Source organism: Cibotium barometz, chromosome 7 (genome assembly GCF_041138505.1).
Source record: "Cibotium barometz isolate CiBa-2024 chromosome 7, ASM4113850v1, whole genome shotgun sequence".
In the NCBI taxonomy this organism is placed as follows: domain Eukaryota; kingdom Viridiplantae; phylum Streptophyta; class Polypodiopsida; order Cyatheales; family Cibotiaceae; genus Cibotium; species Cibotium barometz.
The window spans coordinates 61,244,683-61,316,771 of NC_141052.1; the positions used below are offsets into that span (position 1 = coordinate 61,244,683).

Sequence of the window (72,089 nt, forward strand, 5' to 3'; positions counted from 1 at the left end):
ATGTGATGTGGATGTGAATCAGAATAGATGTGTTGTGGATGTGATGTGATGTAATGTGAATCGGGATAGATGTGAATGGATGAGATGTGATGTGGATGTGATGTGAATCAAGATAGATGTGAATAGATGAGACCTGATGTGAATGGATGTAATGTGATGTGATGTGAATCTGGATAGATGTGAATGGATGAGATGTGACGTGAATGGATGTGATATGATGTGATGTGATGTGGATTGGGGTAGATATGAATGGATGAAATGTGATGTGATGAGATGTGGATATGGGTAGATGCGAATGGATGAGATGTGATGAGGATAAATGTGGATAGATGTGATGAGATGAAATATGATGTGATTGGATGAGAAAATGAATGAAGGATGATGGAAATACATATGATTAGACGTGGATTAAGTAATGTGGATTGATGTGGAACGATGTGAAAAGATGAGAGTTCGTTAGAAACTGTATTTATGACTTGTTTTTAAATGATTGTTTTATGTCAAGAATGCTGGGGACGCATTTTGACCATCTTGAATGAGGTCGTGGAGACCTAAGTAATAAAGTTGCAACAGCTAACGGAGAGTCAATGGAGGACGTCTCGCGTAGCAAGGTTGTCGGCCGAGGTCCGACCTTAGTTCAATTTAAATGGTGAGCTTCCGATACAGTGGATGAGGGACCAAGGAAGTGGCCTATGAGTGAAGCGCTAGGTGACTTGCGAAGGATCCTAGAGGGTGCTGACCATACGGTGACCAGCCTTAGTTCAATTTAAATGGTAAGCTTCCGATACAGTGGATGAGGGACCAAGGAAGTGGCCTATGAGTGAAGCGCTAGGTGACTTGCAAAGGATCCTAGAGGGTGCTGACCATACGGTGCTCGGGCTCTGGGTCGCTGAAGATACCCACACGTGCATCAAGGAAGAAAATGGAATAAGGAGTTAGAGTTGTTTTCTGAATCTAGGCATGGATCTGGTTGATTGACCTTGGTGGTCCTCAACGGATGAGTCCATGGCTCTTTTATATGGATCTGTTGGTTGATCTTGCTGATCTTCAACGGAGAGTCCATCTGGATTTTTATAAGTGAATATATTTTCGGGTACTATGAGCTAGGAACTATTGAAAAGGCCCCTGAGTGGACAGGTGGTGAGCAATCTAGTTGCCAATAATGCCATAGGTACACCAATGAAGGAATGATTGGAAATTAGAATTCAACTGGATATTTTGGAGGATTATGATCAATGATACTATGGTTTCATTAAAAGATTATTTTGAAGACAACTGAAGCTGTGAAAAAGGCAATTTCATATTGGGTGTGTAAGTGGTGTGACTATCTTGAAGTTTGCATGAAGCGCCGGCTAGGGGGCCTGGTATCCAGGACAAAACATAACCAAATTCCTGAATGGATCCTATCACTAGAGTGCTTGGGTGGTTGGCTAACCCATGGGACTGGATGGGGTTAGGTTGGACTGATGGATCCCTAAACTGAGACTCAATTCTGTTATGGTACGATAGATGAAGTAACCAGGACAAAACATAACCAAATTCCTGAATGGATCCCTAAACTGAGACTCAATTCTGTTATGGTATCCAGGACAAAACATAACCAAATTCCTGAATGGATCCTATCACTAGAGTGCTTGGGTGGTTGGCTAACCCATGGGACTGGATGGGGTTAGGTTGGACTGATGGATCCCTAAACTGAGACTCAATTCTATTATGGTACGATAGATGAAGTAAATCTCGGATAGTCTTGTTCTATGGAAAAGAATCAACGGCTGTGCCTCTCGATGATGAAAAAAGCATTGGTCTCTATAATCCAAGTGCAAGTCTTTTTCTTGATCTGACCATGTGACTTACGGGTTCGGTCGGATCAGTTTGGTTAGTTAAGGCTCTTGACTATGTTAGAATAAAAATATCCTGGAGGAATCGCCCGTGCTTTCTGGGTGAGGGAAGTTTTTTCGGGTTCGGTTTTTGGAAGAACCGAGGGATTACTCTCTTGTTTGGACATTTGTGGGTGAGGCCTCGAGTGAAAGGCTCTGCCCTCTGCACAAGAAGTGCTACTTTCGCTGATAGCACCCCCGAATTCGTTACGCGGAGGGGGCAGGGATCTTTCAGCTCATATGAGAGCAAATTGGTTGAAGTGGATCAACTGAGAAGCAAGAAATATTAATAATTTATGAAGTACCAGTAAAAGATTGTCATTGTGTGATAAAATTCATATAAATTGATATTCAAAATAAAGATACATAAATTGGTAATTGGGTCTTCTGATGGAAGTACCATAATTGTATGGAATCCCTAACTTGCTTGAGGCCTAGATATGACGGTATTTACCTTCTAACTCCAAGGACCATGACTACCCGTATATACCATGGGTATAACTGCAGCTCTTTACTGACAATATATACGAGTAAATCTAAAACCTTGAAATTATAAGAAAATATGCTATTCAGATGATGAATTCAAATGCTAGTTGATATGATTTTAGAATTCTAGTTGAGAATTGATGAGTTGATTTGGATTCTGATTGAAAGATAATGATTCCTGAATTCTAGTTGAAAGAAGATAAGTTTAACAAAGCCACAATGAGGATGAATGGGACGAATCCCAGTGATGACGATAGTAACTAGAATGATGATTGTGACTTCAGCAAATCAGTATGAGATTAGTGGATTGTGCTGACAGATTGCTACGGTTGACCTTGACCCAGTGACTCTAATTAAGGGATGACAAATTGAGAAGCTGCTGCATAACTGAAATTCTCGTGGAGGAATGTTCAGATGGAATTTTCGGTATGATGATTACTGTGTTAAGAATATGAATGAATTATTCTCTGATAATGAGTTTTGTATGTTCTTCTGTTAGAAGGGATCTTTATCCCATGATTCTGTGGGGAGCTGACTAATCTAAAAAGAATCCCAGAATCAATTGGATCTAAAGTCGGATTTGAATTATAAATAAAGGAACTTAACAAGAATTTTTGTATTGATAGGATCATGGATCGAGGTTGTCATGGTAGGAATGATAACCCCCAAATCAATGAGGAAGCGCTCGACTTGGATGTTTGTAAAACTCTTCACATAGGGTGAAGGGAAAAACTTGGGCGAGGCTGTGGAGAAGTGGATCGAAGCAATGGAAGAGTACTTTGATATCATCGGCTACAATGAGAGGAGCAAAATGGCTCTTGCTAGGCTGAAAATTTCTGAAAACAGCCAAGGTGGCATGGAGAAACCATTGCGACACCAACCACCTAGATAGGAATACCCAGTCCTGGAATGATCTCAAGATTTACCTAAGGAAGAGATTCTGTCCTCCCGACTTTTTGGAAACCAAGATGAACGAATTCTTAGAGTTAACCCAGGGGAGCAAGACTATTGAAAGGTATCACTAAGCATTCGCTCTCCTCCTCAAGTATTCGACCACTGCTGTGCATAAAGAACAGCTAATGGTGGCCAGGCTCATTCGGGGACTGAGGAAACCTTTGAATATCCTAGTTAAGAATGCCAAGCCAGTTTCCATGGCCAAAGCAGTGTGGATGGCGAAGGATTTCGCCAAGGCCTTTGATGTCAAGGTCCCGCCGAAGCCAGCACTATCATCTTTCAAAAGATTTCTAGCTCTTGAAGGTGATTGCAACCTTCCACTGCCTAAGAGACAACAAAGTCAACCTCAAGATATGGAAAGTTCCAAAATGGAAGAAAGGTTCTTTTCCCGGAACTCAATCCCTTGGAATTCAACTTTAGAAGTTCCACCCTTGAACAAGGAAGTGAAATGCTATAACTATCAAGGATTTGGACATCACAGTATGGATTGCCCAACTTCTTCTGGATCAAGGTTTTCTGGGCGAGGAAATCAGGGACCAAGATTCCAGACTCCAGCTCCTTCCTTCAAGAGTAATCAGGTTCTTTTCCTCCAAAATCAGGGAAATCCTAGAGGTAGACCCTCTAACCAACCCTCAGTTTCAATCCAAAGTAATGCAAGACCTCCAAAATCAGGTAGACTCTCTAACCAACCCTCAGTTTCAATCCAAAGTAATGCAAAACCTCCGCCTCAGAATAGAAAAAGTCAAAGGGAGATGTTCCCGAATCAGCCCTCCACTTCCAAGGCAGTAACGCTGGAAGTGATTGAAGAAGAAGAAGATGAAAGAGATTATACTCCACCTGCGAGATGAGGACATCTCGTGTTTTTTAAGTGGGGTAGGATGTAAGATTCCTCCCTCCAGCTTTTGAATTGTAAAGGTGTAAGAACCTCCCCTTCTGTTCTTGTAATTATTCCCCTCTTTGAAATAAAATAAAGATCTTGTTTTATCCTATTTTGGCCTAGAGAGAGAAAATGTTTAGAGAGAGGCAATCCAAAATTGAGATATCTTTGGATATAAAAATCCTCCTAGTGTCTAAAATGGTTTCCCTTGAAACATAAATTCAAAAAGAACTTTCCAATGTGCATTTGGAATTAATTGAAAATGTGTATAAAGGACCTTAGTCTAAGGGTCAAGATTTTCTGAAACTTTTGGATTATGGTCCAATTAAGGCTCCTATAGACCAATTGGATTAATCCAAGTGTTGGGATGAGATAAATCTAATGAATAAAAGAAAATATCCAAAAATTAGTAAATGCTCACATAAGATGAAGAGTTGGACTGAGTACAAGGTTTATTAGTTAAAGACTATGAGATATTACTAAAAAAATGAGATAATGATGCATTTTTGACACCTTGGTAAGGAGGGGGAGACTTTAAGGTAGGCACCTATTTCACACATGTGGATGAGTTTTTAAGTCAAAAACATTGTGATATTTTTATCTCTCCTCTCTCTTGGATCAAACTGGTAAAAACTGGTCCAAATCTTGTTCAAATTCAGCCAAACTCAAGCTCGAAAATTCTAGAACTTAGTTGGACTCAGCTAGTGACCTCCCTCATCTATAAATAGACCATCATTCTTTTATATTCTCATCTTTGAGCTATACCATGCCAATATTACATTAAAATAATGATATTTTCTATTATCCCTTAAAAATGCTCTACTTTTGGAGAGAGTGGAGCTTCTCTCTCTCTTCAACCATCCTTGGAGCTTTCCTCTCAACACACTAACCAATTGATTGGTTGGGGGCTTCTTCTAAGATAGAGAAGCAAGCAAAATCAAGAGGTAAGGTATAATTTCATGGTTTTTCTCTACTATTCTCAATGTTTTCACTTCTCAACCCCTCTCAAGCTTAAGAAGTCTCTAAATTAAGTGTTTATAATGCAAATCAAGCTTTTCTTAAGAGTTCTAATGAAAAATCAAGAAAAGTTTACATTTATGCTTAATTAGGATGCTTTTTATGTTTCTCTCTCTCTCTCTCTCCAAAAGAATGGTCATTCCTTTGACCAATTCTGTATTCAAATGATGCTTCTCATTGATAAATTCTCAATTGACAAATCAAACTCTAGGCTTGTGAAGCTAGAGGTTAAGAAAGTGGCTTTTTATACTTTTATGCTTCTAAAATTATGATAATCTTATGATTTAAATCCATAAATTGGATTTAAGTTTAGAAGATAGTTATACTATCATAATTGTATGACTAAGTATATTCTTTTCAAAAATATTAAAAATTATCAGTAAACAGCACAGCGGAGCTATGGCAAATGTTTTTTAAGAAATCAATACATAATTCATTCTTATGCATAACGTGAAAAGAGGACTTCCTACCATATTCTAGGATTGGTCATCCTATGCTAAAAGAATGATTTTCATCACATTGAATGGAAAACTAACTTTTAATGTTTATGCATAATTAAATAATTAAGAAAAGAGAAAATTATGGTAATTTTATTTAAATGGTAAAAGAGGAATTTCCATGACATTTGGAATTCAATCATTTAAATAGGAAAAGTGAAATTCTTAGTATATTGAATTAATGGGTATTCTTATTAAAGAAAAGAGGAATTTTAGATAAATTTATTTGATGATGAAAGAGGAATTCCCATGACATTTAGAATTCAATCAATTAAATGTAAAAAGAGTAATTCCCATGATATTTGATATCCAAGAAATTAAATGGAAAAAAGAGAAATTTTTAGCATAATTCAAATTATGAGTATTTATCAAAAGTGGAATTTTGAGCATTATTGGAAAATATGGGTAGAATTGATTTTTGTGAATCCCATAAATCTTTTACTCAAAAAGAAGAATATTAAATATATTTCACTTGAGAAAATTAAGAAAGAATATGAAAAAATCTGTTGAGAAAAAAGAACCTTTACCTAGGCCAAGCAATTGGCAAAAATATTAGAAAAGTCCCATCAATATTAAAAATAGAAAATGTTACTAAATGTGAAATGGATGTGGATGTGAAAGAAGAGATGAGAATGAGATGTGAGGATATGTGAAAGGATGTAATATAAACAAATGTGGATGTGATTGAACGGATGAGAATGAGATGTGAGGATATGTCAAAGGATGTGATATAAATGGATGTGGATATGAGTGAAGAGATGAGAATGAGATGTGAGAATATGTGAAAGGATGTGATATAAATGAATGTGAATGTGGATGTGATAGGATGTGATGTGATGCAAATGAATGTGGATGTGGATGTGAATGAAGAGATGAGAATGAGATGCGAGGATAGGTGATAGGATGTGATGTGATGTAAATGAATGTGGATATGGATGTGATAAAATGTGGTGTGATGCAAATGAATGTGGATATGGATGATAAGATGTGGTGTAATACAGATGCACTTCTAATTACATTTGTCTCCTACAAAAAGTAGGGGGTTAGAGTAGGTAGGTGTGGTCCCACAATTTTTGTGGCTCATTATCCAAAACAATCACTTTCCCCCCCAAAAACTTATCTCAAACTTGATTATACACCAAAATCTCATTTTCAAGTCCGCTTAGCTTCTTGAATATCCAAACTATACTTTTGTTAATCTCCTCCCTTCTTTCATCTCTTCATTCTCCAAGGCTCCTCCAAAACCCTAATCTACAAATCTCATTCTAGAACATTCACCCAATCGTAACCTTTTGCACAACGAGCTTTACCTTTAGCTTCAGGTTGATATGGCCGCACCAAGAAGACCAAAAGATGAGATTGAGGAGATATCACTGCACAATAGGAAGGACGATGATGGTGCTTGGGTGGGAGAGGCATTTTGCAAGGGTTCTTGGGTTTATCTACAATCTACTTCAATTGGTCCCCATCGAGTTCGACGGCGAGATGTGATGGAGCTTCATTGGAAAGGTCGTTTACAGGGTTTCAAAAAGGCAAGCAATGGAGAACTAGTGGCCATGGTACAACACATTTACACAACATGAGATATCCATCTTCGCCAACAAACTAAGTTTCCATGCAACTATAAGTATCATGAGTTTGAAAGGAGCATATGATTTCATGACTGCCAGAAGTTTCTTTCTTTCTAAGTCATCTTATTTTTTGTTTGTAGACATTTTTTCCTCAAACTTGGTAGAGGAGCAGCCATTACGCAGTCTTACTGGAACATTTCAAGCTTTACATGGAGATATCGATGAAGCAATGTTTTCTTGTAGTAGAAATAGTGCAGAACTTCTCAAGGAAAAAGTTTTCTTTTACTGCCACTCCTCTTCCAAGGCATGATGGTGGTTTTGGTAAGTTACAGATGATAACATCTCCCCCCCTCTCTTCTATTGAATGGCCAATCCCAGATGCTTGGATTGTAATGGTCATGAAATCAAAGATGCTTTGTGATATATAAGGGTCTTTAAAGTTTGCAAAGCCCTCTCGATCTGTGGGTCTTAGTTGGGTATGCCCAATACATCTTTTTGCTAAGATGTTCAATCAATGTACCTTCTCACAATCTACCATGTTTGTGTACAAGAAAGTACTAGGTGATGATATGGTTGCCTTGCTTGGAGAGTAATGGAGTATTATCGAGGGGGTGCATAAAAATGACACATTCAAGTGTAATATAGTAGACTCTAGTATTTCATTTCAGTATCTCAAAGCTCGTTCCATGTTATACATATGCTTTTATTATGAGCGGTGAATGAAAAAGAATAGTTATTGGGTTCCAATGCAGGCAGATGAACAAGTTGTTTTACTTGTTGACAATGTGTTTGGTTGCCAAGTGGTGTGATGGAAGTTGTAAGTGCAAGTAGACATTGGAGCCTCCTAAATGTTAGAGAGCACCTTCAAATCGTAGGAGGTGAGGATACTAGCAAGGCATAATTCAAGGTGAATAATAGGAAGATTCATAAGCAAATGGAGCCGATGGCCTTGGTAGATACCGGCTGGGAGGCTGAGGGTATATCGATGAGTTAATGAACTTCTCTAGAACAATACCTTCCAAGCTTCCTTTTCAAATCATTTTTGTGAAATCTTTGGTTTTATGGGACACAGGATTGTAGAACATATATTTAACAGTATATAAAGACATCCTACATATGAAAGTTGTGACATTATTTCTTACTCATAGCTCATAACAAAAGCCAGCCTCCCATGGATGCAAATTCTTCTTGTGATAAGGATGCTTCTAGCAAGGTTGCTACGCCCCGTCTAGTCTCACAAGATGCCTCAGTGTATTCCTATGTTGGGGATACAGATGATAAATATATCGTGTACTCTCAAAACATACAGAAAGACTTGAAGATGCAGAAAAACTGATAGTAGCTGAAGCCAAAGTCGAGTATCAAACGATCCTTCAGAAGACCCAAAACAAGCCAACTGAAGAAAAGCCTACTCATCAAGATGATTAGGAATTTTAGGAATGTTTTGTATTGAGGACTTGGGCTCAAAACAATTTGTATCTCAATGCTACTTTAATGGAAAATATCTTGTGACATTTCAAATTATCTGTGTACTCATATTATACTTTGATTAAAAGGTGAATGCATAGGCAAGCTTTTCTTCTTTGATGTAGAGGCTTCACCTATTTCACCTATTGGACGTGGCGAGTCAAGATCTTTCGGTGTTGCATTGTTAAGTATAATATTTATTGCCTTCGCCCGCATGCTCCACAACCAAAACTTAGGCATACCAAGAGATTGCATTAAAAATAAAAATGGCTCAAAATTTAATATTGTAAAAGAGGTGAAAGCAACAAAAATGGGAGAACGAGTAACGTAACTTACACTGCTATTAAGTTCAGTGTACTTGGAAAGAATGAATTTCCATACATTGGCAATAACATGTGACCCATAGGAGTGTGAATCCTTTTGAAGAGCAACAGGTTGATTTAAAAATTTATACTATGTCTCCTTTTTTAACTAAGGATATAGAGCTTCAATGGTAGCAACCAATCTCTTAGATGCCTTATAACAAAATTTCAATGTTCAAAATTGAAAGAACTTAAGTAGTATTGTATAAATCATACAAAGTAGTACTTACAATTTACATTCTCCATGCAACATAGGAAATGAGCATTGTCCATTGATGCATGGAGCAGGACTGGAGAGAATAGTAAGAGTTGCATAGGCTGGCTTGTACACCTTTTGTATCATGGTGCGCATATATCTGTTTTGTGTACATGCCTCACAATGCTAAACTTGCAATCAATATTTGGATCCATGTTCTAATACTAGTGTATCAGAACTTTTTGCATAAGTACTTATCACCCTTTCCATTTTTTATCTCTTTATTTTACCTTTTCAAAATCATCATGGTCAATATGATAGGTCATTAAGAGACCAAATATTACCAGAAGACAACGAGATGCGTGCGGACCGTATGCGTGCAAAATCCATATTACAATCCATTGGTATGGACTATGGACACTGAATGGGTAGGACGGTGTGTTGCCACCCGCAGCTATTTTTCGCATAGTGCCCAAGGAGTCCCCTATGCAAATAATAGCAGATTTGGGTGGGGAATCATTATCATATGGTGTATAATGGTGGTAAAACTTTGGGAGAGGGTCCATGGGGCTCCTACCCCTTTGCTCACAAAGTTTCACCACCATTGGACTTAAGATGGGTGGGATGGTGTGTTGCCACCCGCTATTTTTTGCATAGTGCCCAAAGGGGTCCCCTATGAAAAAAATAGTGGGTTTGGGTGGGGCATTATTATCACGTGGTGTCTGATGGTGGTGAAACTTTACAAGCGAGTCCATAGGGCTACTACCTATTTGCTCTCACTACCACCCAATGCACAAAGTTTCACCACCATCCAACGTCGGATGGGGCGGGACGGTGTGTTGCTACCTGCTATTTTTTGCATAGTGACCATGGGGTCCCCCAAGGACTCTCCTATGCAAAAAATAGCGAGTTTTAGTGGGGTATCATTATTATACAATTTTTGATGGTGGTGAAATGTTGCAAGTTCATGGGGCTTCTACCCCACCACTCGCAAAGTTTCACCACCATCGAACACCGGATGGGTGTGGGACGGTGTGTTGCCACCGCTATTTTTTGCATAGTGCCCAAGGGGTCCCCTATGCAAAAAATAGCGGGTTTAGGTGGGGCATCATTATCATACAACATCCGATAGTGATGAAACTTTGTGAACAGATTCATGGGACTGCTACCCTTCCACTCACAAAGTTTCACGACCATCGGACGCCGAATGGGCGGGACAGTGTGTTGCCACCCGCTATTTTTTGCAGTGCCCCAAGAGGTCCCCTATGTAAAGAATATCATGGCACCTTATATGTACAAAATTTACAGAAATACAAAATCACAAAATACATAGTCCAATATATAAAACTTTATAGAAATACAAAATCACAAAAGACGTAGTCCAATATATAAAACAAAATGTGATACAACTGGTGGATGTCATACATAGAAACATGAGGTCATAAATACAAATGGTATGTAGACTGGTCGATACAAAAGCATGTTGCGATATAAATCTACATGATGGCTAATTCTCATCTGAGAGGATCTGATAAGCTCCAAGATGACGTGCCCGCTCCCTCCTCCTGGACTCCTATACAACACGCTCCTCTAAGTAAGATGCTCCTTTGCCATGGCTGAGGACTCACCACGTGTAGCAGCAGCAGCAGCATCACTAAGCTCTTTCTCAATCGCCTAGCCTCTATGCTCATGACTCATCTCCCATAAGCGGAGGTCAACGTACACGCGAGTAGAAAAACGGCCACGTGTAGACTGCTCCATCGACTTGATATGTGCCGCAAGACCTTGGTCCACCAAACTCCCTACTCTATCTAGTTCTGAAGCTAGCCCACACCATGGCCCATGCTGGGTTGACGATCATGATAATCTACCTCGATCCCCAACACGAACTCTGCATATAACTGCTGTGCAAAGTAGATTGGAATCTCATGATTATGGGACAAGGCAACATAATACGCCACATATCACGGTAGAATGTGGGGTGCCATAGCTGCATGGGTACACCAAGCTGCCTTAGGTGGCCTTGCAGTCGGCGACTCGCCCATCCTCTCACGAACGAATAGTTGTAATGTCCTCTCAGGCACTTCCCTCTCATTCCACGGATTCAAACCATGTTGTAAATCCATGGCGTCTATGATGTCTTGGTGCACATGGCCAATTTTTCTTATGAACTACAATTTTCCACTATGGTTAGCAATAAATAAGGGACATCTTTTTCTCTCATTAATAGTCCGTGGGAAGTACAAGGTAGCCAACATGGATATGTACTGAGCCCCGTTAATAGAGGAGCTACAAAGTTTGTGGGAAGGAATTGATGTTCATGACATGTCAAAGAGGTTTGGACAAAGGGAGTTCTCATTACAAGGAATACTAATGTGGACTATGCATGATTGGCCAGGCTATAGAGAATGCAGTGGTGGTAAGCTGTTTTGTTATTATGTAACTACTGATATATATGTGGATGGTTGTATAATATTATTTGTTTTAATACAAGACTATCAATCTCTGGATACAATGTATGCCCTTTGTGTGGACCTAGACTAGATTCTCGTCATTCAAGAGGCTTGAGAAAGATGGTATATGAGGGTCACAAGAAGTATTTACTAAAGGACCATGAGCTACGCGAGGGCTATTTGGGTCGGCCTCCTCCTACACTACTAAAGGCAAGCAATTGGAAGAGAGAATGGGAGGACAAGGAAGGGTCTCCACCCCCTGGAATGAAGCAGCTCTCCATATTTTACCAAGTACCATATTGGGAAGGTCTTCTAATTAGCCATTTTATTGACTCTATGCATATTTTTTAAAATATAGCCATAGTGCTTTGGAAGACTATTAATAGGATCCCAGAGAGCAAAGAACAAAGAGAGGATTTACAAATAGTGATCGTATGCAACACTTATGGCCACAAACCAAAGCTAATGGTAAGTTGCTACTACCTAAGGCTCCTTGGGTATTGACGAAAGAAGAGAAAGCTCAAGTTAAGAAGTGCATTTCAAAGTTTTGTACTCCGACTGGATGTATGCACTACCTAAAGGGGGTGTTCACAACGGATAAGGAGCTCTCCAGCTTAAAATCACACGATTGGCACAAGTTTTTGTAATTTATCTTGCATGTGGCCATAAAGGGTTGCCTCACTGAGACAACATAAGGGATACAATATACAAGATTGGCATCGTGGTCCGTTGGATTTCATTGAAGGAGATAAGAAAAGACACTTTGGAAGTAGCCCGCTTAAATGCCATAGAAGCAATTACATTGGTGGAGAAGTTTCTCCTCCTAACCAACATATTAACCATACGAATGCATCTACTCATTCATGTTGTGGATGAGGTGGCTGTGGGGCAGGGGTCGTCCAGTCATGTTGGATGTACTTTTTGGAGAGCTTCATGAAGACGCTAAAAGGGTTTGTCCATCAAAGAGCTTGCCTAGAGGGAAGTATGGCAATGGGAATGGCTTGTGCAAGAATCCTTGGTGTACATCACAGAGTTTCTTAGTACCGTAGACCCTAAAATGTCTAAACTATAGTGAATGGAAGAGAATGATAGGGTAGCTGGAGAAGAGCCATAAGGACGAGGGATTGGGAGAAGGATGGATGTGGCCTTACGAGACAAGATCAATAAATTTTGCATCTTAAACTCAAAGAATATGCAAAAGTGGATTGAGCGGTATGGAGAGGCCAAGAACGAAAGGAATCGATCTCATCAAGATTTTCGAAGGAATCAGACTATGGCTCGCCAACCATACCCTTTATCGCTTGCTATACTTCCTGACTCCAACAAACCTTACAAGAAGCAAAACTTTGTGATGAAGTTATTACAGATAAGGAAGAGGAGCTTGCATACGGTTGTGACTACCGTCTAGGTGATTTCATTCCATTAGCCTTGATATGTTCACATGTTCTCCAAATATTGTTTACAACTTTTCCATAAACTAACGATGTGTCATTTTCTTTTAGTACCGAAAATTTGTAGCACTATGGTTACATGGATGCCATTTTCGAGTGGTGGAGCGGATCGATAAGAAGAGAACAACATTTGATTATGGTGTTAAAGCAAATTTCAATGCAGGAAAGCAGGACTAGTGCAAGTGATTCAAATATAGATGTGAACATGCTCGATTACTTTGGAACCATCCAAGATATCATCACGGTTGTCTTTAGAAAGTTTCATATGTTTATCTTTAATGTTAAGTGGTTCAAGGTAGTTACAACAGGAGCACATGCAACCGTACGAAGAGACAAATCCAGATTAGTTCAAGTGGACTCCACAAAGATATGGACAGACCAAAAAGACACATTTGTACTATTAGAGCATTGTGAGAAAATAATCTTTCATTAGGGAAAATTTGGGCTTATTGTTGGGCCCTCTAAGAAGGAATGCCACATCATAAACAATGGGACCATGGTAATTCCAAATTTTTCGGAGGTTGCATATATAGAATCTACTCGTCAAGATCTTTCCATTGATATATAACATGATGGGGTTTGGACATGACCCATGGAAGAGGTACAAAAAGTAGATTCAAAAGTGATGATGTGGACCGACAGTAGACTTTAAACTTGATTTTGAGGAAAATGATATATCTTGAGCTTAGTAACTCCAAATGTTTCGGAGTTTGAAATTATAAGATCTACTTTTCATGATCTTTCTAATGATATGTCATATGATGGGATTTTAACATAAGGTAAGAAATGTTTACCACGGCTCCCATTTTCAAGGCAAAGATGACAAAAAATCCCTTAGAGGGCCCAAAAACGAGCCCAAATTTTCCCTAATGAAGGAGGACCTAAGAGATCTAAGATGGTGGTTTGTAATCCAAGTGGCACCACATAGTAAACAAATATATGAAGACATGGAAACAGTAGAACTAGATGAAGCAGAGATTGGTGTGGGCCAACAAGATCAACTTACACTACATGTCAAAGTACAACAAGAAAAAACATGATGAATAAGATGATAGGTAGGTGAGACGTGAGTGGTTGAAAATGCCAAGACACGAGTGGTTGAAAATACCATGAAGTGTATTGTATGTACAATGTGTTTACTACACAATGACACTGGACAAATTTCATGTGACTAGTAATACATTTATGTGGGCCCTTATGCATGTGTACATGATGGATGGTGGTGTGAAAACTAGCTCAAATTTGTCAACAATTGTAATGAGCAGGAAGTGATAAAGAATCAAACCCTTCGACCCCTTAACCATCTCCACTACACTACATAAGGGTGAACCAACAACCAACTCCACTACACTACACTAGGGATAACTAAGCTACACTACACTAGGCATAACTACGCTAGGGAGAACCACCATTCGATATTACAAATCGAGCGGGGCTACTCAGAGCCCTCTTCTGCAAACTGAGGCGGGCTCTGCCCCCGTTTGCTTTCTTGTGGCTACAACCCTTGACGGTTGCTCCTTATGCAACACGGCTAGAAAGCTGAACATATTGCACCTGTCGCAGATCCAGAAGCCCTTGGCATTGCCCCGGGTCACAACACTCCTCTCTTCGATGGTGCTTCAACAGCACATGCATTGCTGTGGCAGAGTTGCTTGATGGCGTCAATTCGATAGTTACTATGCCAACTCTCTCCAGCGAATCAACAACAGACGGCCATGATTAAGGTAATTTCTATTTTCCTCAATCCTTTGCTACCTAGCTCTAACTCATGTGAATACTGTGCCCCTGCACATCCTGTTGCAGGTGCTGATGGGAAATCCTCTCCATCATCTACAATCAAGGAAGGACATATGTCTCTTGCCCTCTATTCTGCATGCACACACGCCATGGCCCAGCCACCTATCACAGGTGGTCTATCTTCATGTGGGCTCTCTCCCAGCAGCCATCCGGCCCATGCTTATATTGCAGAGGATGATGATCCTGAAATCAGCACACAAGTTCGCACTCTTCACTCTGTACAAGCAGCAGGCCTAAAACCCCCTGCTCATGAGTCATGATCCTGATGCTACACTTCCTGATGGTGCAAAGTTCTTTCAAGGGCCTGATCCAAACCTCAGTTCAACCTGTGTTGCACACAAAAGGGGCATCCATAACTGCCTCGTATTACGCAGTAACTCGATATTCTATTCACTTAGCAGGTCGCAGCTCTAATGTTACAGATTCTGAGGTTATAGAAGTGTTCTTGAATTCTCTGGTTACCTCATCTAACCAAGTTGTGAAAGCTTCTTTCACAACACATAAATAATGCCCCATCACACAAAGGGGGGTACTCATCAATTTCTATAGAAAAACAGCCCTCTCCAACAGAGGAGGGCTCCTGCATATCCCTGCAGGCCCACAGGTAGATGCGGCCCCATCTCTCAGAAGGGGGTCCTTGTCCATTGGCCTCCTTGCACAACTTCATGCCTCCTCCAATGAAGGAGAGGCTCGGCTAGCAAATTAGCTCTCTACTGCCCCACTTGATAGGTATTCTCATGAAGGCCTAGCCACTGCATCCCTCTTCGATACTCCTTTTGTGATTGCGGACCCGGGCCCCTCCTGAGCCCATCAATGATTTGGAAGGGGCACATCCCCCTTGTGGCCATTCGAAGGCTCTCTCCAATGCTGTAATTAACTACCCATGCTCAGGCAAATGCACAACATGCAGACCTCTCTGTAATCAAAAGGGGACAACCCCTCTTCTACTTTATGGCCCTCTCTTTGGGCCCTGTTTTGGCATTAACGACACCCTCACTCTACTCCGTTAGCAGACACGAACTTCAATCCAACCCCCAATCCTTCCAAAGGTAAGACGGGGTCTACCATTCTACATCTCTTGATGCTATCATTTAGGTTCTCACCAAAACCTTGGTCATGCAATGGCCGCTTCTGTTAGAAGTCATCTCCTATCTTTACTTATACACCAGGGCCTTTGTTGTGGGTGTGCCCGCCCTTTGTAGGTGTTTTCTCATTTTTCCTCACTCCCCGTATTTTTCCCCCATTTTTTTCCATTTTTCTGTGGCTTGGGTGGCAGTCCTGAGCTGGCAGGAGGATCTATCTTCTGGCCAACTGTACCTGCAAGTACCCGACTTCAGTTTTGTGCTGGCCGACTCAGGACAGCTGGCCGACTGGTATATGTGGCTGGTCGTGGAGATTCAGAGCCTGTCGGTTGCCTCTGTTGCAAGCCGACTGTTGTATGGGGGCCATATAAAATGGCCCCACAGCCCCCTGGCCACATTGTCTTGTATTGTGTTGTATTCCGGGATCTTCTTGTGTATATAGAGCAGAGTTACACGCCTCTATCTCTCTAGTTGTCTTGTGCTGTTTTTATGCACTGTGTTTGCTCGTGTTTCCAGATTTGGTCATCATCTCCGCTGCTTATTGTAATATGCGGAAGCTTTGGAGAAGAATCGGTAACTTCAATACTCAGAATTCAGCACTCTTTTCGTGACGGAAATTAACGCACAAACTGAAAGGAGAAGTGCAGAAAATAGAGAGAGAGAGAGGGAGAGGTGGAGAGGACACAGTATTGGATCCCAATTACCCTCTGTAGGGCCCTCACCACGGATGGTGTATTTTCTTTATTAGAATGATGAGAAATCTGAAAGAAAATACAGCAATCTTGGACCTTTTCTTGGCTGGGAATACCCTGCCCTTGACCTGAATCCTTCACCCCTTTGCTTAGCACCCTCTTGGCTTTGTCTAGCCTCTTATGCTTGAGCTCTTGGTGGAGAATGAGATGAACAATTGGGATTAGGGGCTCTCCTCTTCATACTACTCCAACTATGGCAGTCGGCCAGTTCTAACCCAGGTGGCCAGCATAAAATACTCCCACGACTGAATTTCCAGCATTTGATGCTGAAATAAATCACATAAAATGCTGCGTTTTTTTCCTAACTGGCTAGGCATCAAGCACCTACTTCCAGAGGGCTGGGCACAGCTTTTGCCCACAATCCAAGGGCTGGGCAGCCTGAATGGGCTGCCCCATACTTGCCCTACAGCCATGTAAAGGCTGTAAACTCCTGGAAATTGCCTTATCTTTGCCCTAGGGCTGTCCTATAGTCCCTCCAAGAGAGAGTGATCAAGTGCCAAAATCGGATGAGCTTACCCAAGAGGCACAAAGAGAGAGACCAACAAGCCCTGGTGGGTTCAGCCTGGGCCTTCCTGGCCCTCATGGGGGTGGTTCTACACCATTCCCATGCCCACACTAACATCCGGGGTAGCCCTATGGGCTGGCCCTATGTTCTAAACACTAACTACTTAGTGATCTGGGCATCTGGTACCATACCAGATACACAGAACCACTGACATCATTCTAGAGGGAGACTCACAGCGCGGACTGGCACTATTTCATGTGCAGGACAGTGCACACCTGACCTTAGACTCATGTGCAGGACAATGTACACCTTGACCTCGGACGACTGAGATGGATCCCTGGCTGGCTCGTCCCGGACTGGGCTCACATGGGACCAGTTCACCATCCCAAGTCCTGCACCTTCTGTATAGAAATGTCTACGTGGCATCCAAGTGTGGGATGCACGTGACATCCCCTTCTGCTTAACTTGACGGAAGCTGCATAGCCTCCAAATAATCCGTCAATAACGCCGGATAGTCTTCGAAAAACTCTTTGTCGAGTCATACCGCTTCATGAGTTCCTTGGTCGTGAAACTTCGTGAGGAACTGTCGTAGTCTTCGGCCGGAGGCATGCTTGAAACGGTGCAGAAGGATCTGTTCTGGAACCATAACTTCTGCTTCATCCACAATGTCTGGTTCCGCTTCGTCTTTGATCTCTGAAGGGGGTGGACCTGCATATGGCTTTAACCAACTGACATGAAATACATCGTGCACAGTCCAACTCGGAGGTAGCTTTAATTGCATAGACACCTCGTTAATCTTTTTCCTGATGGAAAAAGGTTCGAAGCTTCTGAAAGACAACTTTGGGCATCGCTTGCACACCTGCTTCAATCTTTACTTCATAATCCGAAGATAAACCCAATCCCCTTTCGAAAACTTCATATCCCTTTGGTCTTTATTGGCCTGTCGAGTGTAGGCCTCTTGCGCTTTAGCCAATCTGTCTTTTACTGATTCTAAGATCTCCTGGTAAGACTCCATCACTCTGTTCGCCTCCGATACCGAAGACGAAGTCATGGTCAACAACGACTGGAAAGATCTTCCAAACACTGCCTCATATGGAGTCCTGCCAATAGCTGATGAAAAAGAATCATTCAAAACAGCTTGAACTAAAGGCAAATATGATTCCCACTTACCTTGCTGATCGTGGACATAACACTTAAGCACATCAAAGGCCAACTGGTTGTATATCTCTGTCTGGCCGTCTGTCTGTGGGTGGAATGCACTGGAAAAATTCAACTTAGTACCAAAATTATCAAACAATGCCCTCCAAAAATGACTGGTAAACTTGGCATCTCGGTCTGACACTATGGTTCTAGGAATCCCACCAATCGGGTACCAATGCCGAATGAACAACTGGGCATCATCCTCAGCGATCACATTGGCCTTGCAAGGAATAAGCATAGCAAATTTGCTAAACCTATCAACAATAGTTAAGCACTGCATATTACGCTTACTCGGATTGGGAGGCAGGTTTGTGACAAAGTCCATCGAAATGTCCTGGAAAGGACCCGCAGGAATTGGCAAGGGCTGTAACAGCCCTATCTTCTTTCCACGAGGAGCTTTCACCTTTTGACAAATGTCACAGCGTTGTACATATGTAAACACATCACGCCTCATCTTTGGCCAATAGTATTGCCGTTCTAATTTCTCCAGAGTCGAATTCATGCCCCTATGACCACCTGTAATGGCGTCATGGGAATCATGGAGAAGAGCTGCCCTGAACGACTTCATGACACATAGTCGGCCTTTGTAGAAAAGCCAACCATCGCGTATTAGAAAATGGCATGGTCTTGTGGCATCCAATGCCTGTTACCACTGAGTACCGAATTCCTCGAAATCCGCGTACGTGTGATTCATGTCCTCTAGTCCTGTACCAATAAGATCAAGTCTAGTGGTCTGAATCGTAGACACTTGTCCCTTCCTGCTCAAAGCGTCGGCCACTGGATTGGCCTTTCCTGGAAGGTACTCAATCATACCACCAAACTGCTGGAATATCCGACTCTAGCGGTGTTGTCGATCACTCCACTGTGAACTTGGCATCGTCTGAATCCAGCGTAATGCTTGATGGTCAGTGCGAACCTGGAAGTCACGGCCATACAGAAAATGTTTCCAATGTTTCAAGGCCTGTATAATTGCTAGGAGTTCACGATCATAGACTGAGTAGTTCTTCTCGGCGGGCAGTAACTTACGAGACATGTAAGGTACTGGATGACCATTCTGTTGCAATACACCTCCAATTGCGATGTTACTCGAGCAAAATAAATCAGATGAACATCGGTCTCCGTGCTCGCTGAAGCTCCAGCCCCCTCTCCCTGCTCGCGTTGCTGCACAGCGCCCGTCGCCCTCCCTGCCTGCTCGCCCCCTCGCCTTCCCCTCGCTCCTTGCCCCCCCGCCTTCCCTGCATTGCCCGCCGCCTTTCTTTTAGCCCCCCCCCCCCCCCCGCCTGCATTCGTTGCTGCGCCCCCCCCTTCCGCCTGCCTTCGCTGCCGCCGCCTTGCTCTGCTCGCCGCCTTCCTCTCCTTCGCGCCTCCCCCCCTTGTCTTCGCGCCCTCCTCCCCTCTGCAGCGCCTCATCCCCCCCCCCTTCGCCAGCTCGCTTTCCTCCCCTCCCTCTTGCGCGCAGCCCCCTGCCCTCCCCCCCTTTTTAGGTTTTCTTCTCCTTCGCCTGCTCCCCCCCCCTCCCTCCTTTTTCTTGCTTCCGCCCCCTGGGGGTTTTGTTTTCCTTTTTTGCTCCGTATTCCGCCTCTCTGTGTGCAACTCGGTTCCAGCAGGATCTCGCCTTCGCCTCGCCTTCGCCTTGCCTTCGCCGCAGCTTCAGACTCTGATGGAGGCTCCTCCCGCCCCGCCTCAGAGGGACTCATCCGCAGCCCCCTCGCCCGCCCCTGAGGACACCCCCATCAGGCTCTCTCTTTCGCCAGAAGAGGAAGCGAGCCTCACCGCGCAGAGGTGGAACGCCTCCAGGCTCATTCCACCATCTGCCGTATAGTCGGCACTCGCCCCAGCAGAGGGGAGATGAGGGATCTTCTTTAGGCCCGCCTTCTTGCAGATGTGGGCAAGATCGTGGATGTACAGCTCCTGGGCCGGGGACATTATCAGATCGAGTTCGAGGCCGCCCAGAGCGTTGCCAAGGTCCTTGCCATGAGTCCCCTTGACATCCGGGGTGCTCGGGCTTTCTTCAGACCTTGGCAGCATGGATTTGACCCAGCAGCGGCGGAGCGGGGAGAGCGCCTCTTCCATGTTGCAGTTTGCTTCCCTGGACTCCGCCGGGAGTATCTTCCGCTCCTCTCCAGGCTCGGAGCATTGGTGGGCTCGGTACTAGAGACTGGCCCCTCAGCAGCTTCAGTGGTGGCCAGAGCAGCTGGGCTACCTTCGGTCAGAGTGTTGGTGTCTGACATCTCCTCCCTTCCTAGGTCATTTAGCTACCTAGGATAGGGGGGGATGGATAGATCAGAGAGTGGAGTTCTCGGGGCTCCCGAATCAGTGCTTCATTTGCAGGCAGGTCGGTCATCTGGCCAAGGCCTGCCCTCGCAGGAGACCCCGACCCTCACCACAGCAGCAGGCTACTGATGGCCCGCCCACAGATTCGGCTCGGCAGGCTGCATCTCCTCCCTTCCTAAGGTCATTCAGCTACCTGGGATAGGGGGGGGATGGATAGATCAGAGAGTGGAGTTCTCGGGGCTCCCGAATCAGTGCTTCATTTGCAGGTAGGTCGGTCATCTGGCCAAGGCCTGCCCTCGCAGGAGACCCCGACCCTCACCACAGCAGCAGGCTACTGATGGCCCGCCCACAGATTCGGCTCGGCAGGCTGCCTTCGGGACACCTGCTCAGGCCACAGAGACCTCGGAGTGGCAGCCTGGACAGGGGCGCCGCCGAGGGAGACAGCCACAGTAGCACGCCCAGAGACCGCTGTAGCAGCAGCCACAGTCTCAGCCTCACTGGGTTCCTGTGAGGAACAGCTTTTCTCCCCTCCAGGAGGAGACCCCCCGCGGCGACGACTGAGGACCAGGAGATGCCAGCACCCCCTCCTTCACCCCCCCCACCCCCGTCCCCTCCCACCGCCTCGCTTCCACCATCACCTCCTCCCGTCTCCGCTCCGGTTTCGGCAGCGGCTCCCTCTCCACCCCCCTTGCCTCCCCCTCCTCCCCCTCCTCCCGCCTCACCTTCCCGAGAGGCCCTGGCAGTTCCCTGGCGTTCACCTGCAGTCCGGAGAGCGCTGAGCACTGACCTCGCTCGAGCATCATAGAGGAGACCTATGCCGATTAGGGCTTCACGGATTTCATCTATCCGCAGTCGGCTGAGTCGCCTTGGCATTAGACAGCGCTCGGAGGCTTTTGATTATACCTTCACACGGCTTTTTGGAGCAGAGGGCCCCCATGAACAAACACCCATCCGAGTTCATGTAGTGATATCTCCGGCCCGCGGGGAGGAGGCACTAGACTCAGCGGTGGCCTTCTCGTTCACTCTATGTGGCCCTTGGGACCAGGAGTGGACTCTAGAGCTCGCTCTCAGCACTTTGAAGACTCAGGCAATTGAGTTTTCTCATCACATGAGCGATCTGGAGGTGACAGATGTGATAGGCCGACTTTGGGAGTTGGCTCATTTTTTCTTGGATCCCGGGAGTGTGGATACCTCAGGGATTCGGCATTTGGTCATGCGCATAGTGGCAGACTTAGCACGCGACCCTGGATATGTGTGTACACGAGGTTGCTTTGTCAGAGCGGGAGACAGTCGCCATGGGCCACAGCCACTGGCGCCTGATCCGGGGTTCTTGCAGGACACCGGGTGGGCAGATTCGCAGCCGCTCGGATGGGGACTACTCTCCATCCAAGCCGCTTGCGAAGGCCCGCCGTACGGCTGAGACAGCATCCACCTCAGCAGGGCATCCATTAGGATCATCTCATGGAATGTACAGGGCCTTGGCGGAGCACACTTTATACGCTATCGTGGTTCCTTGAGGCAGGAGCTTCAGAGATGCCTGGTTGGTGGCAGCATTGATATTTTGATGATGCAGGAGCACCACTTGGGTGAGAGCAGGATCCGGAGATATGGTTCGGTGATGCCTGGTAGATGGGACACTTTTTGGTCTGCAGGGTTTGGTCCTTTGGGTGGACAGGGAGGAGTATGCATGGTCATTGCAGATGTATGGCGGCAGGCCATTGTGGATCGAGGGATCATTGTGCCTGGTAGAGCTTAGTATGTCATTCTGAGGATGCATGATGAGCTATTGGGTGTGCTCAACGTCTATGCGCCCAATCATGCTAGTGCCAGAGCAGAGTTCTGGACCCAGGTTACGGATGCATTGCTAGAGGCCGCACATTGGTGTGTCGGGGGAGACTTCAACATGCTTGAGGACCCGACAGATAGGGTGGGAGGCAGTCATGTTACAGTGCACGGCACGGAGCTTGCAGCTTGGGACCAGTTTTGCATGTCACTAAGGATCACTGATGCATGGCAGCATGGGACTTTCTCCCGGTCTCAGGACAGTCTTAGTTTCTCTCGGTCGGATCGCCGGCAAGGAGGGACTAATCTATCACAGATTGATCGCTTTTATGTGGGCAACTGGTTAGGGGAGCGAGGGGGCTCCGTCGGCATTCTCGCTGGCACCTCATTTTCAGATCATGCGCCAGTTATATTGACATTGGAGGAGGGGACACGGGAGCCCAGCTTGCAGTTGAGGATCCCAGAGAGGGTACGTACAGATCCCAGTCTCGCTGAGGACATTGAGAGGATCTGGCATGATAGTCAGTGCTCTGACCAGGATGCAGCGGGCCAGCGTGCCCAGGGACTCGTGCCCAGGGACTCACCGATCTTAGCTCTTTTCTACACGCTGCAACTTTGACACGGCTGGGAGAGATTCGCGAGCGGGAGCATCGGCTGAGACGCAGCCTTGCTTCGCTACAGCGCCTTCAGGAGCAGCAGCCTACATGTGAGTGGGTGGCGTCCCAGCTGAGCCAGGCACGCCCGGAGGTTAGAGAGGTAGAGGAGCAGAGACATGAGTTTTACTATTTTAGGCCTCTCAGTGGACGCAGCTTGGTGATAGAGTGGCTGGAGAGTTTTTTGAGATCACTGGACCCTGTCATGCGCGAGCAGGAGTCCGCCAGCTTGGTAGACCGGATGGATCGGTAGCTACTGAGCTCGGGGAGATCAGAGCCATTGCCCCTGCATTTTATAGAGACCTGCTTTCAGCAGAGCCAGCCACTGAGGATCGAGATGTTTGCAGACAGACTGTGTGGGCCCATGTGCAGAGGAGGGTCTCAGACCGTATGCGTACAGTTCTAGGTGCGCCTCTGTCAGAGATTGAGCTTGCCGAGGCCTTGAGGATCCTGCCGCGACATAGTTGCCCAGGGGAGGACGGACTGACGCCGGCCTTTTTTATGCGCTATTGGGACCTTTTGGGGCCAAGCCTCCGCAGGGGCTTTCAGCATGTTTTGGACACTGGGGTGATGCCGCAGAGCTTTTCAGAGGGCTTGATCTATCTTATCCCCAAGGGGGAGGGAGTATCAGATGATGTTCGGCATTGGAGGCCTATTACGATCCTCAATACTGTCTACAAGGTCTTAGCAAAGGCCTTGAGTTTGAGGATCCAGCCCTTCCTGGGGGAGTTCATTCATGCTACTCAGACAGGATTTGTCAAGGAGCGCAGTATCCTTGACAACATCTTTACTTTTTGGGAGGCGACGGCCCGAGCTAGATTTCTTGGCGAGGACTTGGTCGTGATGCTTCTCGATTTTGAGAAGGCATACGATAGAGTTGATTGGGGTTTCTTAGAGGGCACTATGCTTCGCCTGGGCTTTGAGCCAGGATGGATCAGAGGGGTGGCGGCTCTGTATTCCACAGCTCGCAGCCAGGTGGTGCTGATTGCAGGAGGACGGGGGCCGAGTTTTGAGCTGACCAGATCAGTCCGTCAGGGGTGTCCCCTCGCCCCTTTTCTCTTTCTCTTCTTTGCGGAGGCTATGAGCATGTATTTGACGGCAGAGGAGGTTGGTTTGAGAGGACTTCAGCTCCCAGTCTGGGGGGAGGACCTGCTTGATGCTGAGTTTGTAGACGACATGGGCTTATTTTTGCATGGCCAAGAGGCCAATCTTCTTCGGGCAGAGCAGTCGCTCCAGGTTTTTAGTGCAGCTTCGGGAGCATTGATCAATTGGCGCAAGACAGTGGCCTTTTGGATCAGTAGTGCTCCCACTCCGGCATGGAGCCCGGACCCCGGTTTTAGATGGATTCCTCCAGGCATAGCAGTGCGGTATTTGGGATGCCAGATTGGTCTAGATTTGTCACCTGAGCAGTAGATTGCCCCGCTTCTTCTGAGCATTCGGAAGAAGCTTTTGTATTGGAGTACAGCTCGACTATCCTTGGCTGGGAGGGTGGTGGTGGCAAATCAGGTGCTGTTAGCGACCATGTGGTACATTACGTCTTGCTGGATTTTCTCGAGCTCTTGCATCAGCCAGGTACAGAGGCTGATCAGGAACTTTCTGTGGTCTGGGCGGGACGGTCAGCCAGCTCGGGCAAAGGTTGCATGGGCAGTTATTACACTTCCGCTGGCTCAGGGAGGTTTGGGCATTATAGATCCAGTCGATCAGAGTAGAGCCTTATTGGGGAAGCTTATTGTTCGAGGGTTGGCTGAGCCTTGGAAAGAGCTCCTCTTGCAGCGGTTTGCAGGCTCGGCGCCCCCAGCAGGGGGTACTTGGGCACCAGAGATTCGCTGGATCTTCATAGAGATGAGGAGGACAGGCCTCAGTAGAGGATGGGAGGACAGATTTGCTTTGAGTATACTGAGAGCTTGGGAGCTGCTGAGACCGGGGCTCTCTCAGCAACCTCCTTCTTGTGTTGAGGAGCGGGCTAGACAGCCGCTCATCTGGAGCCCAGCGGTTCGCACGGAGCAGGGTCATATGCTGGGTTCTCGGCCTCGTCTAGCCTGGGGATCTTTAGCGGCAGGCCCAGCTCGTAGTTTTGGAGACTGGCAGGCCTTCTGCAGTCTCCCAAAGGAGATCCAGGTGGAGAGGCTGAGTCACTTCAGAGGGGGGTTGATTATGAGGGATGATATTCAGGCGGCACTCACAGAGGAGTGGTTCATGCCTCTCGAGCCAGTGGCCCCACGGTGGATGGGAGCCTTTACACAGTTGGAGATCCTGATTGCAGTCAGAGCTTGCACTGAGGATGGCAGTTGCCTCTACTATGAGATTCAGGATGAGGGCAGACTCCAGAGAGTGGAGGTGGAGTCGCCTTTGGTTGCAGAGTGCACCTTTCAGAGGATTCGGGTAGTGGCCGCCGCTTCTCGGAAGTGGCATATTGACCCGACCCTGCAAATGTGCTCCCGGATTGGTGCATATGGGCATATGCAGCACGCCCCTTGGCCCGGCTACAGTGGGACCCCGGGGAGTACGAGTGGCATGATCCTTATGCATCCCTTGAGGCCACAGAGATTACCTTTTTCCAGTATACTGTTCGGTTGGGGCGGCATATTTTGATGGCGAGGAGGACGGTCTCTCCAGCCGGCAGCGGGGCATTGGCGGCACAGGAGTTCCTTGAGGATTTTTGGGCTCGGCTCTGGCCTAGTCGACAGGCCCGCAGGATCTCGACTTTTCAGTGGCTGGTCGCCCACAGGGGCTCAGCAGTTGGCACTTGGCTTGTTTACAGCGGTCTTCCGGCGGCCTGCGTCCGATGCGGCCACCCTATGGAGACACAGAGACATTGCCTTTGGGATTGCCCTCAGGCGCAGTAGATTTGGCTGCGGATGCTGCGTATTCTGGCTCCCCTCTCTCCAGAGGGTATGTTTACGTGGGGTGCCGTTGCTTGGTCGACCTCGTCAGGGCTTGCGATGGGCTATGAGATGGAGCAGGGCAGTCAGGCCATCAGATTTATTAGGGGCGAGCCTCGCCTGGTTCCGGCACCGGATTTCTCGTCCAGGAGAGGGATTTACGATGGGAGTTCCTCAGCAGCCTCACCATCTGGTTCACCTGGAGGGCCCGGTGCTTCATGGCCTTTGAGGGGAGATTGGAGCCACTAGCAGAGACTGTACGGGGGATTTGGCAGGAGTTGATCCACACCCTGCGAGGACAGTACGACCGCATCCGGGGAGACTCGGATGAGGTGATCTTGCGGCGCGAGGCCTTTCACACCACTTGGCGCTGTGGCCCCTTCTACACCTTACACACAGGATCCCCCCGTTGGCACTACAGGCCACTTGTTTGGCTCTTCCCCCCCCCCCCCCCCCTATTGTATGATTTAGCCTCTCAGTCCTTTGTGCTGATGCTTGTATTTTGCAGCACCTAGGGAGAGTCTCCCGGGCTGCCTTGCTGTATTCACTGCTCTTTTTCTCTTATGAGCAGGAGAGATTTTTTGTAGCCCTACGGGCGTTTTTTATATAACTAATGAAAGGATCTTTTCTCGGGAAAAAAAAATTGCGATGTTACTCGCATCGGTGATCACTTGAAATGGTTCGTTCCACGAGGCAAGTGCTAAACAAGGCGCTTCTGACAAAGCCACCTTGAGGTTCTGGAATGCCTTCAACGCTCGTGGAGTCATTCGAATCTTTTGCCTTCTTGTTTTCACTCCTTTTAGCAGATCGGTGAGATCTGCCGAGAGGTCAGAAAACTTGTCGATGTGGGTGGAATATGCCTGGCATATACCCACAAATGATCTAATGTCATAGGCTGTTTGAGGTACTTCCCAGTTGACAATCTCGGCCACTTTAGCCGGATCAAGTCGAATGCCTTCAGTACTAATTATATATCCCAAGTAATGCACCTGGAACAGATAAAATTCAGACTTCTTTTCATTAACGTAGAGCTCGTTGCTTTCCAGCAAGTTAAGGACTTTCTCCACATCAATGTCATGTTGTTCAACCGTAGCAGAAAATACCAGTATGTCGTCCAAAAATATGAACACACACTGTCCAATCGAATCCCGGAAAACACGCATCATCATGTTATTAAATGTAGCTGGGGCGTTCTTCAAGCCAAATGGCATGACCACAAATTCATAGTGGGTCCGTTCCGTACGGAAGGCTGTCTTGGGGATGTCCCCCTCCACAATCCGCACCTGGTGGTACCCACTCTTTAAATCCAGTTTCGAGAACACCTTTGCTCCATTCAGTCTCTCGAGAATATAGTCAATTCGAGGCATCGGGAATTTGCTCTTGATAGTTAGCTTGTTGAGTGTACGATAATCGATGAATGGGAGAATTAGGGTTTCATGTGGGAGACATACACAGAGAAGAAGGGAGAGAGAGAGAGAGAGAGAGAGTTGTGGGGATAAGTCAACTCATTGGAATGAATGTGTGACTCCCCTATCACACATGTATATTTTGCACTAGTACACATAGTGCACTTAGTACATTAAAAGTACTAAGTGTACTATGTACTATAACTTATGGGCTTGTACACACTACAAGGGTGGGCATAATGCCTTTACCCCAACAACCTCCCACTTAAAGGCAAAGTGCCCTTAAATGAAGGAAAAAGAAAAATCAGCATGTACATGATAATATACAAGGCCATATCAAGGCTGAAACTGGCCTCATCCAATGCCCATCAAGTGTCTGCAATGAGCAAACCGCTTTGGAGGCAAACTCTTTGTCAACAGATCAGCCGGGTTGTCATCCGTATGAATCTTAACAAGCTGAATTCGCTTGTTCTCTATCACCTCTCTGATGAAGTGATACTTCACATCCACATGCTTCGTCTTTGCATGAAAGACAGGGTTCTTTGCCAACTGGATGGCACTCTGACTGTCACAATGCAACAATGGAATATCCCCTGTATAACCCAAATCAACCACTAACCGAGATAGCCATAATGCCTCCTTGCAAGCCTCTGTGGCTGCAATATACTCGGCCTCTGTAGTAGATAAGGCAGTGCACTTTTGCATCCTGGATATCCATGACACAGCACCTCCTATGAATGTAAACACATAACCAGTAGTAGACTTCCGGTTATCTGGATGACCGGCATAATCCGAATCCGTGTAACCATGCATCTTGTTTGCCAAAGCAAATGCACATATCCTGTGTGCCCTTCAGGTATCTCATGACACCTTTCACTGCTTCCCAATGCTTCTTGCCAGGGTTGGCCATGTATCTAGAAACCACTCCCATTGCAAATGCAATGTCCGGCCTAGTAGCAACCATGGCATACATGAGACTGCCACAAGCTGAAGCATACGGAATCTTGGCCATATCAGCCCTGCCACTATCTGACTGTGGGCTGTCCATAGCACTGAGTTTCACATATGGAGGCAAAGGAGTACTAGTCTTCTTCCCCCCGTCCATATTGAACCTTTGCAAAACTTTGCCAATGTATTCCTTCTGAGACAAATACAACACATGCTGATTTCTGTCCCGAAGTATCCGCATACCCAAAATGTGATTTGCATCACCCAAATCCTTCATATCAAAGGTTTGATGCAGCCTCTTCTTCCAGGCATCCATCTCCTTACGAGATTTCCCGGCAATCAACATATCATCAACATACAAGATGAGGATCAATAGATTGCCATCCAAAGCTTTCTTGGTGTATAAGCAATGATCTATGTCACTTCTCCTGAAATCTTGGGATTTCTTGAATGTATCAAATTTATGATACCATTCCCTTGGTGCCTGTTTGAGTCCATAAAGACTCTTTTTCAGCTTGCATACAAGCTTCTCCTTTCCATTTACTGCATAACCCTCTGGCTGTTGCATATATATCTCCTCATGGAGATCACTGTGAAGAAAAGCAGTCTTCACATCCATCTGAATCAAATCCAGATCATCATGAGCAACCAAAGCCAACACAGCTCTAAGTGTGGTCATTTTGACCACTGGAGAGAAGATCTCATCAAAGTCCACACCATATTCTTGCTTGAAGCCCTTAGCCTGGCTTTGTATCTTGGCTTTGCAATTTTTGTGCAGAGAATCCATCTCTGACTTCATAGCACGCTCCCAAAGAGCCTTGTCTGCCCTCTGTAAAGCCTCCTTATAACATGAGGGCTCCCCACAGTCAATGAGCATCAAGTAGTCAACCCCTGGAACAAACCTGTCAGGGGCTCTGGAGGGTCTTGTGGACCTCCGTACCCAATGACCATCATTTGCAGGTTGCTGTCCAGCCTGCATATCACCTATTGGTGGCTCCTGTTCCATGCCATAAGGCTGAAAAATCATGCCCGGTATCTCCTCTAACTGTCGGATATCCATAGGGATATCTTCTGCCATCTCTGGCTGTCCATTTGGACCATTTTCAGCACCATTTAAGGGCTGGTTTTGATGCTGTAATGGCTGATTTACAGCCCTTGGTTGTTGTCCATGATATCCATCATCATCAAAGATGACTCTGCCAGGCTCCTGTTGCCTTGCAGGCTCCTTATACATGCATGTTTCATCAAAAATGACATCATTGCTGCGTATAATCTTTCTATTCACTGGATCCCAAAGTCTATACCCCATTTCACCTCTATCACCATATCCTAGGAATATGCATTTGTGAGACTTAGGATCAAGTTTGGTGCGCATTTCCCTGCGTATGTGCACGTACGCAACGCAACCAAACACTCTCAAGTGCTTGTATGACGGAGGCTTCCCTGTCCATACTTCTTCTGGCACTTTCCCACCAAGCCTCGTGTTAGGTGACTTGTTTATAAGATGAACGGCTGTCATAACAGCTTCAGCCCAAAAACCATGAGGTAACGCAGCATGTGACAACATAGAACGGACCTTCTCCGGAATGGTCCTGTTCATCCTCTCTGCTGTCCCGTTTTGTGGAGGATCATAAGGAGTAGAGAGCTCCCTCTTGATGTCTTTAGCATCACAAAAGTCCTGAAACTGTTTGGACATATACTCTCCACCATTGTCGGAACGCAAAGCCTTCAGTGTTTTGCCAGTTTGATTCTCAACAAGAGCAACAAACTTCTCAAACACTGAGAATGTATCACTCTTCAAACGAAGAGGATAGACCCACACCTTACGTGTGGCATCATCAATAAAAGACAAAATATTTTGCCCCTCCCAAAGAAAGCTGAGGCATCTCACATACATCTGTATGCACAAGCTCTAACTGAGTATCTTTCTGTCCAAGAGCTTTCTTGTGGGGGCACTGGAGTTGCCTGCCATATATACAATGCTCACAAAACTGAAAACTTGAAAACTTTAGAGAAGGCAAGTAACCCAAACGAGACAATTGCTCCATTCCTTTGACACTCATGTGTCCCAACCAGCTATGCCACAGAGAAATTTCCGGCAGCTCGGTTGCATTTACATTAGCATGGTGACAAACACCTGCATGCATGAAGTAAAGAGTGTCCACCTTAGAGCCTCTGGCAACAACCAGTGAGCCCTTACTAATCTTCCACTTTCCACGACCAAATGTGGTAACATAATCAGCATCATTAAGTTGTCCAGTAGAAAGCAGGTTCTTCTTGATCTCAGGCACATGCCTGACATCATGGAGCATAAGCTGTGAGCCATCTGAAAACACAAGCCTCACATCACCTCTGCCAAGAATCTTGCATGCATGGTTATCACCCAAATAAACTACTTCATTGCCAGCAGTATACCTGACAAACAAGTCTCTGCAACCTGTGACATAAAAGGAGGCACCATCTCCTGTAAGAAGTGAATGGGCATCAAGTGAAGACGTGAATAGGACCTCACCCTCACTGTCACCTGCATGTGACACATTGACTTCTTCAATCTTGACTCCACTTTTGCCCTTTGGCTTTACATCTTTGGCTTCATCTTTGTCTTTGTCTTTGCCTTTTCCCTTTTCCTTTTGATCATTTTTCCATTTGTAGCATTGCTTTTTGATGTGTCCCTTCTTGCCACAATAATGGCATTCCAAGTCCTTTTTGGAGCGAGACTTGCTCCTTCCCCGTTCTTGGCTTTTACCCCTTTGCTGGGATCTCCCACGTGCATTCATTGCATTGGACTTTCCAACAGAGTTGTTTTTCCTGTTCATCTCCTCTTGAAGGAGCGCACCCTCAACATCTGCATATGACAGCATAGCATTCGAATTGCTAGTGGCTGTCCTGAATGTGTCCCAACTCTCTGGCAAAGTGCATAAGAGAAAAGTGGCTTTGAACTCATCGTCCATTGCCAACTTTTGATTAATGACCTGGCTGACAATACCATTAAACTCATTTAGATGGGCGCCCCTTCCTTCATCTGAAGACCTATGAGTTTCTTCAACCAATACACTTTGCTTGAGGCACTTTGCTGGGCATACAAGTCCTGCAATCTTTGCCACATTCCCCAAGCTGTCTTCTCTTCACGAATGCTGAAAAGTAAAGTGTCCGACACAGACAACATGATGGTGGATCTTGCTAGCTCATCCATATTTTCCCACTCTTCAGCAGTAAGAGAAGCGGGCATTACACCCCTTTCTTTGATAGGCTTGTGCTGCTTCTTCTGGAGCAACACATTATAGCACTGGGTTTGCCAAATGTCATAGTTATGTGAGCCTTCAAGATTCTTGATGTGAAGCAATGAAGAGCTTTCACCTGTGGTTGCCATAGCAATATGCAACCTGTCAATGCCTGACTCCCTGCAAAATGTGCAAACACTACACCAAAAGCACACAAAGTGCTCACAGTTGTTCTCCCAAAGTTTATCTCCCACTGCGGAAGCACAAATGCAACTCTACTCCCACTGTATGTGATGAAATCACCAAAATCTGGTTGCTGCAGATTTAGGACAGCACCTTAAATGTGCTCTGTTGCCCTTCCAAAGTACTGTACAACAGTACCAAGTGCTCACCAATGATGTACCAAATCTGTACCGGCAAGTACAGCAGCTGAAATTGAGCCTTTTGGTCACTCAAATCAATGTGCAGCCATGCCAAAACTTGTACAAAGCTGTACCAAATCTGTACCAGCAGGTACAGTAGCAATAAATGCTTTCTTGGCTGTCCAAATGAGTGAAAATCAGACTTTTACAGTCCCGATCACTGCATACAACAGTCCCGAACAGAAATTGGGCAAAAGCCCCTTGACTGCAAGCTGATTTCTGAAGATTCAAGGCATAAAAGTCTTGCCTGCTGCTTTGCCAAGCTCAACAAGCATAAAATCTTGAAAAGCCCCTTGATTTAAGATCAATTTCTGATCATACATGGTACATTAACGCACATGAAGGCATCCAGAGTCTTCACAGTGCTTCCCCCTGGCCTCATATACATCCAGTACATAAAAGCCCCTTGATTTACAGGCACATTGAGTGCTTGACAGGCATCAACACATTGCCCAAAGCATTAAATGCGAGTGCCTGCATGCAACTCAATCCAATTGGCACAAAAGCCCTTTGATTTGCACATCAATTTCCTGCAATTTTGCCCGAATGTGAAATTTCTCACATCATACAGCATGTATGAATGCTTAATTGCACAATTACATCAAAAGCCCCAAATTTCGACATCCAATTTCTTGCAAATTGACTCTGATTGTGACCAATGTCACCCAATTTTGCCACTTTTGCTCAAAATTTGAGCAATTTTGGCACCTGTACCTGCTCAAGTGATGCTTGTACCTGCTTAATTGCAAATCCCCAAAAAAAATTGAAGCAAATACCTCGTAAACTCTGATTTCTGATGTAGGAAAAGGGGGAGGGCTTCGTATTTGCTGCTGTGCAGGTGGGCAATAGCTGAGGAGCTCTGCAGCGATAAAGGGGAGCTGGTGTCAACGATAGACCAAAAAAAAAAATGGAGGCTGGTTGAGGCGTTTTCGCTATAGACGCCTGATTTGCTGTGAGCGCTGCTGTTACGCCTTGGAGAAGGTGACGAGGAGCGAAGCGAACTTGCCCAGGGCCAGCGCTACACGTGACGGCTCTCACCGAACCTGGCGGCTATAGGGGCTCGCTCGTAGGTGTGTTCGATGGACGCCCGCCTGCCTAGTGGCCAGCGCTACACGCGATGGGCCCTCGCAGGGACACGCTTCACGGGGACACGTAACGCCGCCTCCGCCTAGTAGCCTTACGCCTTGTGGCTAACGCTCACACAGACTGCGCCACGTTCGTGTCCTTGCACTTCTTCTCCAGTCGACTTTCACTTCACAGTCAGTCGCTAACTGACATGCCTTTAGCCACTACAAAGGTCTGTTGCAGCACAACTTCACCTCCGCCTCTCTGCTGAAGGAGAAATGGCTGCCCTCGACTCCTTCTCTTTCCGCCCACCTGCCTGCGAATGGTTCAATGCAGGGACACACAGTCGCTGCACACTGCACAAAACCTAACAAACCGACTCTCTACCACAGGGATCTCCTGTAGCCTAAGCTCTGATACCAGTTGAATGGGAGAATTAGGGTTTCATGTGGGAGACATACACACAGAGAAGAAGGAAGAGAGAGAGAGAGAGAGAGAGAGAGAGAGAGAGAGAGAGTTGTGGGGATAAGTCAACTCATTGGAATGAATGTGTGACTCCCCTATCACACATGTATATTTTGCACTAGTACACATAGTGCACTTAGTACATTAAAAGTACTAAGTGTACTATGTACTATAACTTATGGGCTTGTACACACTACAAGGGTGGGCATAATGCCTTTACCCCAACAATCGACACACATGGGAAGACCCATCTTTCTTCTTGACAAACAAGATCGGTGCTGCAAATGGCGACACGCTGGGGCGGATGAAGCCAGCTTGCAACAATTCTTGGAGTTGGCGGTCCAACTCCGATTCCATTGCCTTGGAAAGGCGATACGGAAACTTGCTCGGGGGTTTTGAGCCTGGGAGGAGGTCAATCCTGTGATCCTCCGGTCTGGACGGGGGGAGCTGGGGAGGGAGGCTGTCCCGAATAAAAATCTTTTGGAACTTTTTATGGAGAACCGAGTACTTCTCGGAAGCATAGTTGTCACGGTACGAAAATACGATACGGTACGGTACGATACCGTACGGGAATATTCGGTACGATATGAAATTTTGGGATACGGTACGATAAAATACGGTTTTTATTTTTTACACTTACAAGCTATGGAGGTTCAAGCTTGAATGTGAGGGAAGGTTGGGAGGGGAGGAGTCTACAGTGCTTGAGAAACCAGTACATGGATATGTGTCTCTCCCGGTTGGATCTCCCGATTGTCTCCAAAAAAGAACCTGGATGGGTAATGCAATACCAAAGGTCTCCCAGTGTAGCGTTTATGACTAAGGGACCATCCTTGCACAAATACGAGGAGTGCATCTAGGGTGATAAGTTTAGGGACTCCTCTCTAGATCAAAATGGCCATGTCCAAATGTTCTCCCTTGTGCATAACTTGAGAATCTAATTGTCTAGCCTACCTATACCAGGGATCCCCAAGTGATGTAGCAAGATTCTCTCATCCTACCAATCAAGTGTACACTACCAGTCTACCTCGCCAGATTTTTTAGGTCTCTCCACAATCCCATATGGAATACTGAGTGGACACGAGTGACGAAAGTTGCGAAGTATTGCGAGCATTTGGGATCTTCGTACAGCAGGGTTTCTATTTTTTTTTAGCATTTGGAATTTTTTTTTCAAGGAAAAAAATTTTTGGGGGGGGGGGGGGGGGGAAAAAAAAAAAAACTTAACTCGTACCGTACGATATCGTACGAATTCGTACGGTATCGTACCGTACGACTCGTACGTACGAACAGGTTCGTACGCGTACGAGAAACAACTATGCTCGGAAGCACGGGCCACCGTCTGGGCTATCTGGATGTAAATCATCGCACACTGTGCGTCTTTCCTGACTGCTCGCTTAGCCTGTAAGTGGCTTATGAGCGGAAAGTTCGGAATTCCTGGCTCACACTTAATGGTCACTGGGGCGTTTGACACATTCCGATTAATCTGGAACGTGTGCTTGTCCCACTTGACATCAGGAAGAAACTTGTGAAACCATTGAATACCCAAAATTATGTCTGCTCCTACAAGAGGGGCAACCATAAAATCACGCACAAACTCTATGCCCTGAATAACTAACTTAGCACCTAGAGCTTCATACTTTACGCTCGTTGTCATGCTTGTGCTAAAACCCTCAACCTATTTGTCCACCGAAGTCAGCTCGAAACGAGCACGCCTAGCTGCCTGTTCTGTGACCACATCCTCCATGTTGCCGCTGTCAAACAAGACAACGACTCTCTGGCCACCTATGTAGCCAAAGGACTTTGAGCAATTCGTTGCGCTCATACTCCTAGTCATGGGCGCCATTCTGCTTATCTTCGAGCTCCCGGCTAATAATTGCTCCAATTGAAGCATTGGGGTTTGAAGAACTAGGGGTAGCCGCTGGGGTCTGTGTGGGAGCGGAGCTCACCACGGAAGTTGTGGAGGTGGCGGTGGCGGGCTTTGGAGGCTTCTTCGGACAATCTCGAGAAGTATGTCCTTTTGTATGACAAAAGAAACATCTACTCTCCTTCTTGTACTGAGAAAGCTCCTCAGCACTCAACTTGCCACCTGTCTTGCCTGCCTCCGCTTTCTGGTCTGGAGTAAGCTTAGACGCATTGTTCGAGTTCTTGGAGTCAGAGGCTCCCGGGCTCTGTCCTGGGGAAGACCCCGTCTGGTTCTAGCTTTTGCCCCCGAGGCGTTAGCCCTAGGAGAAGCCGGCTGGGAAGTCTTGGGCTTGCCACCATTATGTTTCATTTCTGCACTCTGTGCAAGCCAGAGTGCGTCCTCAAAGGTGGCTGGCCTAAACATACGCACCTCCCATTGGATTTGCATGTCCAAGCCATACAAAAACTTCCCTTTCTTGTCCGTATCAGATAAGCCTAATTGCAGACATAAGGTCGAAATTTTATTGGCAAACTGAAGGACTGGTTGCGCGTTCTGATGCGCTCCCCTGAACTCGTCTTCGAGTCGCTCAAGGTAGTGGGGCGGTAGAAACCGCTGCTTAAGGTCGTGGACAAACTCGTCCCACACATAAGCTGCCATACCTGCCCTGGTGTGGACATGAGCCCACTGAGTCCACCAAGGAATGGCCTCACCTTCCAAATACCACTTCCAAATACCAACTGGCTAAGATCACTCTGTCAATATCTGTTTTCCTAACTGCGGCAAAGTAAGCTTCAAATTGATGTAACCATGAATAAAGAGTTGTGGGATCGAGTTTACCATTATACTTATTGAAGTTCATTTTCTCGGAAAAATGATTCGAGGGCGCCGCCGGTGTCAATCTGGCGTCCAAGGCTCTGAGGTAACGCTCGTGTTCCACGCGTCGCATGGCTTCGTCTTCTCGTTGTCGGATCTCCAATGCACGCATCTGCAACTTAAGCAAAGAGCTTGGCTGCGGTTGTGACCCCGCGAGAGTGTCCCTGTGTCGAGGATCTGGTATCTGGGATACGGAAGTAGAGGGAGGAGGAGATGGAAAACGTGACGCTGGAGAGCGAGTACGCTCCTCCAGAGCCAAGATCTGCACCTTCTGCCCATCCAACTTGGCTGTCTGTTCTGTGATTGCTCGCATCATCTGCTGGAACATGTCTGTGATACTCAAGCCTGGTGCCCTAGCTGGGTTGCCTGGTGCACTCTCGTCCCATGGTTCTTGGTCTCTCTCGTTGACGAAGCTCGCCACAGCAGGAAAATGCAATTCCTTTCCGGAACGCAATCTGACCATCCACTATCTGTGTGGGAGACGTCCGGAGGCTTTCGGAGGCTAAAAACCAACCGTCCTTCGAGGAATAGGAGTCACTCTGAAAGGGGTAGTCCACCGGCGTCTAAAAAACCAACCACATGAGCGAGAAAATTCTGGTTTCTTTGCTGAATCTTTGTACTTGAAGTAGGCTCTGATACCACTGTAATATGCGGAAGCTTTGGAGAAGAATCGGTAACTTCAATACTCAGAATTCAGCACTCTTTTCGCGATGGAAATTAACGCACAAACTGAAAGGAGAAGTGCAGAAAATAGAGAGAGAGAGAGAGGGAGAGGTGGAGAGGACAGAGTATTGGGTCCCAATTACCCTCTGTAGGGCCCCCACCACGGATGGTGTATTTGCTTTATTAGAATGATGAGAAATTTGAAAGAAAATTCAGCAATCTTGGACCTTTTCTTGGCTGGGAATACCGTGCCCTTGACCTGAATCCTTCACCCCTTTGCTCAGCACCCTCTTGGCTTTGTCTAGCCTCTTATGCTTGAGCTCTTGGTGGAGAATGAGATGAACAATTGGGATTAGGGGCTCTCCTCTTCATACTACTCCATCTAGGGTAGTCGGCTAGTTCTAACCCAGGCGGCCAGCATAAAATACTCCCACGACTGAATTGCCAGCATTTAATGCTGAAATAAATCACATAAAATGCTGCCTTTTTTCCCTAACTGGCTGGGCATCAAGCGCTTGCTTCCAGAGGGCCAGGTACAGCTTTTGCCCACAATCCAAGGGCTGGGCAGCCTGTATGGGCTGCCCCATACTTGCCCTACAGCCATGTAAAGGCTGTAAACTCCTGGAAATTGTTTTATCTTTGCCCTAGGGCTGTCCTACGGCCCCTCCATGGCTGGTGGGTTCAGCCTGGGCCTTCCTGGCCCTCATGGGGGTGGTTCTACACCATTCCCATGCCCACACTAAGATCCGGGGTAGCCCTATGGGCTGGCCCCTTGTTCTAAACACTAACTACTTAGTGATCTGGCATTTGGTGTTGGGGTAAAGGCGTTATGCCCACCCTTATAGTGTGTACAAGCCCAGAAGTTATAGTACATAGTACACTTAGTACTTTTAATGTACTAAGTGCACTATGTGTACTAGTGCAATATACATGTGTGATAGGGGAGTCACACACTCATTGATTGATGAGTTGACTTATCCCCACAACTCTCTCTCTCTCTCTCTCTCCCTTGCTTCTCTGTGTATGTCTCCCATGAATGAACTCTAAACCCTAATTCAGGTTTCTCCCCATCAACTGGTATCAGAGCCCTTAGTGATCCCTCCCTTCCTCTTCTTCTTGATGGTAGCAAGGAGTCAGGCGCAACAGGCAGCAATCAGGCACGTAGTTCTTCTCTTCTCAGCTTTGTGGATGTGAACGAAGCGCACCAACAACAGGCGTGTGCTGTCTGGCTGAGCGTTGAACGCTAGACGCCTGGCCAACTGGAGTAGAAGCTGAGTGCTGCTGGGCGTGAACCTCTGTTAGCTGAGTGCTGCTGGGCGTGAACCTCTGTTAACTGAGTGCTAGGCATAGAAGGCGCATCGTAGCGAACCCAGGCGAACAGCGTGAAACTGGTCGTAAGCGTGGAAGGAGTGTAAGTCTAGGCGTAAGTTGAGCGAAGGCAACGAGCGAAGCGTGAGCGGAGGCTGCGAAGTCGACACAAGGCGGAAGCGCACAGCTGCCAGCGTAATCGTGGGCAGGGGTGTGTGAGTGCATATATGTCATTCTGGCGACCTAATCCGCCTTCTCTGCTCAACCTTGCCATCAACGCAGCTGTCTGCAACGTGCACCACATCACCAACCTCAACTCCATCCCAGACGCCATTGTAGCCGACCTCTTCCAGAAAACTTTAGCTTCTGGGAAGCTGACCGATTCTGTCCTAAAAGTCTTCATGGCCACTGGCAACAAGGAAGTCTTAGGCATCGACAGCTGCAGGAGCATCAGCATCAGCATCAGCATCAGCATCAGCATCAGCATCAGCATCAGCATCAGCATCAGCATCAGCATCAGCATCAGCATCAGCATCAGCATCAGCATCAGCATCAGCATCAGCATCAGCATCAGCATCAGCAGCAGCATCAACAACAAAATCGACGCCCTCCTTTCCTGCAAATCAGAGTAAATCAGAAAATTTCAAGGTATTCTGCTTCAATTTTTTTTTGGGATTTGCAATTGAGCAAGTACAGTAATCAATTGAGCAGGTACAGGTGCCCAATTGCTCAATTTTTGAGCAAAATTGGCAAAATTGGGTGACATTGGTCACAATCAGGATAAATTTGCAGGAAATTGGTCAAATCAGGATCAATTTGCAAGAAATTGGTCAAATCAGGATCAATTTGCAGGAAATTGGATGTCGAAATTTGGGGCTTTTGATGTAATTGTGCAATTAAGCACTCATACATGCTGTATGATGTGAAAAATCGCACATTTGGGCAAAATCGCAGCAAATTGCAGTGCAAATCAAGGGGCTTTTGTGCCGATTGAGTTGATTTGCGTGCAGGCAATCGTATTTGATGCTGTGGATAATGTGTTGATGCCTTACAAACACTCTGGATGCCTTCATGTGCGCCAATGTACCATGCATGATCAGAAATTGATCTCAAATCAAGGGGCTTTTCAAGTTTGTATACTTGTTAAGCTTGGCAAAGCAGCAGGCAAGACATTTATGCCTTGAATCCTCAAAAATCAGCTTGCAGTCAAGGGGCTTTTGCCCAATTTCTGTTCAGGACTGTTTTATGCAGTGTACAGGACTGTAAAAGTCTGATTTTGACTCATTTGAACAGCCAGGAGAGCATTTATTGCTATTGTACCTGCTGGTACAGATTTGGCACACCTTTGTGCATGTTTTGGCATGGCTGTACACTGTTTTGAGTGATCAAAAGGTTCAAATTCAGCTGCTGAAATTGCCGGTACAGGTTTGGTACATCATTTGTAAGCACTTGGTACTGTTGTACAGTACTTTGGAAGGGCAAAAGAGCACATTTAAGGTGCTGTCCAAAATCTGCAGCAACCAGATTTTGGTGTTTTCATCACAAAAAGTGGGAGAAAAGTTGCATTCTTGCTTCCGCAGTGGGAGATAAAGCTTGGGAGAACATTTGTGAGCACTTTGTGTGCTTTGGGTGCAGTGTTTGCACATCTTGGGTGCAGTGTTTGCACATTTGCAGGGAGTCAGGCATTTACAGGTTGCATATTGCTATGGCAACCACAGGTGAGAGCTCTTCATTGCTTCACATCAAGAAGCTTGAAGGCTCGCAGAATTATGACATTTGGCAAACCCAGTGCTACAATGTGTTGCTTCAGAAAAAGCAGCACAAGCCTATCAAAGAAAGGGGTGTGATGCCCGCTTCTCTTACAGCTGAAGAGTGGGAAGATATGGATGAGCTGGCAAGATCTACTATCATGTTGTCTGTGTCAGACTCATTACTTTTCAGCATTCGTGAAGAGAAGACAGCTTGGGGAATGTGGCAGAGATTGCAGGACTTGTATGCCCAACAAAGTGCCTCAAGCAAAGTGTATTGGTTGAAGAAACTCATAGGTCTTCAGATGAAGGAAGGGGCTTCTATGACAGCCCATCTAAATGAGTTTAATGGTATTGTCAGCCAAGTTATAAATCAAAAGTTGGCAATGGACGATGAGTTCAAAGCCACTTTTTTGTTATGCACTTTGCCAGAGAGTTGGGACACATTCAGGACAGCCACTAGCAATTCGAATGCTATGCTGTCATATGCAGATGTTGAGGGTGCTCTTCTTCAAGAAGAGATGAACAGGAAAAACAACTCTGTTGGCAAGTCCAATGCAATGAATGCACGTGGGAGATCCCAGCAAAGGGGGAAAAGCCAAGAAAGGGGAAGGAGCAAGTCTCGCTCCAAAAAGGATTTGGAATGCCATTATTGTGGCAAAAAGGGACACATTAAAAAGCAATGCTACAAATGGAAAAATGATCAAAAAGAAAAGGGAAAAGGCAAAGACAAAGACAAGGATGAAGCCAAAGATGTAAAGCCAAAGGGCAAAAGTGGAGTCAAGATCGAAGAAATCAATGTGTCACATGCAGGTGGCGGTGAGGATGAGGTCCTATTTACTTCTTCACTTGATGCCCATTCACTTCTTACAGGTGGTCATGGTATGCACTCATGGATCATTGATTCAGGTGCCTCCTTTCATGTCACAGGTTGCAGAGACTTGTTTGTCAAATACACTGCTGGCAATGAAGGAGTGGTTTATTTGGGAAACCATGCATGCAAGATTCTTGGCAGAGGTGATGTAAGGCTTGTATTTTCAGATGGCTCACAGCTTATGCTCCATGATGTCAGGCATGTGCCTGAGATCAAGAAGAATCTGCTTTCTACTGGACAGCTTGATGATGCTGATTATGTTACCACATTTGGTAGTGGAAAGTGGAAGATTAGTAAGGGCTCACTGGTTGTTGCCAGAGGCTCTAAGGTGGACACTCTTTATTTCATGCATGCAGGTGTTTGTCACCATGCTAATGTAAATGCAACCGAGCTGCCGGAAATCTCTATGTGGCATAGCCGGTTGGGACACATGAGTGTCAAGGGAATGGAGCAATTGTCTCGTTTGGGTTACTTGCCTTCTCTAAAGTTTTCAAGTTTTCAGTTTTGTGAGCATTGTATATATGGTAGGCAACTACAGTGCCCCCACAAGAAAGCTCTTGGACAGAAAGATGCTCAGTTAGAGCTTGTGCATACAGATGTATGTGAGATGCCTCAGCTTTCTTTGGGAGGGGCAAAATATTTTGTGTCTTTTATAGATGATGCCACACGCAAGGTGTGGGTTTATCCTCTTCGTTTGAAGAGTGATACATTCTCAGTGTTTCAGAAGTTTGTTGCTCTTGTTGAGAACCAAACTGGAAAAACACTGAAGGCTTTGCGTTCCGACAATGGTGGAGAGTACATGTCCAAACAGTTTCAGGACTTTTGTGATGCTAAAGGCATCAAGAGGGAGCTCTCTACTCCTTATGATCCTCCACAAAACGGGACAGCAGAGAGGATGAACAGGACCATACAGGAGAAGGTCCGTTCTATGTTGTCACATGCTGCATTACCTCATGGTTTTTGGGCTGAAGCTGTTATGACAGCCGTTCACCTTATAAACAGGTCACCTAACACGAGACTTGGTGGGAAAGTGCCAGAAGAAGTATGGACAGGGAAGCCTCCGTCATACAAGCACTTGAGAGTGTTTGGTTGCGTTGCGTACGTGCACATACGCAGGGAAATGCGCACCAAACTTGATCCTAAGTCTCACAAATGCATATTCCTAGGATATGGTGACAGAGGTGAAATGGGGTATAGACTTTGGGATCCCATAAATAGAAAGATCATACGCAGCAATGATGTCATTTTTGATGAAACATGCATGTATAAGGAGCCTGCAAGGCAACATGAGCCTGGCAGAGTCATCTTTGATGATGATGGACATCATGGACAACAACAAAGGGCTGTAAATCAGCCATTACAGCAGGAAAACCAGCCCTTAAATGGTGCTGAAAATGGTCCAAATGGACAGCCAGATATGGCAGAAGATATCCCTATGGATATACCACAGTTAGAGGAGATACCGGGCATGATTTTTCAGCCTTATGGCATGGAACAGGAGCCACCAATGGGTGATATGCAGGCTGGACAGCAACCTGCAAATGATGGTCATTGGGTACGGAGGTCCACTAGACCCTCCAGAGCCCCTGACAGGTTTGTTCCAGGGGTTGACTACTTGATGCTCACTGACTGTGGGGAGCCCTCATGTTACAAAGAGGCTTTACAGAGGGCAGACAAGGCTCTATGGGAGCGTGCCATGAAGTCAGAGATGGATTCTCTGCATAAAAATGGAACATGGAAGTTGGTGCCTTTGCCTGCAGGCAAGAAGGTTTTGCCATGCAAGTGGGTATACAGGCTCAAAGTTGCATCAGATGCTAAGCCAAGATACAAAGCCAGGTTAGTGGCTAAGGGCTTCAAGCAGGAATATGGTGTGGACTTTGATGAGATCTTCTCTCCAGTGGTCAAAATGACCACACTTAGAGCTGTGTTGGCTTTGGTTGCACATGATGATCTGGACTTGATTCAGATGGATGTGAAGACTGCTTTTCTTCACGGTGATCTCCATGAGGAGATATATATGCAGCAGCCAGAGGGTTATGCAGTGAGTGGAAAAGAGAAGCTTGTATGCAAGCTGAAAAAGAGTCTTTATGGGCTCAAACAGGCACCAAGAGAATGGTATCATAAATTTGATACATTCATGAAATCTCAGAAATTCAGGAGAAGTGACATAGATCACTGCTTGTACACCAAGAAAGCTTTGGATGGCAGTCTATTGATTCTCATTTTGTATGTTGATGATATGTTGATTGCCGGGAAATCTCGTAAAGAGATGGATGCTTTGAAGAAGAGGCTGCATGAGACCTTTGATATGAAGGATCTAGGTGATGCAAATCACATCTTGGGTATGCGGATACTTCGGGACAGAAATCAGCATGTGTTGTATTTGTCTCAGAAGGAATACATTGGCAAAGTCTTGCAGAGGTTCAATATGGACGGGGGGAAGAAAGCTAGTACTCCTTTGCCTCCATATGTGAAACTCAGTGCTATGGACAGCCCACAGTCGGATAGTGACAGGGCTGATATGGCCAAGATTTCGTATGCTTCAGCTTGTGGCAGTCTCATGTATGCCATGGTTGCTACTAGGCCGGACATTGCATTTGCAGTGGGAGTGGTTTCTAGATACATGGCCAACCCTGGCAAGAAGCATTGGGAAGCAGTGAAAGGTGTCATGAGATACCTGAAGGGCACACAGGATATGTGCATTTGCTTTGGCAAACAGGATGCATTAGTGCATGGTTACACGGATTCGGATTATGCCGGTCATCCAGATAACCGGAAGTCTACTACCGGTTATGTATTTACATTCACAGGAGGTGCTGTGTCATGGATATCCAGGATGCAGAAGTGCACTGCCTTATCTACTACAGAGGCCGAGTATATTGCAGCCACAGAGGCTTGCAAGGAGGCATTATGGCTATCTCGGTTAGTGGTTGATTTGGGCTATACAGGGGATATTCCATTGTTGCATTGTGACAGTCAGAGTGCCATCCAGTTGGCAAAGAACCCTGTTTTTCATGCAAAGACGAAGCATGTGGATGTGAAGTATCACTTCATCAGAGAGGTGATAGAGAACAAGCAAATTCAGCTTGTTAAGATTCACACGGATGACAACCCGGCTGATCTGTTGACAAAGAGTTTGCCTTCGGAGCGGTTTGCTCATTGCAGACACTTGATGGGCATTGGATGAGGCCATTTTCAGCCTTGATATGGCCTTGTATATTATCATGTACATGCTGATTTTTCTTTTCCTTTACTTAAGGGCACTTTGCCTTTAAGTGGGAGGTTGTTGGGGTAAAGGCGTTATGCCCACCCTTATAGTGTGTACAAGCCCATAAGTTATAGTACATAGTACACTTAGTACTTTTAATGTACTAAGTGCACTATGTGTACTAGTGCAATATACATGTGTGATAGGGGAGTCACACACTCATTGATTGATGAGTTGACTTATCCCCACAACTCTCTCTCTCTCTCTCTCCCTTGCTTCTCTGTGTATGTCTCCCATGAATGAACTCTAAACCCTAATTCAGGTTTCTCCCCATCATTTGGTACCATATCAGATACACAGAACCACTGACATCATTCTAGAGGGAGACGCACAGCGCGGACTGGCACTGTTTCATGCACAGGACAGTGCACACCTGACCTTAGACTCATGTGCAGGACAATGCACACCTGACCTCGGATGACTGAGATGGATCCCTGGCTGGCTCGTCCCGGACTGGGCTCACATGGGACCAGTTCACCATCCCAGGTCCTGCACCTTCTGTACAGAAATGTCTACGTGGCATCCAAGTGCGGGATGCACGTGACACTTATTCTGACATGGTATCAGAGCCCTAGGCTCTTGATAGTTCTTGGGAGTTGTGTGAGCAAGAGGGGGACTGTTGCGTTGCTGATTGGTGGACTGTTTTGGACTGTTCGGGAAGAGGAGAAGCAAGAGGAATTCAGGCTGATTTGTTGGACAGCCACTTGCAGGTTAAGTTCTTCTTTGTTTCCACCCACCCACCCTTTTTCAGTTACATCCCCGCAATGGAAGATTTGTTAGGGATGGCTGAGAGGCATGTGAAGATCCCTACACTCCCCACGTTCCCGGTGGACCGTCAGTTGGATGGGAACAACTACGGCATATGGAAGGTTATGATGGAATCTATTCTGGAGTCTTACGACCTTGTTGATTTCATCGTTGTTGGGGTTCCACGGCCGGAGGTAGAGGAAGGGGAGTTACCGTCGATTAAGCCCCGGGAGGCACAGGCACAGTTGTGGGATCGTGTCAATGCCAGGGTCCGTTCATTTATCTTCCTCAATTGCACACCGCAAGTAATCAATCATGTAAAGCATATGACGCTGGCTAGAGGTATATGGTGTGAAAATATTGTTGCTGATGACATCTTGCTAGAGTTCTGTTCGACGGAGGACAGTGTGGTGGACCTCTTCACAAAGTCGCTATCTCAGGCATTGCTCCGGCGGCACACCAGCTCCCTGGGGATGGTTTCACAGCTAGGAGCTAAGACGGGGTGTTAGAAGTCATCTCCTGTCTTTACCTATACACCAAGGCCTCTGTTGTGGGTGTGCCCGCCCTGGTGTTTTCTCATTTTTCCTCGCTCCCCGTATTTCCCCCCCATTTTTTTCCATTTTTCTGTGGCTTGGGTGGCAATCCTAGGCTGGCAGGAGGATCTATCTTCTGGCCGATTGTACCTGCAAGTACCCGACTTCAGTCTTGTGCTGGCCGACTCAGGACAGCTGGCCGACTAGTATATGTGGCTGGTCATGGAGATTCAGAGCCTGTTGGCTGCCTCTGTTGCAGGCCGACTGCTGTATGGGGGCCATATAAAATGGCTCCACAGCCCCCTTGCCACATTGTCTTGTATTGTGTTGTATTCCGGGATCTTCTTGTGTATATAGAGCAGAGTTACATGCCTCTATCTCTCTACTTGTCTTGTGCTGTTTTTCTGCACTGTGTTTGCTCGTGTTCCGAGATTTGGTCATCATCTCCGCTGCGTATTCTGACAGATTCGGCCTCCACATCGGCTGTCCTCATCAACATCCCAGATACTACCCTCTCGAGCTTCGCTAGCGCATCTCCATCTCCTTGACATTCAGTTCCGCCATTTTTTCACAAGTGGGGAGAATATTTGGTGTCCTCTTCTCTTCATCGACATCGAATTGATCGTGCTAGTGTCGCCAACATGCAACTGCGCCCACAATCGCGTGTGAAGAAGAAGTTTCTAATGTCTTCTGACGTACGGTTCCTTGTGCATATCTCTCATCGTGCACAGTTTACATGCCCCCTTCAAGCATTGTAACAAACACTTGCATACTATTATACTCTACATGTTCCCTCACAAAACCACTGTGCGGTTTTAGGAGGGGGGCGAGTGACAGAGTATGGTTCACACCATATACATACACATGCAACAACCTACTGTTACTCCATTGTCACTAACTCCTCTCTCTCTCTCTATATTAAGAGATTCCCTCACTTTTTGTCATCTGTGCATACAGCTTCCATGGAATCCTTGGCTGCAGTTCTCTAACCAGTCCACAGCTCTACTCCTATTGTTAATTACAAGCTCTACTCGTATTGTTAATTACAAGTGGGTCCTGCTGCGATCAACTTTCCACACTGTGACAGGTGGATGTGGGCCGCGAATGGCTAAATAAGGATTAGTTCCTCTCGGATGCGTGAAAAATGGTTGTAGAAAACGTGACGCAGAAGGCTCAAATTGACGTGTAAGCGCAGGGGCGAGGAAATGGGGTCAATACTCAAAAAAACTTAGGCAGGCATTGCGTGTGTTTTCTTGATGTTGAGATCTGCGTGGTGTCTACTTTGACTTGGCCCTATCGGGGGATTTCCTCACATGCATTTCAATGGATGTTCCAGCTCTCATATAACCAGTAATTTTAAGGGATGAAATTTGTACATTTTATTTTATTTTCGTTATAAATCTTGGCATTTCTAGTGATTTTCAAATTTAAATCATTTTAAACCTAAGTTTTGCCTTCTTTAATTTTAAGGGCTGAAAAAAAACATTTTTTAAGAACACAGGATGTTCTCCCATATATATGTCATGTGTTGTAATGCATACATGGAATTATACAATCTTTGGTAAAGCCTTAGGACGATGCTACAACGTTAATCAATGCGAGGAAATGTGGTTGTTAAGCAGCAAGTGGTTGATTAATTAATGCAGGCCATGGAATTCAGATATAAGGTGTGGGGGGATGAGTACACCATGTTGAAGTGTGCAGGCCGTGAAGCGGGAGCACTTGTTTAATGAGTTATGCGCATCGTTGTTGGATGACATGTGGCATAATAATCCCACATACATCGGTGTGGGTGAGGTAGTAATCGAATAAATGAGGATTAGTTTTTGTGTTGCGTCCCCAACCAAGCGTTCATACGGTCTCCCCTCGACGCTCTGAAGTAGGTTCATTCTCCCATCTTACGTGCATGCACAATGTTTTGCCATTTTTATGTGCATGCAGTAACTTATGTGTGTGTGTGTGTGTGTGTGAGAGAGAGAGAGAGAGAGAGAGAGAGAGAGAGAGAGAGATCCTGACGGTTTGCTCTCCCATCTTACGTGCATGCAGTAACTTATGTGTGTGTGTGTGTGTGTGTGAGAGAGAGAGAGAGAGAGAGAGAGAGAGTGCAGTTTTGCCATTTTACGCACATGTAATTCTCAGGGGTGTTTCGCCATTTTACGCGCACACACATTCTTAGGTGTGTGCAGTTTTTTGCAGTTTTTTGCTTTGTTGCATGGTACCTTATGGGTGGGTGACTAAGGGGAAGCATAGTAGTTAATAATGATTTAAAATTAAAATAACTCATTTAGCATGCACAAATATGTGTGTGTGTGTGTGTGAGAGAGAGACAGAGAGAGAGAGAGAGTGTTTTTTTTGTGGATGTGTGGGGGTTTTTGAAATTGTGTGTGTGTGTGTGAGAGAGAGAGAGAGAGAGAGAGAGAGAGAGAGAGAGAGAATGTTTTTTTGTGGATGTGTGGGTTTTTGAAATTGTGTGTGTGTGTGTGTGTGTGTGTTAGAGAAAGAGTGTTTTTTTTGTGGATGTGTGGGGGTTTTTGAAATTGGGGGTTTTTTTGTGGATGTGTGTGGGTTTTTGAAATTGTGTGTGTGTGTATTTCAAAAGTTTTATTAATTTTAAAAGTAAGTGAATAGCGTGTGTGCATGTGTGTGTTGTTTGAGGGTTTTTAAAATAGTGTGTGTGTGTGTGAGAGAGAGAGAGAGAGAGAGAGAGAGAGAGAGAAATAGAGTGTGTATTTTGAGGGGGGGGTTTTGAAATAGTGTGAGAGAGAGAGAAAGAGAGAGAGTGTGTATTTTGTGGGGGTGTGGGTTTTTAAAATAGTGTATGTGTGTGTGAGAGAGAGAGAGAAAGAGAGAAAGAGAGAAAGAGTGTATTTTGTGGGTGTGTGGGTTTTTGAAATAGTATGTGTGTGTGTGTACTTGCACCTAGGGAGAGTGGATTAGTTAGAGAAACTCTTAAACACTCTCACATAGCAAGAAAAAGGGTGTGCACTTATGTGTCTTTAATAAAACACATGTACACACACAAAGATTAAGCACCCAAATGTATAGGTCCAAACATCCATGTACACACACAATATATTCGCATTAGAATATTTGATACACATCGACGTATATAGTATTCATACTTCTACTTATACTTGTATGTATGATTGATAGATGGAAGAGGTGACTTTATGTAGATCAATTTTATGTACGTGTAATGTTATGAAAAAAGCTTAATAAGTTAGATTTTCGGTGCATAAACACTGGACAATACATAATTTTTCAATTTACTGTTTACAAGCCTGTTCAAACGTCGTTAGCCTCAAATATTGATCCACCAAATGAGTTTTGTAAGCTTTTATCTTTATCTTACTTTTTTTCAACGAGAATTATATCTTCAATGTTAATGTTTTTTTTGGCATACATTTTGCCAAATGGAAACGCGGGGTATAGGTTACCAAGAAGAGATAATCCAGTTGTCCGAAGATTGTTTTGAAGCCGTGTTCAGGTGTATTAAGATTGTCATCATTTTATGGGTTTGTAATGCTAGATATATATTTATATGCTGAGTTTGGTGCTTTAGAAGCTTCTATATAGATATATATGGCAATCATGGTGTGTTTATATATAAGATTGGCAAGTTGAGGACGATGTATACATATATGGATATATATATGGTAATCATGATGTGTTTATATATAAGATTGGCAAGTTGAGGACGATGTATACATATACGTATTAGTGTGAACAATATCTATGAATATTATGGATATGTGCACATACACAGACACATATTTACATGTGTATGTGACATACACACATGCATTTATAGACGCGCACACACACACATATCTTCCAGTTGTAGCATGTATGGTTTCAATGGATTACACGTACGCATACATACATGTACATACATACATACATCTTTATGCGTGTTTGTGTGTAACTCAATGTGCCTAGCTTCTAAAAGGAAAGGAAAGGTGATTTTACATATATTTCCTTTGTCTGTTCTTTGAAAATGCAAAATGCTTCATGTCTGTCGGAGACGGGTCGCGACACTAGTTTTAACCAAGAAGAGATATGACGTTCACATGACATAAATGATATTAGACGAGGACCAAGAAGAGAGTGTGTTGATGTGTGGATAAGTTCTACATGTTATCGTTGTAAGCGGCAACTGGGTGACGTAAAGGCAAGTGGGTGACGTAAATTCTACATTCTCATGCATTTTGGATGACATAAATCTCGAGTTGCAGCTGTTGGGGTTTGCTCTCTTTCTAGCGAGTTCTATAGACATTTCATGCATGTTGGATGACTTGAGGCTTAGGCTGGGTTTAGAGTCTAGACGCACAAAGAAGGGCAATCCCGAGTAAGCGCAGCCAAGGCCCAACACCCATCTCGAGCAATCACGATAGACCACTCGGGCGACGTCCCTTTGCTAATTGGTGCGGGTTTCATGGCTTTTTTTGATATTACCGGCACTTTTGCGTGAACTGTGAGGGCTGAGACGCCTGCTTTTCTGCTGCTGCGTCTTGTGCATGAAGTAAAAGAGCGCAGCGACCCCTGCTTTTCCGCTGCTGCGTCTGAACCCAGCCTTATTAGAAAATGTTTTCGATGTTGGTATGTTGTGCGGTGAATGAATTCATGGAAGGAAAAGAAAGCAACGACCTGCGAGTCATGAAGGCGGTACCTTAGCTACTAAATCTGCTCTCGATGTATAGCCCCGTGTGCTAGATGCCGCTTTTGCCCCGTGATTCATTCTCGAGCGCAACCGCACCCCGGTGAATGTATTCATGGAAGGAAAAGAGAGCAACGACCCGTGAGTCATGCAGGCGTGTTTGTCTAGATGCCGCTTTTGCCCCGTGATTCATTCTCACGCTTTCCGCAGTTTTCACTTTTGCTTTGTATTACGTTTTGCCAGTGCATTGACATGACTTTTGGATGGCTTCTCTACACCGTTGGTCGTATATTCCCTCGTGTTGCATTTTGCGGACGTTAATACTCCCTCTCTCTACCACTCTCCATACCACTCTCCATATTTTCAGCAGCAGATTAACTACTTTTTTTTCCTAATTTTCCACCACCCTCCTGCTACGGACCTGTTTCTTTTCTGCTCCTCACCCACAGCCCTCTCGTGCTCCGGAAAAACTAACTGCCATTACTCTTCCACGCACTGTGACTTGTATTATAAGGGTCCTGCATTAATCCCCTCAACTCATCATCTCGAGTAAACATCCCTAGGCCCCGACACCATATAACCTCCCTTTTTCAATTGTGAATCAAAACCACGGCTGTATTCCATGGCCATCATCCGCACTAGTACCATACTTCCTACCTCGTTGATGCTAGCTACGTTGTTTTCAGTGCGTAGCGATGCAGTCGCAGCCACCTATAACTACGGCGACGCCCTCTCTAAATCCATCCTCTTTTTAGAGTGCCAGCGCTCCGGAAAACTGCCATCCGACCAGAGAGTAACGTGGAGAGGCGATTCAGCTCTCCTTGACGGCAGCAATTACAATGTAAGGCAACTGATCATCCATGGATGGGATCAATATCTGTTACCAAAATGCAGTTATTAGAGTAGATTTGCATGGCAGGTGAAATGTGCCGTTTGCATGAGCCTGAAGTAGCTGGTAACCTCTAATTATTCACGCGCCGGTGAATAGCTTGATCTAGTTATTCACGCGCCGGTGAAGAGCTGAGGGGAAGCTACTAGTCCGAGCACGTGATTACTCTGTAACTGAAATGATGCCACTAGTGCTGCAGGTGGACCTGGCGGGAGGGTACTACGACGCTGGGGACAATGTGAAGTTTGGGTTTCCCATGGCCTTCACTATCACGGTGCTCTCGTGGGGCGCCTTGGAGAACGCGGCCGCCCTCGCGGCTGTCCGGGAACTGGATAACGTCCGGTCGGCCATTCGATGGGGAACGGACTACTTCCTCAAGGCTAGCGCAGTGCCGATGCGCCTCTGGGTGCAAGTGGGTTATCCATTCGAGCGCAGCTGCTTTAATTATGATCATATGTTAATTTTCTAATGCGTTTCTTAGGTTAATCATCTTTACTCCATATACAGGTTGGCGACGCCAATGCTGACCACGAGTGCTGGGAGAGGCCGGAGAGCATGGATACCCCCCGGACACCGTTGCAAATCAACGCCACCAACCCTGGCACAGAAGTGGCGGCAGAGACGGCCGCCGCCCTAGCGTCCGCTTCCCTTGTCTTCGAAGGCGTCGATGCCAGCTACTCCGCTCTGCTGCTCGACAGGGCTGCTATGGTATCAACACCAGCTATTCTTCATTACGTGTTCAGGGGCAGTGGGAGACCCATCTTATGATCACGACGACTTGCTATTTATTACAAGTCTTGCTATTGATTACAGCTCTTCCATTTCGCGGACCGCTACCGTGCGTCCTACACGAATGAATGCCCTTTCTACTGCAGCTATTCCGGCTACAACGTAAGGCACGGCCTGTCTCCTAATTAATAAGCTTGATTTTAGCCTGACCAGCCATGGCGTTGAGGGTCCAAGAAATTACTTAATTATAAATAATTATGGACTGCAGGACGAGCTCTTGTGGGCGGCGGCTTGGCTTCTGAAAGCTACCAGTAATCCATCCTACTTACGATACATTCAAAATGCTCTAGAGAACACTGCCGATATGACGGAATTCAGCTGGGACAACAAGTTTGCTGGCTTGGCAGTATTGCTATCCAAAGTAATTAGTTAGCATATATATTCAAGGTTCGTCAAGTCTGATTATGTCGCAGCTTAATGTGAGCAATTCTGTTGAACTTACTGCAGTTGTACTTTGAGGGAGACGATACACTTGAGCTTCTCAAATGGAAGGCAGACTTCTTCATGTGCGCAAATCTACCTAACAACTCCATCACCCAAATCTCTAGAACTCCAGGTAGCACACCCAAAAACGTTACAGTATGTTCCCTTCCATCATTCCATTATCTAATTGAGGACTTCATTGCGGCTGCCAATATGGAACCAGGAGGTCTGCTCTACTTGAGAGCAGGTGCAAATACGCAGTACGCTGGCGGAGCGGCATTCTTGGCAGGGGTTTATTCAACCTATCTATCAAAGAGCAGCCAAAGCTCCATATTAATCTGTGGAAACAAACAGTATTCCCCACAAGATTTACTCGGCTTTGCCCAAGACCAGGTAACGTAATTTCTTCGCTACGTTTCTCTAGCTATGGCGAGGCACCAGGATTGACTAATGTGACAGCTCCTTTACTTTAATTTATGCAGGTGGACTACGTTCTGGGAAAGAACCCATTGGGAATTTCCTACATGGTGGGTTTTGGTACTGCTTATCCGCTACAAGCTCACCATCGTGGATCCTCCATACTCGCTTCTGCCATGTCCTCTACTCCGTCGGACAAGAAGCTGCAATGCGCAGACGGGTTTCGCCTCTGGTTCAGTCGAACTGCACCAAATCCTAATGTGGTGGTAGGCGCCATCGTGGGCGGGCCTGACCAATACGACGGCTTCGATGATGTGAGATCAAATTCCGTGCAGCTCGAGCCCACAACCTACATCAACGCTCTCTTCGCAGGGGCTCTCGCCAGGCTCTTGCAGAATGCATCCTCGTCCTAGCATCTACGGCCCTCCCAAGGGGTACTATTCTTTTCAGCATGTAGATTAAGACCCGTATACAAAAGCCATTCGAGAATCGAGACTTACCTCAACACCGCCACCCTCAAAAAGGGGTTGCCCTTACTCTCATGATTAATGTAAAGACGTGTCTACAGAGGCATTTGTTCATGAATAACACCGCCCCCCACGAGCAGTTGTCCTTTCTCTCAATGTAAAGTCCAGTATACAAAGCCATTTGTCCGCGTTCAAACCTTCCCTTAGTCGAAGGACCCCTTCAAGACTCCACAATAAATAAGGCCCTCAAAAGGGGGTTACCATCTCTTGTACGATTTCAAACCTCAAAAGTTACCCGTCACATTTCATTTTCCTTTCCCATATCCAACTCTAATTGTATTGTATGGAAATTCACCCACGTTTAAGGGGATTCATTTTCCTTTCCCATATCCAACTCTAATTTTGCATCGAAATAAATTTGTTTCAATGAAACAACATATGTTGTTTGTGCTCTTCATCAAGATATCTCAATAACCTTCAATTAGAAGGGTCTTGTGGTCAAAGATGAATGTACGATTAGTATTCACCCAAATAACAACATTTTAAGGGTAAAGTCACACTACTACTAATCGGGGGTATAGCCGCATGATATAGCATCACCACTAGTGAGAATGTAGTGAGAGGGTGGTTTGTCGACAATGAGTAAATGCAACACATGAGCATCGAATAACAAGATGTGGCTATAGGCATGACTATGCATGCATCTATAGCCGTGTGCATAGCCACATGTGTAGATAAAAAAACTTGGATTCTTCTTTGCCATGCATGACCTTGCCAATCTTAGCTTCTCTCCTCTCTTTCCAAAGCTTACATTGAAAGGACATAATTCTCCTCTTTAGATCTCCCCTATCTTAAGCAAGAAACTCATACTCTCTTCTCTTTGCGTGTATTCTGTTCGCCTATCTCAAGCAAGAAACTCATACTCTTTTCTCTTTGCATATATTCTGTTCACCTATCTCAAGCCAGAAACTCATATGCTTAAGGTAAAGTTTTTTGCCTTTATCTCTCTCCCTTTTTTTAAAATTTCATTCATTCATATGTATATGTAAGATTAGATTAGAAGGAGATGGTTAGACTTACCTTTATCTTTTGATTCTTGTCTTCTTCTTGTTCTTTTAACATACCTTACTCTAAGAATATTCCAAGAATTATGGTTGGATTGAAAATTTCAAATAAAATCACCATAATCCAAGCACAGCTTTATCCAACACGAGAACACAATCTCATGATCCTTGAGTTATAGGATTTATTAGGTCAACCAACACTCAATGCTTATCTTGAAAGAATTCCATTCACACAAGACTTGAATATGCCATGTTTTGGGTACTTTGAACATACAATGTATATTGAAACTAATCTCTTTATACTTGTAAGTTTTTTGTGATTGAGTATGTGTTGGAAGCAGATTTGATCTTGGGACATAAATGGACTATTATTGCTCAAGCGCACCACTGTGCTTTGCCAGCGATAGGGTCATCATGCTGGTCAACGATATAGAGTTGATAATACCATATTGTTAGGAAGAGGATCCAACCCTAATGGATTTCTATGATGCTGAGTGCAAAAAGTTACAAGTCTTTTCCTTGGACGCCTCTTTACACAAAGAACTATCATCTATATCAACGATTGACTCCGATAAAGCATCTACCCCTTCCACTCCATCCTCTCCAATAAAGTTCAATGTCAAAACCTCGCAATCAACATCTATTCCTGAAAAAGTTTCCCATGTGCAACCATCTATCTCTAACAAGGAACTCAAAGTAAAAATCTTGGAGCCAGCGTCTCTTCATTGACAAACCTCACCAACGGAGGCAGTCGCATGCTCAAAAACCTCATCATCGACTACCACTCCACAAGAGACTCTAGTCTCATCGTCGTCAACAATGCCCATGAGTCTCAAACCCACAATCTCAGTGCCAACCAATGTGACGGAGGGTCCACAACCTTTGACTGTAACAAAAAAGAAAACTCCACCAAGACAGCCAAGATCAAGGTATCTTAATGGTATCAAAATATAGGTGTAGAAGCAGCTAGTTGTAGCTCAAGGCTACTATGAAGATACTAATAAAATTTGGGTGCCTCGACAATCAAAGTATCTTCCTTAACGTAGCGGCCAAAGAAAAATAAAAGTACTCCACAACACCATCCACAAAAGCCTATGTGAGTTCCTCAACGAACTCTAATATCTCAATAAATGTGGGTTCCCAAAAGATTACTGCAAGCACAAGGGTATTACCAAGGAAATACCAAATCTTAGATTCCCAAGCGTATCACAAAGTCCCCTAAGCCTGTACAACAAAGAAAGAAACCTTAGCACCAACAGCATTAACCACCAAATTATAATGTTCATCAAAGATGGGTGCATGTGTACGTGCTTAAGGATACTATGATGGTAATTTCATCATATGGTTGGTAAAATTGAACCAAGTGAAGACAACCTCACCATCGACTTTAACCCTAACAGCCTCACCTAAAGTTTGACAAGATTGGAAACCCAAGCAACACCAAACAAGCCATTCAATAAATAAACAAGAGCTTGTGTGTTCATTCAAACCCAATGGCAACCAACCAGAAGTCGTACCTATCGCTTGGGGACAACACTTGTGTCAAAAGTTCAAGATTTAATTTCCACGTCTACAACGAAGACTTATGAGCGCATCAAAGACAAACTCATAATGTCTTTTCACCCCTTTGGATGTGAAGCGTAAGTGCAGAAGCTATGTGGGAAGACATAAGAAGCTATGCCGGCGGGGAACCATCCCTTGGTTTTTTCCATTGTTTTTCTCTAATATATGCATTACCCATTTTTCATTGTCTTGATTAATGGTTTTCCATGAAAAAGATGTGGATTTGTGTGTGATTTTGTGAGAAATAGCTCTCTTTTTTTGGTTTTATAAAGAATGTTTTTTACTTATTTTTTAAGCTTAATTTATTATGTTGATAATGTGATTTTTAATGTTCCTAAGACTTACACATAGAATATATTAGGTTAAGTTTACATCTATTGTATCAAACAATGTAATGTAATTTTTAGCTCTCTTTAGAGTTAAACATAGAATTAGAATCATTAATTTAGCTTAAATTATGTATTTTTTGATGGAATTGTATGCATTAAAGTGTTACCAAGCATTAGGAGTAGCTTAATCATTGAAAAAATTTCTCAAAAATATAAAAAAACTCTTGAAAATGACTAATTTCTTTAATTGATTGATTTTTGTCATTAAGGATGATTGATCCACTTTAAGAGACAAAAATTTAGAAAATGTATTATTTGGCGTCTAAATTAATCATGAGAAAGTATTCGAAATTAATGTTTTTGAGTGTTTTGAGAGCATCTAGATGCATCAAAACACCTAATTACATCAATTGGAGGAATTTGACTCTCTTTTACTTAATTTTACCTTAAAAGAAGAGACTAAAATTAAGAGTCTGATTAATCTCTAATTATACATTTATTTACACATTAGTTGACGCACATAGCTTAGCAATTCTTTGATCTATCCAATGATGTGCTCAATTGTGTGAATTAATTAGTGATTAGAGGTTAGTTAGAGCCCTTGATTAGTTTAAGAGAGAAAGATTAGTAAAAAGATTAATTTTTAATCACCTTTTTACATAACTCATTAAGGCTAATGAGCATTGAATGAGTAGATGCTCATGAGTTGTCGAATTGTCCATTTTGGGGGTCATTTATGGTATAAGGGGGAGTCATAAAAGGTTGACTTTTTTTATTCCCACTTACCTTTTTGGAAAAATGCCCATATGTCTTTAATTTAAAATTTAAAAAATATTTCCTCTAAACAAGTAAATTTGAATTTTCCTCTAAACTTTCAAAAAAAAAAGAGTAAAAATTGGTTCACATCCTAAGCGTTTCACGACGTGAACCCCTACTATTTCATATCGTGAAATAGGTCCCATTGGTTTTAAAAAAAAATCAATTAAAAATAATAACAATTGAAAATCGGTTCATGGCCTAAGATTTTCATGCCATGAACCCCTACTATTTCATGTCATGAAACAATCCCCGCGTGTCGGAAAAAATTTTGAAAATCAATTCACATCCTAAGAGTTTCACCCCTACTCTTTCACGTCATGAAATAGTCCTCGTCTCGGAAAAAGGAAAAAAAATTTCAAAAATCGATTCACATCCTAAACGTTTCATGCCGTGAACCCCTACTGTTTCACGTTGTGAAACAGTCCTCACGCAAAAAAAAGACTTTAGAAAATAGCCCTATTTGGAGGCTCGTATCTCCTAAACCGTGTGTCTGAGGAATGCCCTCTACTAGTGCTCATTGGAAAGCCGACACATCGAGCTTGGCGAAATCGATCTTGATTGTTCGAGGGCAAAATGGATCATTTTGGCCTTCGACCAGCAACCTCAAAATTCGACCCAGAAATCGAGGTTAAAAACGATCTTTAAAGCACTAAAAATTACCCAACACAACGTGAAAACGATTACAGACTATATATTTGGGTTACTTTTTGTGGGTCTAAACGACAAAATCACGAAAAACTCAAAGAGAAAGTTGTAGTACTCCAAAAATACTACAACTGTTTCATACAGATTTTTCCAAATTTCTTTTGGAACACCTTAAAAAACGGCCTGCAAAACAAGAAAAAAATTCTCGAAATTCTTTTCGTCTTGAGACAATGATGGAAAATAGGTTTTAGGACCTCCTCTTCCATCTAGAAAGCTACTAGCATGTACCTTTTACGTGCGTATAGCACCTAAGCTAATTAGAGCAAACGGACACTCATTTGACCCAACGAAGAGTACACCAGGCTTCCCAAGACTATAACAGGCTACGAGAAAATATATATATATAACGTGTGCTTGCTCATTAAAGTCAAGATATGGCAACGATAGAGGGATTGTTTGCCAGGGCGGCTCACACAACACGAACTGAACCCAATGGCTGGTATCTTTGAGCCACTGAGATCTATGCCCTAGCTGCAATTTTCAATACCATTTGCCATGCCGACAACAAGCGTGTCATTGGGTTTTACACCCTCTGTCACTTTAATTCCACTGAGCTTTGGTCCTTTACCTAACATTCCCACAAATCCTATAGGTACCAACCCTTTGCAACCCCTAGATGTCCACACCTTGGATATATTGACTCTAAACATCTTAAGTGTACAAAACAGGCAATTGTCCACACGATGGTATCCTTGAATGTGCTTACACGATTGCAAGCCAAGGCACAAGAAACGGTCAAAAAGAATGCAAAAGATAACACTTCAAAATGGGTAGAAGAACCTGTCTTAAAGTAGAAACCAAAAGAGAGAATAAAACCTTCTAAACCTAAGAAAAACGAGGGACAACAAACTATCGAAACCAAGGTGAAAAGAGAGGACAGTGAAAGGAAACTTGTGGAAAACATAAACTCAAAAGAGCCAGAAGCTACACATGATGCAAAAGCATCCACCTCAAAGGCCGGTGGACTCAAACCACAACACCCACATGTGCGACACATGATACAAAACCCGAATTAGATCTCGTCACATGGGCAAACATAATGAGAACCTGACGATCCAAAAAAAGTCAGAAGATGAAACAAGTTCTAGTACATCTTAGTGAGGATGAAACAAGTTCTGATTTGTCACTCAATGCACTTAATAGACTAATTGAGAAACTAGAACCCACCCAACCACCCCGAATTGAAAATCATGATCACATGACATATACGGAATATAAAAAGCACGCTCAGGAGAGCATGCTTAGCATGGTTGAGTGTCATACAAGGTCACTGATTGTGGTTGAACCTCATAATGCCAATCTTAAAAAAGTAACCAAAATACAAAACCCGGAGCAGTACCGCTTCCTCTTTCAAGAGAAAGACGTACTCTCTACAAAAGAGTCATTAGAGACACATTATACGAATTATGCGATTGAAAAAGCACGTGAGGACTTCGATAATTCCCTTACGAAATTAAAGAAGTCTCTCAAATCCTCATTTGGAGGAGTGCTCTTCTTTCATGTGGTGAAGCCAACATAGCGTTGGCACTTGCACCTTTAAAGGCTAAACATGAGTTATACCAAGACATAAAGATCTCCATAGAACATGACTGTGAGGGTTCACAAGTTTCCAAACAGAACACAGTTAGAATTGTTAGAGGACCAAGTGTGCCATTGTACAAATTGGGTACTCTTGAAAAAGTTGAGAGCCAAAAAAGGATGAAAGTGAATGGGAATATGAAACAGAAACGGAATCTGAAGCTGAAACAAAAACTGAAACATCCATAGTTCCTCTTGAAGATTCTATCATGGTATGGTTAGATTTTCCTACAGTCAATAATGTTAAGCATAAATGTTCATTGATTAGCCCTCGAGCTAGTCATAAACATCATGAAAATAGACACTTGGGTGTCATTGGGACAACATAAAATCATCTCAGAAGATAATGGTCTTGCAAGAGGAGCTAATGGTCAAAACATTGAAGTTCCAGGTTACTTTAGCTACTCAAACAATCGATGGAGATGTGGAATTTAGATTCCATGTTACCACAGATCTCCTTGAGTATGATGTCGTCTCCTAGGTGGAACTTGGATACGTGACTCGTTGTATTCAATTAATGAATCCATGCAAACAGTCACCTTAAATCTCTTGCAAGCATTGTGCAATTGCTATTACGAGAGGAAGAGACCTTGGAGGAGCTGGAACTTTCAACATACCTTACTGAGAATATTCCAAGAATTATGGTTGGATTGAAAATTTTCAATAAAATCACCACAATCCAAACATAGCTTTATCCAACACGAGAACTCAATCTCATAACTCTCGAGTTATGAGATTTATTAGATCAACCAACACTGAATGCTCATCTTGAAAGAATTCCATTCACACAAGACTTGAATATGCCATGTTTGGGGTACTTTGAACATACAATGTATATTGAAACTAACCCCCTTACTTGAAAGTTTTTTTGTGGTTGAGTATGTGTTGGAAGCAGATTTGATTTTGGTGCATAAATGGACTATTACTGCTCAAGCACCACTGTGCTTTGCTAGCGATAAGGTCATCATGATGGTCAATGACATAGAGTTGACAATAACTAGGAAGAGGATCTAACCCTAATGGATTTCTATGATGCTGAGCACAAAAAATTACAAGCCTCTTCCTTGGAAGCCCCTCTACATAAAGACCTACCATCTATATAAACGATCGACACCGATAAAGCATCTACCCCTTCCACTCCATCCTCACCAACAAAGTTCAATGCTGTAAGATCCCTGACTCGACTGCGCAACGAATTATGGGGTACTAGCAGTGAAAGTAGCACTTCTTGTGCGGGGTAGGGTCCCACACTCGGGGCCTCGCCCACGGATATCCAGACAAGAGACTAATCCATCGGTTCTTCCAAAACCGAACTCGAAAAAATTTCCTTGCCCGGAAAGCACGGGCGATTCCTCTAGGATAACTTTTCTCTAACGTAGTCAAAAGCCTTAACTAACTGAACTGATCTGACGAACCCATAAGTCCCATAGTCAGATCAAGGGAAAGATTGCACTTGGATCATAGAGACCAACGCTTTCTTCCTCATTGTTGAGAGGCATAGCCGTTGATTCTTTTTCATAGAACAATTTTTATTCGGGATTTACTTCATCTATCGTACCAACAAAAATTTAGTCTCATTTTAGGGATCCATCAGTCCAGCCTAATCCATGGATTAGCCAACCTCCCAACCACTCTAGTGATGGGATCCAATTAGAAATTCGGTTAGTTTTTGTCCCGGGTACCAGGGAAAAGAGTTTCCAGCCCCCTAGTTGGAAATTCATGTAAACTTAAAACTAGTCACACCACTTATACACCCAATATGAAATTGCCTTTTTCACAGAATCAGCATCTTCTAAAAACAATCGTTTAATGAAACCATTGTGTCACTGATCATAATCGTCAAAATCTCCGGTTGAATCCTTATTTCCAATCATTCCTTCATCGGTGTACCTATGGCATCATTGGCAACCAGAACGCTCACCACCTGTCCACTCAGGGGCCTTTTCGATAGCTCCTAGCTCATAGTAACCTGGCAATATATTCACATAACAAAATGGAATCTCCGTTGAAGATCAGCAAGATCAACCAACGGATCCATATAAAAGAGCCATGGACTCATTCGTTGAGGACCAGCAAGGTCAATCAACCAGATCCATACCCGAATTCAGAAAACAACTCTTACTCCTTGTTCCAATATCTTCCACGACGCACGTGTGGGTATCGTCGGTGACCCAGAGCCCGAGCACCGTATGGTCAGCACCCTCTAGGATCCTTCGTACGGTGACCTAGCGCTTCACTCATAGGCTGCTTCCTTGGTCCCTCATCCACTGTACCGGAAGCTCGTCATTTAAATCGAACCGAGGCTAGTCAAGACCTCGGCAGACCTTGCTACGCGAGATGTCCTCTATTGACTCTCCGTCTCAGCAGTTGCAACTTTAACAGATAGGTCTCCACGACCTCATTCACAAGATGGTCAAAATGCTTTCCCAGCATTCTTGACATAAAACAGTCATTTAAAACAGATTTCATATACAAATACAGTTCCAACAATATTTCCATCTTTTCTCATCACTCCACATCCTTTCACATTAGTCCCCATCTTTTCTCATCTTCCTGTAATTTTTTTTCTTCATCGATCCCTATCACATCACATCATTCCCACATCAAATCACATCCAATCGCATCATCCACACATCAATCCACATCATCCTTACATCCATCCACATCATCCACGTCATCCATACATCCATCCACATCAATCCACATTATCCACACATCCATCCACATCTTCCATACATCCATCCACATCAATCCACACGTCAATCCACATCATCCATACATCCCACATCAATCCACATTATCCACACATCAATCCACATCATCCATACATCCATTCACGTCAATCCACATTATCCACACATCAACCCACATCATCCATACATCCATTCACGTCAATCCACATTACCCACACATCAATTCACATTCATTTCATAAGTATTCCCATTCTTATCTAATCACATCTTTTTCTATCTCATCACTTATTTCCTCATTTATCCTCATCAGATCTCATCCATTTGCATCTACCCATACATCTCATCACTTCACATACATTAACATCTATCCAGTTTACATCGCATCTTATCACATCCACATCACATCTTATTCATTCACATCTGATTCACATGCTAACACATTCATTCACGTCCCTTATCGTTCATTCACATCCCGATTCACATGCTATCACATTCATTCACATCCTATATCATTCATTCACATCCCGATTCACATGCTAACACATTCATTTACATCCTAAATCATTCATTCACATCCCGATTCACATCATATCATATCATATCACATCTCTTATCACATCTATTTAGAGAATGTAAGAGAATTCTTATTTTTGATATAAAGATTCTTTACACATCTATTTATGCATAAGAACAACTTCAGTGGAAAATAACACCTTTATAAAAATCCGTTTATGCATCTATTTATGCATAAGTTCAATTTTAAGGAGGATAACACTTTCGAAATAAAAATAAATCTTTTATGCATCTTTCTATGCATAAATTCAATTTTAATGAGAATAACTCTTTTGAAATAAAAATAAATTTCTTTATGCATCTTTCTATGCATAAAATCAAAATTAATGAGAATAACTCTTTTGAAATAAAAATAAAAATTTTTATGCATCTTTCTATGCATAAAATCAAAATTAATGAGAATAACTCTTTTGAAATAAAAATAAATTTCATTATGCATCTTTCTATGCATAAAATCAAAATTTGATGAGAATAACACTTTTGGAATAAAATCAAACTCTTTATGCAACTTTCTATGCATAAAATCAAAATTTGATGAGAATAACACTTTTGGAATAAAATCAAACTCTTTATGCATCTTTCTATACATAAAATCAAAATTTGATGAGAATAACACTTTTGGAATAAAAATAAACTCTTTATGCATCTTTCTATACATAAAATTAAAATTTGATGAAAGTAACATTTTTTTAATTAAAAAAATTCTTTTATGCATGCATAAATTCAATTTTAATGAAACTAACACTTTTTATAATAATAAAAATTCTTTTATGCATAAAAATCAATTTTGATGAAAGTAACACTTTTAAAATCAAAATATTTTCAATATGCATCTTTCTATGCATAGAAATTAATTCTAATGAAAATAACACTTTTATAATAAAAATATTTATTCTATGCATTTTTCTATGCATAGAATAAAAATAACACTTTTAGAATACACAAGTGGTGAGGATTACTCTTTTTGAATAAGAAAAAGATAAAACTTATTTCACCAAATTTAAGAAAATTTTGCCATAACCTCCTTTGTATGGCTGACCATTTTTCAAATTTTTCACTCTAAAATTTACTAGAAATTATCCAAGATGATTTAAATCATTCTAATCTAATAAATTTTCACTTTATTAAGAGTAAACAATATGAAAAGTTTAATTCCATCAATTTGATTACACATCCAGGATGAAGAAAGGTCGAATTCAATAATGAAGAGAAGGGGGAAAGCCTTTCGAGCAAGGCATAACATCCATGTTTATTTTAAAGAAAGCAAAAATCAGAAAACCATAAAATAGAATAAGAAAAAGTAGAATTTCTAACTTACTAGGAGTTTTGTGAGCTTTCCTTTGGCTTGATGGTTTGAGGGATCTACTCTTGTTTGCAACAAGAGTGGCCACCAATTCTTTTGAAGAGAAAGTGGTAAAAAACAAATGAATTATCAATGAATTCACTGTTTTTGGCTTTGGGGAGGAGTAGAGTAACAATGCATAAAACACTATTAACCATTTACAAAGGGAGAGGCTTCATTTATAGGAAAAAGTGAGCCTCTAACCAAGCAAACTGATTCTAGAATTTTTCAAATCAGTTTGGTCACTTTTTTGACCATTTTTAGGTCAGTTTAGCTTACTTTTTGGTTCTAGTTGAAACTGGAGAGAGGAGAGATAAAAATATCTCATTATTTGTGAGTTTAAAAATCCACCACATGTGAAATAGGCGCCTCCTTCATGAGGGGAATTTCCCCACACTGAGGTGTCAAAAACGCATCATTTCCTCTAAATATCTCTTCTTTTTTAACTCAAAACCTTGTCCTTAGTAGTCAACTCTTCCTTTTATGTGAGTATTTACTCATTTTTGGGAGGATTTTCTTTATTTTTCGCGCGCTGGAGCCCCGTCCCAGCAACAAATTAAAATCATCTTGCGCTCCTTCCATATCCAGAACCACTAAGGATAAACGGAACTGTATTCTAGCCAACTCCACTACCATATCCCGCAAAAATCCCAGAGGATGCACCCACTTTGATCTACCATTCGAACCAGACAAGGTGCTGCCTCCCATTGCATTAAGTCATACTTCCCGCAAGTAGCAGTAGTTGTAATATTGACTCCAAACCCACCATCCAGCAGCACTTGATCAATCAGATGTCCTCTATATTTTACTGTGGTTATCGGAATACAAGTATCTGACAGCGGTACCGCATCCACTGGGCCTTCCATCTGCTGCACTGCATGGCTTGTGGGTTCTTCCACATGTTGTTTACTTGGGTTAATAATCTGATCTCTGAATGTGGGTACCAGTTCCAACAGCTGCTCGAGCAATATGGTGATAGGATACTGTCATAAAGATGGAATTTTCGGAGAGTTGAAGTCGGGCTCGGCACGTTGGCTAATGGTTTTTGGTATGTCCATTCCCGTTGTGGTATCTAGCCACTGGAATTACTTCCTCCGCTTTCCTGAATAGGACCCGCACTGTGCCCCACTTCAGAATAAACTGGCGGGGCTGGTTGGCAACCCAAGTGGACAATTCATGCCTTACCGCCTCTTGCTATGGCCAGTCGATAGGATACTTGTCTACAATATCTTGTGCCTTCACCTTGGCCTCGGATCTGGTTACAATATTGACTGTCGGGGCTTCATCTAATGCAACCAACTGCACCATACCGACACTCGGTGCCTTTCCTGCCAATTTTACTTGCTTTTTTGCCTTTCTGGGCATTGTACGCTACTGCCTCTGGACATTTCGATCGCCAATGGCCCTCCTCTAGGAAAAACAGACAAGTTTTAGTGCACGGTGTGGCACCGCGACCTCGGCCTCTTCCACCACCTCGTCTGTCACTAAACAAGCTACCCTGGAATTCCTGATGTGACTAGGCAAAAGACACTGTTGGGTCAGAAGATTCTATACCCTGCCATCCGTCTTTGCCGGCCTTCCATGCTAATGGCAGTCTTCCGTATTATGGGTAGAAGATTTACAAATCTCACACCAGCTCTAATTTAAAGCACATTCATGTGCGGGGTGACCAAGATTCTTATAGGTAACACACCAAATGCCCTTATCGGTGTTCTTTCTAGTCTCACTTTGACTTGGGGAGCTCTGCAAATGCTCCGCATGATGCTCATGTTTATGGTCTTTCCCTTTTTTCGACCCTTTCTTGGACTTTTGGGCTTCCTCATCCTCTGAGTCCTCACTGCTGTCATCCGAATCAGACTCCGAATCATCATCTGAATCTTCACTGTCACTTTCCTTATGCTTTCCTTTTCTAGTGTTCCTCTTAATTTTACTGCCCTTGTCTTTCCCATAAGTGTCTAATGAGCAGCCTGCCCTAATCGTTTGCTCAATGACATCCTCCAAGGGTACACTTACCATATCTACTATGGCCATTGCCATCCGCAAATCCTTTGTGAGACCGCTTTCCTGAACTTTCACGTGCTCAAAATTTTTGGTAGATTACGCTCAAAAATGTCGTAGGGTACTTACCAATGCTTCGATCTTGAGTCCCTTGAGGCCTCCAAGCTCACTTGCTAAGCTCCAAACTCCAAGCTCTACCTCCACACTGTCACCGTGGAGTTGCTCACACCGTCGCATATGGTAATCACTCTCTCTCTCACACAAGCATGAAAGAGGCACAATGCTAGAATGCTCTCACTCATTCAATCTCTCTCAAGACGCAAATGGAGAGCTCTCAATAGCACAAGGGGGATTGTGTCTTTATATTATGAGAAAATGCCTTATATACAATTGACCCAAAACTCACTTACTAGGCCTTGGGCACCCAAAACTCACTTACTAGGCCTTGGGCACCCAAAACTCACTTATTACTAGGCCTTGGGTGGCCAATATCTCATAATGTACAACTTTTATAGTGTTGTTTCATGACACTTATTAATGTCCTCAATTGAGAATCATGTTTGTTAATCCAAAATGGGATTAACATATGGCTACTTATCTCACTTACTTGTAGTACCCATGCCATATCATCACAACGAGGATACACTTAGACCATTGCCTCATGCATGAAAGGAGGAATTTCTATTAGAATCAAACCATGGGGATGACAAGATTAATAACACTGAGTCCGACCCAATGTATGAGTTGTGGCTATCTGATGATGACATGTTGTTGTTGCAATGATTTTGAAGATTATTTTTTAGGTTTAGAGAAAGCAACAGTGAAAGTTCTCAGCATTACAAGTACAATTCTACAGACCAAATTTCTAACCATACAACTACTAGGTGTATTCTAAACCCATCCTCAAATAATGCTATTATTTCAATTTTAAATTTTTTTTACAAGTCTTTATTCAATTTTTGTTTGATTACTTGTTTGCATCATTCTGTGTGGCTGGTCTATCACTCTTCTAGTTATTACTTGGATAACCATTCAATATTTGGTCCTATTCTAATCCTTATTGAGATTGACTTTAAAGTATGCCAAAGGAGTATGCCAAGTACTCCACCTTCATTAATGTGCCCTCTTTAGTTAGAATAGAGCCTTCTAGGAAAATTGTAAAAGTGAAAGTAGTTTAAACAATAACCAAAAAATAAAAAACAGTCCAAAAATTAAAAAACAAGGAAAAAAAAAGACCCAAGAAGATAATCGTCGCCATGTGCAATCTAGGTAAGACTTTTGGCTCTCTTAGTGAGAAGCCTTGGGGACCATAGCCTTGATCTCCATGGGATAGATGCCTTGTGGCTAAAAACATGCCAATAAAGCATTTTTTTTACAAAAAACATCACTCTAGAGAGGTACTTAACGATTCTTAGATACTCTTGTATGAGGTCTCTGGGCCATTGCTTGGGTCTCTGTAAGGTGGTGCCCTACTTTTACATTTTTATCTTCTTACTAAGGTAAAAATAAATAAATAAAAAATAAAAACTCAAAGGTAAAGGCTTGTAATAATCACTTTGCTAGTTTCATTTATGAGGCTAGATAATAGCTAGAGATTGTTAGAAGTAATCTCTTGTCTTTATCAAACACCATGGCCTTTGTTGTGTGGGTGTGCCTGCCTTGTATAGGTGTTTTATCATTTTTCCTCACTCCCTGTATTTTTTTCCCATTTTTCTCTATTTTTCTAGGGTGTGGGAGGCAATGTAGGGACAGTGTCGGCTGTACCAGATATTGGTCGACTAGTCACAGGCAGTCCCAGTTGCTCTCTGGCTGGCCGACTGCACACGTGCGATGGCCGACTATGATATGTTGTGGCCGACTGCTGTATTTTTTGGTCATGGGCATTTCATGTCCAGTCGGCTGTCCATCTACTGGCCGACTGCACTCATGGGGCCATATAAAATGGCCCCATGGTCCCCCCACCTATTGTATTCAGTTCTTATTGTTGCGAGATCTTGTGTATAGAGAAGAGTTACATGCCTATCTCTCTCCTTCTCTTGTGCTATCTATTTTCTGCACTCTACTTGCTCTTGCGATCTCATATTTTGTTATCATCTCTGCTGCGTATTTTGACATGGTATCAGAGCCCTAGACTCTTGAAAGATCTTGGGAGTTTTCTGAGCCAAGAGGGGGATTGTTGCGTTGCTGATTGGTGGACTGTTTTGGACTGTTCGGGAAGAGAAGTAGCAAGAGGAAGGCGGGCTAAGTAGCTGGACAGCCACTTGCAAGTTTAGAGTTTTTTTTCCCACCCACCCACCCTTTTTAGTTACATCCCCGTGATAGCAGATTTGTTAGAGATGGCTGAGAAGCATGTGAAGATCCCAACTCTCCCCATGTTCCTAGTGGACCGTCAGTTGGACAGGAACAATTACGGCATCTGGAAGGTGATGATGGAGTCTGTGCTGGAGTCATATGACCTTGCTGATTTCATTGTTATTGGGGTTCCAGAGCCAGAAGCAGAGGAAGGGGAGTTACTGTCAATGAAGAAGGACCGCGAGGCACATGCACAGATGTGGGATCGTGTCAACGCTAGGGTCCCAGTCATTTATCTTCCTCAACTGCACACCACAAGTAATCAATCACGTAAAGCATATGACGCTGGCCAGAGGCATATGGGAGCACTTGGCTTCTCTTTATAACAGGGTATCGCCCATGAAGAGGATTTCGGTAATCCTTTAAGAGTGTCGCTTCATCTCCCAAGTCACATCTTCTTCAGGGTAATCTTTCCATCGTACTAGATGTTCTACAAGAGTTCTATTACAAAGTTGCCTTTCTCTAGAATTTATGATCCTACTAGGCTACAACTCAAGGACTCCCTGAGTTGGGATTACAACTTGTTCATCATCAAGAATATGATTGAGACTAGGTACATAAGGCTTTAACAAACTTACATGAAATACATTGTGGACCTTGATATGGGCTGGGAGAGCTAGAGCTTATAAGCACTTTTACCCAAACACTTGATAACTTTATAGGGCCCACAACATCTTGGGCTAAGTTTCTTATATTTCCCAAGTGATAGAGAACTACGCTTGGGTCGCACTCGTAGAAGAAATTTGTCTCCTTCCTTGAAGATCCTTTCAGACCTCCTTGTGTCAGCATAATGCTTTTGTATCGTGAGCAGCTTTAATATCTTTTTGGATCGCCTTGGTCTGTTCCTCCATCTCTTCGAGCATTTTTCTAGATGCCTCAACTCTTATGGTTGGATCATAGAAATTTAGAGGAGATAATCATTTTTGCCCATAGAGTGCTTTGAATGGTGACATTCCTATGCTCTCATGATAAGATGCATTATAAGCAAATTCTGCTAGAGGAAGGTGTTGAATCCATCTTCTTGGTTCCCTTCCCACAATATGCCCTGAGAATGTCTTCAATTACTTGGTTGAATCTCTCAGTCTGGCCATCGGTCTTTGGATGATAAGCTGTGCTAAAGCAAAGCTGAGTTCCCAAGGCCTAAAATAAAGACTGCCATAACTTTGAAGTGAAATCAGAATCCCGATCACTAACTATCCTCTTTGGAAGACCATGAAGCTTGAAGACATCCTCCTTGATGAATAACTGGGAAACATCAGAAGCTTTGAAGGTTTTATTTGTTGGCATAAGATGAGCTACTTTGGTAAGCAATTCCACCACCACTAAAATGGAATCATATCCTCCTTGTACAGTGGGGAGACTTGTGACAAAATCCATGCTAATGCATTCCCACTTAATGTGGGGGATATCCAAGGGTTGAAGCTTCCTAGGCATCTTGACTCTTTCAACTTTGATCCTTTGACATGAGAGACATTGCTTCAAGTATCGAAGGACATCATTTTTCAAGCATGCTTAATAATAGCTCCTTCTTATAGTGTTCAATGTTTTTGCATAGCCTGGATGTGCTACAGTGGGGCTATCATGAGCTTCATGGAGGATTAGCTTCTTTAGAGCTAGATCCTTAGGAATACATAGCCTATGATTGAAGTAAAGACTCCCATCATGGATGAAGTACCCCTTGATTAGATTTTTCTCTTTCTTTGAAGTTCCTCCTTCTTCTACTAACTTCACCATCCTGTGGTAATCAAGATCATGAGATGAGACTTCTTTGACCTTGTCCCAATATAGGATCATTTGGCATCAAAATTGCATCCGCTACCACATTATCTTTCCCAGGGAGGAATTTGATGTCTAAGTCATATTCTTGTAGGATTCAATCCATCTTCTCTTCCTCATGTTGAGGTTAGGCTGGGTGAAGATCCACTTCAGACTCCTGTGGTAAGTTATTTTACGATCTGGAATTTGCCCCCCAAGAGATAATGTCTTCTCTGCCTCATGTTGAGGTTAGGCTGGGTGAAGATCCACTTCAGACTCCTGTGGTCAGTTATTTTACGATCTGGAATTTGCCCCCCAAGAGACAATGTCTCCATAATTTTAGGTAATGAACAACTGCTAAGAACTCTAAATCATGGGTGGCATAATTTTCTTCATATTATTTCAGCTTGCGAGAGAAGTATAAGCCACTGGTCTCCCTTCTTGTCCTAAGACACCACCAAGTGCTAGACTGCTGGCATCAGTAACCACCTCAAATTCCCTAGTGAATTGAGGAAGTCTCAGGACTGGCGCTGAGGTAATAATGGCTTTGAGCTGATCAAAGCTGACTTGATGGATTGGCAACCACACTATTTTGCAATCCTTCTTAAGAATATCCGTCAAGGGTGCAGCTACCAGGGCATAATCTTTGATGAAAAATTCTATACCATCCTGTGATTCCCAAAAATCCACGAACTTCGCAGACTGATTTAGGGGGTGGCCATTCCAATATATCCTTGACCTTGGCGGGATATACCGAGATACCATCTTGGAAGACAATGAATCCAAGATACTTAATCTAATGAGTAAAGAAGGTACATTTTCTCTTCTTGGCATAGAGTTTATATTTGTGTAGCAAACTGCAGAACTCTACGCACATGCTCCTCATGCTCTTCCACCGACTTGGAGTATACTAAGATGTATTCAAAGAAAATAACTAAAAATTCATCCAAGTAAGGATGGAATATATCTTACATTAGGCGGTTGAAGGTTGCAGGAGAATCGGTCAACCCGAATGACATTACAGTAAACTCATAGTGGTCAACCCGAATGACATTACAGTAAACTCATAGTGGCCATAAACGGGTATTGAAAGATGTTTTGGGTGTCTCTGCTTCCTTGAGTGACTGATCTGGTAATAACCAGACCTTAAGTCTATTTTTGAGAAAACTTTGGCCCCATGAAGCCTGTCAAGAAGCTCGTCGATATGCGAGGGATACGATACTTATTCTTGACAGTGACTTGATTTAGCCCCTAATAATCTATGCAGAGACGAAGAGTGTCATCCTCCTTTTTTTGGAAAAGAATGTGGGTGCTCCCCAAGGAGAGCTACTGGGATGTACAAATCCTTACTCACAAAATGAGTTGGGAAAGTTGCTCTTTAAGCTCAATGGCTTCACGAAGAGACATTTTATAGGGTGTTTTTGAGACAAGTTGAGCACCAGGGATCACCTCAATTTCATGATCAACTTCTCGAGGAAGCGGTAACCCTGTAAGCTCATCTCAGGATGATGTCAGAGAATTCTTGGAGCCAAGAGGGTTTTGTTTCTTTACTAGGTTCAGCAGCTTTGTTGAGCTTAACTAGGAAAACTTGTTATCCGCTACGTTCTCCTTTGAGAAGATGATTTGCTTTGACTACCCTAGATTTAGGTTTACCTGTCTTTCCTTGAACTGATACTACTTGGCCATGATCATTTTTAAAAGTGATACTCCCCTGGCTATAGTGAATACTAGCATAGTTTGTAATTAATGAGTCCATTCCAAGGATCCCATCATAAATTCCTAATGGCAGGACTTTAAAATGACCATGAGTTTGCTCACTACCCAATTCAAAATCAAGGTCTCCTACAGAATGTTGAGACACTACTTCCTTCCCCCTAGCTAGTTGTAGAACCATTCTTCTAGCTGGTTTTTGACCCAAGTTTAATTTTTGTAAACACCTTGGAGAAAGAAATGAATGGGTACTGCCACAATTAATCAAAAGCTGGAATGTCTTACCGTGTGATGAGTGGTGGCTAAGGTTTGAAGAACACCAAATTGTTGATTTGGACCTTGATGTTCTATTGCCACATGGACGGTGGCACATTCTTCTTCAGCTATCTC

At 43.9% G+C, this 72,089-nt stretch overlaps 2 protein-coding genes across 5 annotated transcripts; both read left to right on the forward strand.

The window, feature by feature from the left end:
• The first annotated feature begins 14,544 nt into the window (after positions 1-14,544).
• On the forward strand, positions 14,545-53,601 carry LOC147637282 (endoglucanase 18-like). Of its 4 annotated transcripts, none has more exons than XM_086800922.1 (8): positions 14,545-14,932; positions 47,223-47,455; positions 51,322-51,534; positions 51,630-51,830; positions 51,936-52,013; positions 52,120-52,272; positions 52,359-52,727; positions 52,817-53,601. In XM_086800922.1, the coding sequence occupies exons 3-8, from the start codon at positions 51,379-51,381 to the stop codon at positions 53,162-53,164; spliced, it is 1,305 nt and encodes a 434-aa protein (XP_086657048.1). In that variant the 5' UTR covers positions 14,545-14,932; positions 47,223-47,455; positions 51,322-51,378; the 3' UTR covers positions 53,165-53,601. The 4 variants fall into 4 exon arrangements, with proteins under 4 accessions (XP_086657048.1, XP_086657047.1, XP_086657044.1 ...); XM_086800920.1 differs by lacking the exons at positions 14,545-14,932; positions 47,223-47,455 and adding an exon at positions 47,533-51,074 and having other exon boundaries at positions 52,359-52,467; positions 52,558-52,727; XM_086800921.1 differs by lacking the exon at positions 47,223-47,455.
• Positions 37,916-39,400, forward strand: LOC147637283 (uncharacterized). Its single transcript, XM_086799917.1, has one exon. It carries the CDS (start codon positions 38,634-38,636, stop codon positions 39,036-39,038), a length of 405 nt encoding a protein of 134 aa, XP_086656043.1. The 5' UTR covers positions 37,916-38,633; the 3' UTR covers positions 39,039-39,400.
• Positions 53,602-72,089: the final 18,488 nt, after the last annotated feature.

Coding starts and splice junctions, on each gene's coding strand:
- LOC147637283 (XM_086799917.1), top strand. CDS start 38,634: ATGTCATTCTGGCGACCTAATCCGCCTTCTCTGCTCAACCTTGCCATC.
- LOC147637282 (XM_086800918.1), top strand. CDS start 50,856: ATGGCCATCATCCGCACTAGTACCATACTTCCTACCTCGTTGATGCTA. Junction 51,535..51,629: donor CGATGCGCCTCTGGGTGCAA/GTGGGTTATCCA, acceptor CTCCATATACAG/GTTGGCGACGCCAATGCTGA. Junction 52,014..52,119: donor GCAGCTATTCCGGCTACAAC/GTAAGGCACGGC, acceptor TATGGACTGCAG/GACGAGCTCTTGTGGGCGGC.